The sequence below is a fragment of the Castor canadensis genome, chromosome 16, assembly GCF_047511655.1.
Source record: "Castor canadensis chromosome 16, mCasCan1.hap1v2, whole genome shotgun sequence".
Lineage (NCBI taxonomy): Eukaryota > Metazoa > Chordata > Mammalia > Rodentia > Castoridae > Castor > Castor canadensis.
The window spans coordinates 59,673,184-59,735,492 of NC_133401.1; the positions used below are offsets into that span (position 1 = coordinate 59,673,184).

The window sequence follows — 62,309 nt, forward strand, 5'->3', positions numbered from 1 at the left end:
GATGGATCTTTACTAGGGATTGCTGTAAATCATGGTGGGTGTCTATCAATTGTGATAGATTCTGCAGCTAAGCTTCCTCTCCCTGAATGGAGTAGAGGGTTGGACCCAGTGTCTTGAGCACTGTGGAAAAATATCTGAATAGTGACAAGTAAATACCCAGTCTTGCCTAAACATTGTGAAAATTCCAACTGAAGGGACATAGGAGATTAAGACTTTCCAACCAGAAATTTGGCCTAAATCCCAACTTAGAAACACAAGTAGTATGAAGGAAAAGGGACATGTCTCCTTCAAAGTCAACAATTTCACAATAAAGGATAGTTAAGATAAAATTTCAAACAATGAACTCAAAAGAACAATGATAAACATAATCAACAAAATTAAGGAAGACAAGTATAAGTGTCTGAATGAATTCAAAGTGGACACAAATACACTGCTAATTGAACTCAGAGAGAATTCAAATAAACAGCTGAATGAAATAAGGAAGACAATGCAGAATATGAATGAGAAATTCAATAAAGATACAGAAATCTTAAAAAAAATAATGAAGTCCTGGAAATAAAAAGCTCAATAGCCCAAATCAAAAACTCAGTTGAAAGCATCACTAATAGAATGAGACAAGCTAAAAATAGAGTACTGGGGATTAAAGATAAAGTAGAGGAAGTAGATCAAGCAGACAAAGACTAAGAAAATATGAATGGAACGTGCAAGACCTCTGGGATACTATCAAAGGACCAATCATAGGTATAAAAGAAGGAGAAAAGGTACACGCTAAAAGCACAGAAAGCATATTCAATAAAATAATAACAGAAAACTTCCCTACTCTTGAGAAAAGAGAGGGTCATCCAGGTACAAGATCAGAAAAGAAATACCCATCAACATATTATAAGTAAAACATTAAATATGCAGAGTAAAGGAAGAATATTGAAAACTGCGAGAGAGAAGTGACAAGTCACATATAAAGGCAAACCCATCAGAATAAAAGCATATTTTTCTATAGAAACTCTAAAAGCAAGGAGGGCATGCGATGATATATTACAATCCCTAGATTAATATATACAGCAAAACTAACTTTCGTAATTGAAGGAGAAAGGTAAACCCTCCATAATAAACAAAAACTAAAGACTTCACAACCACTAAATCAGCACTGCAGAAGATACTTAAAGGAATCCTACACACAGATGAGGAAGATAAGCACAATCAGGAAAATACAAGGAAATAAAAAACAGAAAAAGAAATCGCACTAGATGAGTAGATTAGCAAATGAGGATTAGGAAAGAAGTAAACCTCACAAGAAATATTATACACCTTTCAATATTAACACTGAATGTTAATGATCCCAATTCTCCAAGTGAAAGTAGAATGGCAGGCTGAATTGAAAAACAAGACTTCACCATTTGTTGACTACAAGAAATGCATCAACAACAAAAGGAATGACAGAAAATATTAACACACACGGGGACTGAACAATAGATTGTTGAGTGAACAGTAAGTTAAAAAAATAAGGGGGAGGGTGGGGGCAAGGGGAGAAATGACCCAAGCCTTGTATGCACATATGAATAATAAAAGAAAAAAAAATAAGGGGGAAAAATTAAAAAGTTCCTAGAATCTAAGGAAAATGAAGCTATAATTTACTAGAATCTTTGGGATATAGCAAAGGCAGTGCTGAAAGGAAAGTTTATAGCTGTGAGCACCTATATCAAAAAAAAAAAAACCAGATCTCAAATAAATAAACTAATAATGCACTTCAAGATCTGAGAAAAACAAGAACAAGTCAAACCCCAAATTAGTAGGTGGAAAGAAATAATAAAGGTTAGGGCAGAAATTAAAGAAATGGAAACTAAAAAAAATTACAAAGAATCAATTAAAAAGTTGCTTCTTTCAAGAGATACTTTTGATAAACTCTTAGCCAAAGTAACCAAAAGAAAGAGGGAGAAGACCCAAGTTAATAAAATTAGAGATGAGAAAAGGTATATTACAACAAATATCAAAGAAATTCAGAGAATTATTAGGAAATACTTTGGAAACATTCCAATAAATTGAAAAACCTAAAAGAAATGGATATATTTCTAAATGAATTTGACCTATCAAAATGTAACCAAGAGGATATAAACCAATTAAGCAGATTTATAGCAAGCAATGAGATTGAAACACTAATAAAGAGTCTCCCTACAAAGAAGAGCCCGGGACTGGATGGAATCACAACCAAATTCTACCAGACTGTTAAAGAAGAACTGACACCAACGCTCCTCAAATTGTGCCATAAAATAGGAAGGGGAGGAATGCTCCCAAAGTCATTCTATGAAGCCATATTACCCTGAGACCAAAACCTGATAATGGCACAACAAAAACCAGAAAATTATAGATCAGTTTCCTTGGTGAACATACATGTAAAGATTCTCAACAAAATACTTGCAAACTGAATTTAACAACACAATAAAAAGATCATACACCACATGTGTATGGTTCATACACAGATCAATAAACATGACACAGCACATGCACAGAATCACAGACAAGAATGACAGGATCCTCTCAAGAGACGAAGAACCCTTTCCAAAATTCAACATCCTTTCCTGGTAAAAGTGCTGAAGAAACTGGGAATAAAAGGAATAACCACAGCATAATAAAGGCTATACATGACAAACTTATGGCAACATTGTACTTACTAAGAAAAAAATGAAGTCATTTCCTCTAAGATCAGGAATGAGACAAGGTTGTCCACTTTCCCAACTCTTACTCAATATATTACTGGAATTCCTAGCCAGAGCAATAAGGCAAGAGAAAGAAAGAAAAGGGATTCAAATAGGGAAGGAAGAAGTCAAATGATAAGATCCTATGCTTAAAAGACCTTAAAGACCCCACCAAAAAACTCCTAGATCTGATACTTTTTTCTTTCTTTCTTTCTTTTTCTTTTTTCTTTTTTTTTTTTTTTTTGTGGTACTGGGGTTTGAACTCAGAGCCTACATCCTGAGTCACTCCACCAGCCCTTTTTGGTGATGAGATTTTTCGAGATAGGGTTTCGAGAACTATTTAACCATGTTGGCTTTGAACCATGATCCTCCTGATCTCTGCCTCCTGAGTAGCTAGGATTACAGGCTTGAGCCACTGGCGCTCAGCTTGATAAATACTTTTGACGATGTAGCAGAATATAAGATTAACATTTAAAAATATGCCAACAATGAACAGGCCTAGAAAGAAATCAGGAAAACAATTCCATCCACAAAAACCTCAAAAAAAAAAAAAACTAGCAATAAACTGTTTAACTAAAGAGGTGAAAGACCTCTACAACAAAACTAAACAACCTTGAAGGAAGAAATTGCAGACATGAGATGAAAGACCTGCCACATTCCTGGACTGCAGAATTACTAATGTGAAAATGGCTCTACTACCGAAAGCAATTTACAGATTCAATGCAAGTCCACCAAAGTCCGATGTTATTCTTCACAGAAAAATAGAAATCAATCCTAAAATTGAATAGCAAAAGTTATCCTGAACAAAAAGATCAATTCTGGGGCTATCACAATACCAGACTTCAAATTATACTTCAGAGCCATAGTAACAAAAACAGGATGGTACTGGTACAAAAACAGATGTGAAGACCAATGGCACAGAACAGAAGAGCCAGAAATATGCCCATACAGCCACAGCCATCAGATTTTTGACAGAGAAGTAAAAACATGCATTGGAGAAAAGACAGCCCCTTCAACAAATGGTGCTGGGGAAAATGGTTATCCACATGGAGAAGGTGAAAGTAGACCTCTATCTCTCGTCCTGCACAAAATCAATTCAAAATTGATCAAAGAACTTAATGTAAGACCTGAAACCTTGAGTCTACTACAGGAAAACACTGGAAGATACAGGCAGAGGCAATTATTTTCTGAATAGGACTTTAACTGCCCAGGAAATAAGAGCAAGAATTGACAAGTGGGATTGCATCAAATTAAAAAACTTCTGTACAGCAAAGAAAACAGTTACCAGAATTAAGAGACAATCCACAGAATGGGAGGAAATCTTTGCCAGCTATTCATCAGATAAAGGATTAATATCCAGGATATACAAACAGCTCAAAAAATTAAACACCAAAAGTACAAATCCTGCAATTAATAAATGGGCAAATGAATGGCATAGAAAGTTCCCAGAAGAAGAAACACAAATGGTTAACAAATACATGAGGAAATGCTCACATCCTCAGCCACAAAGGAAATGCATATCAAAACTACAGAGATTCCTTCTCACCCCAGTCAGACTGGCCATCATCAAAAAACATACAACAAATGCTGGTGAGGATTCAAAAGGGCAGGAAGAGAGAACGGAATCTTCATAGCTGTTGGTGGAAAAGTAAACTAGTGCAACCACCATGGAAATCAGTATGGAGGTTCATCAAGAAGCTAAAGTTAGACCTACCTTATGACTCTCTAAGACCACTTTTGAGCCTATATCTGAAGTAGTATAAATCAACACAAGAGAGATAGCTGCACACCCATGTTTGTTACAACACTATTCACAATAGCCAAGCCGTGGAATCAGCCTAAGTGCCCAATAACTGATGAATGGATAAAGAAAATGTGGTACATATATTCATAATGGAGAACTCTTCAGCTATAAAGAAGAATGAAATTATGTCATTTGCAGGAAATGGATGGAATTGGAGATCATCATGTTGAGTGAAATAAGCCATGCTGAAAAAGCCAAGTATCACACGTTTTTGCTCATATGCAGAATCTGGGCTTAAAATAATAAATAATAGCAATAATGGGACATGAGGAAACAGCCAAGATGCCCCACCACTGACGAATGGATCAAGAAAATGTGGTATCTATACACAATGGAATTTTATGCAGCCATGAAGAAGAACGAAATGTTATCATTCGCAGGTAAATGGTTGGAATTGGAGAACATCATTCTGAGTGAGGTTAGCTTGGCCCAAAAGACCAAAAATCCTATGTTCTCCCTCATATGCGGGCATTAGATCAAGGGCAAACACAACAATGGGATTGGACTTTGAGCACATGATAAAAGCGAGAGCACACAAGGGAGGGGTGAGGATAGGTAAGACACCTAAAAAATTAGCTAGCATTTGTTGCCCTTAACGCAGAGAAACTAAAGCAGATACCTTAAAAGCAACTGAGGCCAATAGGAGAAGGGGACCAGGAACTAGAGAAATGTTTAGATCAAAAAGAATTAACCTAGAAGGTAACACACATGCACAGGAAATTAATGTGAGTCAACTCCCTGTATAGCTATCCTTAGCTCAACTAGCAAAAACCCTTGTTCCTTCCTATTATTGCTTATACTCTCTCTTCAACAAAATTAGAGATAAGGGCAAAATAGTTTCTGCTGGGTATCAAGGGGGTTGGGAGGAGAGGGAGGGGGCGGAGTGGGTGGTAAGGGAGGGGGTAGGGGCAGGGGGGAGAAATGACCCAAGCATTGTATGCACATATGAATAATAAAACAATTAAAAAATAATAATAATAATGGGACATGAGTACAATAGGAAGACTGAGGGGGAATCAGCGGGAGGGGGAAAGAGGAAGGAGAGAACACTGGGGGTAAAGAAAGTCAAAGTACATTGCATATATGTGTATATTTATATTTATATTTATATTTACATTTATATTTATGAAATAGCATATGAAACCCACCAAATACTATTTGAAAAGGGGAAGGATGGGGGAGCAAAGGGAACATTATAAAGTGGGTGAACTTGTTCCAAGTACACTGTACGCTGCATGGAATTATCACAATGAAACCCCCTTGTACTTACTCTTAATGTATGCTAGTGGCTCAAGTGGAAGGGGGCCTGCCTAGCAAGCATGAGGCCCTGAGTTCAAACCCCAGCACTGCAAAAAAAAAAATATGCACCCAATATTGTAGTACCCAGATATATAAAGCAAGTATTACTAGGTCTAAAGAGAGAGGCAGATTCCAGAATAATAGTGGGGGGCTTTAACACCCCACTTTCAACAATGGACAGATCTTACAATCAGAAAACCAACACAAGAAATGGCAGAGTTAAACTGCACCCTAGACCAAGCAGACCTAATAGACATCTACAGATCATTTCATCCAACAGCTGCAGAAAATAAGTTCTTCCAGGTCTGGCAGAGTGGCTCAAATGGTAGACCATCTGCCTAGCAAGCTTGAGACCCTGAGTTCAAACCCCAGTGCCACCAAAAAAACCCAGTAAGTTCTGAACAGCACAAAGGACATTGTCTGGGTTTGATCTCTAACACTGCATAGTTCACATAGTAGGCCACAAAACAAGTCTCAACTGTTTGAACCCAGGGTCTTGTGCTTGCTAGGCAGGTGCTCTACCACTTGAACCAAACCCCCAGCTCTTTTTTGCTTTATTTTTTGGATAGGGTCTCGTGTTTTTGCCCGGGCCTGGCCTCAGATTGCAACCTTCTACCTATCTCCCTGGGATCAAGGCACACACACCCCCACTTAGTGTTTGATAATGGGATCTTGCTAACTTTTTGCCAGGCTGACTTCAAACGTCAATCCTCCCAATCTCCACCTTCTGTAGCTAGAATTACAGATATGCACCACCATGCACAACCCTTAAATAAAATCATATCAAGCATATCAAGTATCTTTTCTAATCACAATGCAATAAAACTAGAAAAACTTTCGAGAGTATACAAACACACAGAAATTAAACACCATACTCCTGAACAAGCAATGGATCAATAAGGAAATTCAGAAATTTCTTGAAAAAAATGACAATAGGAACACAGTATACCAAAACCTATGGTATACAGCAAAAGCAATACCAAGAGGGAAGTTTCTAGCAACCAGTACCTACATGAAAAGAGCATAATGATTTCAAACAAACAACCCATCATCCCACCTCAAGGACCTAGAAAAATAAGAACAAAGCAAAGTTTATTGGAAAACAAAATCAGGCCATTGTGGCGTGGAATGTTCCAGAGACCGAGGCAGACAAGGTAAGGCTGGAAGGGTGGAAGGGTAGATCACGAAGGTCCTTGTAGGTGATGCTGAGGAATTTTAGTCAGCCTTTAGGGCAATTTGGAGGAGAGGCTTTAGGAAGGCCATAGCCACCTCATCTCTAGCTACTTTGAGGAAGCAGACCTGAAGCAAGGCACAAGGGAGGCAAGGAAACTAGTTGGGATGCTACTGCTGCCTTCCAAGAGAGAAGATGCTGGCTCGTATGAAAATGGAGGTGGTGGGGAGGAAGGAGCTGTGAATATGAAGCTGCATAATGATTACTGAGTCCAAGACATGTAGGAAATGCTCAATAATTGGTAGTGTTCACTCTGGTGGGTTTATGAGAATGATGACTATCATTAGCTTCTGCTAAAAACAAACAGTGAATGAAACTCAGATCGTTTTGACACCTGCATACAAGAGGGCCCCATAGTGTCCTCATTCCTCATACCAGGAAGAGCTGATCACTCAAGTCACTGACCTCTCCCCCTCCCCATCCCATCCTCTGCAACAGGTTCAGAAACCTAGAAATGTGTCAGACTCCACACCCACACACTTGACTATGTAATTAGGCCACCTGGGGGTGCCGAGCAATAGCTTTGAATTTGACAAATGTGTGGTGGGTCAGATGGGCCTTTGAAGGTTACAGCTTCTCTCTCTCTCTCTCTCTCTCTCTCTCTCTCTCTCACCTTCACATACATATGCACACACGTGCACTTAAATGTACATCCACACATACTTCTGTCCGTGCCCACTAGCACCCCAGTGACCAGGCCCCAACATCTCTCCCATCTTCAGCCATTGCTTCCTCATTGTTCTCCCTGCTCCTCTCATTCTTCTGTCACTCATTCTCCTCACAGATCTTTCCAAGCCCCTTCAGTGACTTCCCAGAGCATGTCAAAAGACATCTCAAACCTACCATGACCTGCACAGCCCAGTCAGCCATTGCTGTCATCTGGATCTGTCCCTTTCACTCACAGGACTCAGCTGCCCTGGTTCCTGGGGGCTTCTGGAACTCTCTGCCACTCCCTGTCCCCAACCTCCTCCCCTACACCTGTCCTGCCTGGCACACTCTGCTCTCCTCTTCACTCCCCCTTCCCCCAACTTTCCCACAGCTGCCTCCTTGGCTCAGATACCACCTCCTCAATGTCCTGTCCTGACAAATTGATCTTAGTGGCCTCCCACCTCTATTATCCTCTATTTCCTTCAAGGCATGAACAATTTGTGATTATTCATTTCTTATTATCAGCCACTTCCCCCATAATTGGGTCCCCATGAAACCCCCAATGCCTCCTTCCATTAGAGCCATCTGTGAGCCATCTGGTGGGTTGTTATGGACTCAATGTTTGTGTCCTGCCAAAATTCAAGTTCAAATACACCCCCAGTATAGATGTATTCAGAGATGAGGCCTCAAAGGAAGTAATTAAAGTTATTTGAGATCACAAGGATGAGGTCCTGAACTGGGATCTTACAAGAAGAGTCCCTCCTCTCCACCATATTACACACATTCAGGAAAGGCCACATGAGGACATTACAAGGAGAAGGCTGCTATCTTCAAGCCAGGAAAATAGCCCTTGAGAGAAACCAATCCTGCCAAATGTTAATGTAGGACTTCCAGCCTCCAGAACTGAGAAAACACATCTGTTGGTTAAGCCGTCCAGCCTATGGTCTCTTGTTACACAGCTGGAAGAGGCCCTTCAGTACTTGTTTTATTTGTACCACCTTCTTCCTACTTCTTGCTATAGTACTCAGCTTGTGATGGGGACTCTGAGAATTTATTTAGTGAATGAGTGAATCGTTCCATTCATACTGCATTTCAAGACACCTGCAAAGTTGTGAAAGCAAGGAGACCTGGGCTGGGAGTTCCAATCTCACCATTGAACACTCACTGTGTCCCTTCCTGTCTCTGGCCTCAGTAAGATAATATAACCCAACAAGATGAGTCAAGTTCCCTCTAGTGACAAGATGACATCATTAGAATTGCTGTACTCTATGGGGCACTGACTGTGACCCGGGGATGGAACTTGTTCCTTTTCTCATTTAATTCTTACTCTTGCCTACAGATATATCCATCATTGCTTTATAACTGGAAGGGGTGAGCATGGTGGCAAAGTAGTGACTCCCAAAAAGGGGGGAGTGCCGCTAGCATTAAGAATATTGTCCTTTAGCTGGTGGAGTGGCTCAAGCAGTAAAAGCACCTGTCTAGGAAGCATGAGACCTTGAGTTCAAACCACAGTGCTTCCCAAAGAAAAAGAATACTGTCCTTTATCCCTTCCAGCTTGTGGGGATTGAAACAGCCTCTGTGTCTTTTTTTTTTTTTCAGTACTGGGACTTGAACTCAAGGCCTTCATCTTGAGCCACTCCACCAGCCCTATTTTTGTGAAGGGTTTTTCAAGATAGGGTCTCACCAACTATTTGCCCAGGCTGTCTTTGAACCACAATCCTCCTGATATCCACCTCTTGAGTAGCTAGGATCACAAGGGTGAGCCACCAGTGCCTGGCTCAGTCTCTCTTTCAAGAGATAATGCTGATGACGTAAAGGTCTGTAGAGAGAAATGAGAACTTGGCCATCTATGCCAGTCCTAACATTTGGAATTTGGTAATGCATAAAATCTCGAAGACTTGAACCACATAAACTATATCCATGGAAGGGATTTCTGTTTTTTCAGAGTTTCTACAATGCACTAGGCATAGTGGAGGAAAACCAAGATCACTAAACTGCAGCTTCAGAAGCACATTCCAAGAGGCCTGGATTCAAATCAAAACTCTGCCTCTATCTAGGACTAACTGAGTCACTTTACCAGTGAAGTAACCCCTCTGAGCCTTCGTTTCCTTGTCTGTAAAATGGGGTCCATGCAACACACTGGTCTAGAGACTGAAGCACAGGAAAGACTCGATACATATGATTACTATTGTTATAATTTAGGCGGAGAGAAGGGAGGCCACAATCCCTGAAGGGATGGATACCCAGGGAAGAGGGACGGGGTGATGAATTTCCATTTGGGTGGGAGTCATCAACTTCTATCTCAAAGAAGTACTGTGTTCATTTCTCCAGTACGTATGACCTCGGGCAACTCATTTCTTAGCTCTCTACCTTGGTCCTGAAATCATTAAAAGCTATTTATTGCTGCCTTGTTCACAATAGGCAAGATAGGGAGTCAACCAAGGTGTCTATCAATGAATGAATGGATAAAGGAAATGTGGTATATATAGTGAACTGAATACTAGTCAGCCATAAAAAATGACAAAAATCTTGCCATTTATGACAACATGGAAATCATGTTAAGTGAAATAAGCCTGGCACAGAAAAACAAATGCCACACAATTTCACACATGTGTGGAATCTGAAAACGCTGAGCTCACAGAAGTAGGGAGTAGAATAGTGGTTAGCGGTGGTCAGGGAGAATGGAGAGAAGGAGCAATGAAGAGAGAGTGATACATTCTGATATTCTGTTACACAGAGAGTAATAATGACGCTCAGCTATATTATACAAAATAGCTAGAAGAGAGAATTCTGGCTTCTCATCAGGCAGAAATGACAAGTGTTTGAGATGACGGATAAGCTAAGTATCCCAACTTGATCAATGCACAAGCATACCAAGTCATCATGCTGTGCAATTGCCATCAATTAAAACCAAGGGAAGCAATGACTGTCACCTCACACAACAGTGAACTCAGATTTTGACCAGTATCGGAATTACCTAATGAACTCAGTCAACATGCACAGACCCAGGTTCTACGCCATACGGGTCTTAGTCTCCATGTTTATTAACATCTTTCCACGTGACTTCATACAGGCTAAGCTTCATTTAAAGAATGAAACAAAGCTCTCCGAGAACTCTAAAGGGTCATAAAATTGTTAGCATCATTAAATGCCATTTGCTCCACTCTCTAGGAGCTGTCAAGTAGACAAGCTGTCCTCACACAAGGTGCACCAGCGCCACCCAAGGGAAGCTGGGTGACATCCTAGCATTACAGAGGATCCCACCCATATCCCTGGGGTCCTCAGGCCTTCAGAAGTCATCTACAACCTAGCACCCACTTCACAAAGGGGAAAGTGGGGCTCAGAGAGGGACGATGCCCTTCCCATGGTCCCAGTAGCCTTGAGGTAGGGCTGTAATGGAGCCCAAGTCTGCAGATGCCTCAGCTAGTGTCGCAAGGGCTGATTTCGGACACCTCTGCCTGGAAGAAGCCCTCTTGTCTTCTGCTGACCAGCAGCGCTACAGCTAGTGACCTGCAACCCCATCCCACACACCAAGTTTCTTTTTCTGCTGATGACATCTGAGAAGGTCCCCAGCCAAACACCGATATTCCAGCAGTCCCTTTCTGAAGGGTCTTCTGCACCTTGACACATTGCCTGGAAGGGAACAGAGCTCTCTCTGTCTGTGAGACGAAATCAAAGATTACAACCAAACTGTAGAATCTCAATTGCAGGTCACAGAACACAGTCTGCTATTCCACAGACCAGAAATAGCGCCACGCAATAGTGCCAGACAAAGGCACAGAGGGCGTTTCGCAAACCACAGCAAGTGTTTCAGTTGATTCAAGGCAAAAGCTTGAAGGGTGGGGCCAGCACTTAAACCAAGGAGACAGGGTGGTAGTCAAAGCTGCAGACTACAGACATAGAAGGACCAGGCAGGGGTGGAGTTGAGCCTCTGCCAAGTACCAGCTGTACATCTGGCAAACCTTTGCCTCACTGAGCCTCAGTTTCCACATCTGTAAAGACAAAATAATGGTGCTACCCAGAGAGATAGCCAGACTTTGTGGAGCCTAACACTTACACCATTCAGGATGAGGGAGGAGCAGTAAGGGGTAGGCAGAGCATCTTTAAGGGGAAAAAAATTACAAATTCAAAATTACACATGAGACCTTGAAAGAGCCCCATGCAAGGGAGGGACCCAGAGAAATCTATCTTGGATCTACCAGCTAGCAGTGAGATTTTTTAAGCTCTTGGCCCACAGTAAGCCCTCAATAAATGTTAGTTGTGGGGAGCAGATGAAGGGGAGAGAGTTGTATGGCTTGAGTAAAATGCTATAATTTTGTGGAAGGAAGAAATTTTGGCTTGCTCATCTGCACTGAGCAGAGATAATGACAGGGAATGGTATCCCAAAAAACACCCAAGACCTTCTTTAGCTTCAGAGTTCTAGCCTCAATGTCATGTGTGACTCTGAACAAATCACACCCTCCCCAGGCACCATGTCCTGCCCAGGAAAATGCCACTGGGAATTGTACAATCTCTGTCTCGTCCTCGTTCCCAAAGATCTTGTACTCTCTCTGTGTTACCTCAACTAGGGAAGCCAGCGACTGTTCCTTTTCTTTCCAACTTAAGAAAGGGTGCTCTTAGAAGAGACATCTTACAACAGGCTGTGGAGTTGGTGAGATATTTAGAGGGTGTGTGTGTGTGTGGAATTTTCGTGGAGGCAGAAATGAGGTATTGTAAAAACAAACAAACCCCTAAAAAATGGTCTCTGATTCCAACTCTGTCACTTTCTAATATGTGACCTCACCCAGATTCCTTTACTTCAGTAAGTCTTCGTTATTTAATTTATAGGACTAAATGAGGAAATATGAATAAATACTTAGAAGTGTATCTATTCCCTAGCAAAGTGCTTAATAAATAGCTAAGCACTAGTCATTAAAATCACTAGGACTGTAGCTGTTGTCACCTTTACTGTGGTTGGCTAATACCAATAAGGGTCACAACTCCCTTTCCAGATCCCTCCTTCCTCTCCTCCTCCCGCCCTGGGCTTCCTCAGGCAGGAGGAGGCGGTGCCTCTGGACAGTGGGCGGGGCCTCGTTCCAGCCCCGGCCAAAGCAGCTCTGAAGCACCCAGCCCGACTTGCCCCTTCAATCTAGACGCTTTCCTACCTGTCTCCTCCCAGCGCAGATCCCCTAGTCACCTTGAGCTTGTCCTTTCTGAAGCAGTCATGTCAGTGACAAAGAGTGCTGGGGACCATCAGGGAGCTGTTGCCCTCAAGCTGGACCTTATGTCATCTCCCAAGAGCACCAAGGAGCTCCAGAACAAGGACCCCATTTTCTTGGATGCAAGGTCTTCAGAAACACCTGGATTGGAGAAGAGCAAGGGCATAACGTGAGTGCTGTTTCCTGCCATCCCCATTTCTGTCTTCCAGGCCCATTGCTTGAACACAGGCAGCAACCTGGAGGTAGGTGTACCTGACTCTCCACCCATTCTGCAGGTGGGAAAACCAAGTTTGCAAAAAGTGCACTAAGGGGCTGTGTCAAATGAGAGTTTAAAGGGGCAGGAGAGGAGTCAGAAAAGCCCTTAGAATAGATGTGGGGAAACCAAAGCTCCAGGTTTGTGCCCAGGCCACACACCAAGCCATTGGCAGGAGAAGGGCTAGAGTCCAGAGCTGGCTGTAAAGTTAATTTTTTGTTTCTGCCAGTCCTGTGCTTGTTGAGGAGAAAGGCAGAGTCCCCAGCTTGTTGGAGGAGAAGGTGGGACCTGAGCTTAAAACCACAATGGTCTCACTGACAACCAAGCATTGCTTCTTCCTGCAAAAAAACCCGGCCTCCTCTTCCATCGAGAAGTATAGCGATGATACCAAAAAGCATGGTTTCTTCCATTTCCCCAGAGAGGGTGTTGGGGGGAGGGGAAGGGGAGGTGCTATTCACAAGGCTATCAGAACATGCCAAGCTGCAGGACTCCAGCACCCCTTCCCCACAGCTGACCCACTAGTAAGCGAGTCTAGATTTCGCTCGCATAAGGGCAAAGGTGGTGGCTGCTTTAAGAAGTCCAACGCTACCGGTGTAGTGGAAAGAGCACCAGATGGAGGGCCAGAAGGCCTGGTTCAAGGGGTTCTTTCTCCCACTCTAAGTCTGGTTTCCTTGTATGCAAAACACAGAGGAACAGGTGTCCACGTGAATGAAGGAGGGTGTGGTGGAAACTAAGTATGAGTGAGGAGGCCAGTGTGCAGCAGGAGAGAGAAGTTATAGCGCCCCCTGCAGGACACTTTAAGAATTTACCAGTGACGCATTGTTCAGATGCCTCGGCACTGGTCCTGGGGGTTCTGATGGTGAGGGTGAGCTGTCCAGGCCTCAGGGTCATCCGCTGTGGAGTAGGGGTACTTCTCAACCTTGGGCCTTGGGGGAACAGCTGGATCTACGTCCTAAACAGACTCATGGCTTAGGAGGCAATTTCAGCTACTTAAAAATCAAAGGAATAAAGCAAGTGAGAGCCATAGGGCACCCTGTGGCTTGAGGCGATGTCATATCACAGGCTGTGTAAGTGCAACACTAGGGGTCAGCCCCCTGGTTTCCAATCCCCACTTTGCTGCTTACCAGCTCGAGCAAATGGCACACTCCTCTGTACCCAGTTTCTGCTCTGTGGAAAGGAAACTTTGCTCCTCCCAGAGTGGCCCCACTGGCAGTTTGACCACAAAGCTCCCAGTGCAGTGCCTGTACTCAAGAGCTGCTGTGAATATGATGATGGCCTAAGGTGACCCAGAGTCAGGGTAGACCCCTCTCCTGACTCCTAGTCCAGAACTTTGCAGGATTCCCTGCACTGTTTGCAAGTTGGCCGAATGGTGGAATACTAAAATCTTGATTTCCTAAGTCCTTCAGTTAGAAATTTCCTAAGTGACCTGTTGACCCCTTCCCAGTTGCAAAATAAGCCCATGGCGGGGGGCCTCAGGGTGTAGAGCTCAGTCAGCAATGTTGACACCCACAGGGAGAGGGAAAGGCACGCAGACTCTCCACCCCCTTTCTCCTCCCATTGTTCTCTTTAACCCTTCACAAATCAATGGGCAGATCCTGGGAAAGCTAGAGGATTTAGGGGTTTACCACAGAGATAGATAGGGGCATTGGGGCATTTGCAGAGGCTCAGCAGTACTGAGCAGGTCACCCAATGATACAATGACACAGCTAGTTAAGTAGTGGCCTTGAGTTTTAGTCCTAGGTTTGTCTGATTCCAGAGTCCAGGCTCTTTCAGGGGTCCCTCTTCTGCTTTTCAGACTGTCTGTCTCCTGGCCAGAGACTCTTTTAGGGAATTCCCAGGGTTTCTGAAGTTGTAGATAAAAAACCCAAACTCCTGGAGACAAGAAACTCCATTCACAATCACACTGAGACATTTGAGAAAGGTAACATCTCCAAGAAAAACAGCCTGATAAGAAAAACATCAACACCATTACATTTATGGTCTCTACTATTGCTGGAGTTCTGTGAAGGAAGAAGAATGTTGTCTTTTTTTTTTTTTTTTTTTTTTTTTTTGTGAACTCCATGTGGCAGAACTAAACTCTCCAACAATACAAGAACACAATAAAGTTAAACCACACACAAAACAACAACAGAAAACCTCACCTAGCTGTAACCAGGTCCAGTACAAAAAGGTACAGAAGGAGGGTGGTTTTGTAATTTATCATTTGTAATTCCTGGAACTTTTTCCTCTGATAGTTTAAACTTTTTGGTCCTCTGGACTGATCTTCATGACTGCCTTAAAGAAAGAGTGAGAGGCTTTTTGGTTTTGGTTTTGTTGCAGGGCATGGTATTCCCCAGAGCTGATATCCCCAGCTGAAGGAACAAACGCCTCTGGAGCCCAGTCCCCAAATGACCCAAGTCACCTGACTGTTTATTCAGAAATCACAATGATTTCTTTTTCCTTCCTGCCCTTTTCCCTTTTCTTAGAGTTCAGTCCTGTTTCTGTTACTAGTTTATGGCATTAGGCTAGACACTGCCTCCTCTCAGAGACTCAGTTTCCTCAGTGATGAAATGGGGCTGTTCCTTTACTTACGCTACCAGGGTCTATCTCTGGGAGGCAGTTCAGCAGAAATAAAGAACTCTAAAGCCGCCATGGCTTCAAATCCCGGGTTCACACTATATTCTTGCACAAATCATTTTTTAAAAATTCTGTGTTCAGTTTCCCCATCTGCAAATTAAAGCTATTTGTACTACTTCATAGTCTTGACAAGAGGAGTGAATGAGATACAACATAAAGTACTTAGCAGAGTGTCTCATATCATATAGTGAGCACTGTAATAGCTGCTAAAACTGGGGCAGTTCTGGGCAAATTGGGATGGTCTGTCACCCTACTGGAAGACCAGATATACCAGGCAAGGCTACAGGGACTGAGAGATGGCCAAGAGTCCACCTGCCTAGTTTAACTCAGGTGCTGGTGTAGTGAGAGGAGCATCTGCTGAATCCCTTCATGTCCACACACTCACATCTTCTTCTTTTCCTTCAGAGGGTTCCAGACTTTGGTCCACCTGGTGAAAGGCAACATGGGCACAGGGATCCTGGGACTACCTCTGGCCGTGAAGAACGCGGGCATCCTGGTAAGAGGAATGGTAAAGGTGGGGCTGTTATGACTGGACTGTGGGAGGAGAAGAGATGCTCAAATTATTTAAACAGCTTGCCATGAGCATTCTCTCTGAGAGGCAACTGGTCCAGATTTGGACTCCAAGTTTGCCTCAGTTCTGCCTCAGGCACTAGCGACCTTAGCAAATCATTTGACCAATCTCTGAGCCTTAGTTTTCCCATTGCAGAATGCAAGGGGTGGACTGTGGCCAATTTTCCAATTATGCTGTATAGCACCTAGATGTCCTTGGGGATGCCTCAGAGGCCACCAGGAGGACTCATGGTCAAGTTTCTGGGTCTCCTACCCTCACCATAATACCTCATTAGAATTGCTTTTTGTACTGTGTTGGAATACTGCTTGAGATTGTATTTGAAATAATAGCTGTTTACTGCTAAAAATGGCTTGCAAACCAGTTTGCTAGCTAGGAGGTCCTTCATGGTACCTGCACTACCGAACCACTCCAAACATTGCTTTTCAAAAACCATTGTTTTCTATCTCTCTCTTGCCTCACCCCCACTGCCTCCCCTCCTGCAGATGGGCCCGCTCAGTTTGCTGGTGATGGGTTTCATCGCTTGCCACTGTATGCATATCCTGGTCAGGTGTGCCCGGCACTTCTGCCGCAGGTGAGGAAAACAGCATCCTTGAGCACATCTCAGAAACATCCTACACATAACGAAACATCTTACACATAATGAAAGTTGACTTCGTGTCCTCCATGAAAGCCAAGAAAAAGAGAAGAGCTTTCAGGGGTATAGAACTCTCATGTGGTTCATTAGGGTATCTCAATCAGACCATTGTTCTTACCTGGTTGGCTCACTATAAATTGGATGTAAATAACCCTTGCCTAACTCTGCCTCAGAGAATTGTCCTGAGCATCCCGTGGGGTCTGGGAGTGTGGAAACCACTGCACCCACACAAGGTGGGGATTATCATTCTCGCTCTGCAGTAACTACCTCACTTGGCAGATCTGGAAAAACAAAGCCCCATGGAATTATTGTCAGGTGTCAAAGCATGATCTAGAACTTAGATCTGTGCCTCAGTGTTCTTTACACTCTCTAGCTATGTGACCTTGCTCTAGCTCTCTTGATTTTTGAGTATATGATCTTAGGTTCAATTATTTCTTACAAGTGTGTGTGTGTGTGTGTGTGTGTGTGTGCTTTTTCCTGCAGGCTTAACAAGCCTTTTATGGACTATGGGCATACCGTGATGCATGGACTAGAAGCCAGCCCCAGCGCCTGGCTCCAGAACCACGCCCACTGGGGAAGGTATCTTGTTCTTGCTTTGTCAGAAGTAGGGAAGGACATAGGAGGAGAAAATGCGGCTAGCAAGGGTGCCTTCTTCCCTGGAAAGGTGGCTCATGTGGCTTGGAAGTCAGACTTTCCCAGAGAAGGAGTTCACATCCCTGATCCTGGTATACTTCTTGTATACCTCCAGTGATGATGGGGTGCTCGTTCCTTTATTAAGCAAGCTTTAGTGCTTGCCATTTTTTAATTAAATCTCACTTACCCAGTTGCTTCCAGGCCCTGGAAATGCCCTGGGAACAAGACAGACATCAAGGCTTTGTCCTCACACAATCCATAGTCCAGTGGGAAGGACAGCCATTAGACAGCTTAGAACACTTTTGCAATAATGTCTGGGATGGATATGATAAAGGAAATAAGTACTGGTTACTGCTTAGCAGATAGGGGCATGTCTGGGCTGGAATAGTCAGGAATAGAAGTCCTGAAGGATGGGGAATTAATTAATTAAGGGAAGAGAGGCAGGGACCAATCATGCTGTCTGTTTTAGACCCTCCTAAAGGTTTTGTGCTTTTCCTAAAGGTAACCAGGAATTCACGGGAGGATTTGAATGAGGGAAGTAATCATATTTGCATTGTTTAAAGATCTGTCTGGCTTCTGGGAAGAGAACAGATTGTAAGAGAGAAAGAGTAGTTTTTAGTCTGACCCATGAGGAAACTGTAGATAAAGTGTAGTCAGATAGCAATGGTGGCTGGGAACAAGCTGGTGGCAATGCTGATGAAGTAAAACCAATTCATGATTTAGTCATGAATTGGACCTTGGGGTTGAGAGAAAAGGGAAAAGTCAAGGTTGACTCAGATTTCTAATGACATCTATTTTGGGCAAGTTGGGTCTGAGGTGCTGAGGGATTTTCAGCAAAGCTATCTTGGGTGTATGTAGATTTGAACATATCACCATGCAAGACACACAAAACCAAAGTCATCAACCATGAAACCAGGAGCAGAAAAGGTCTCTCAGGAAGAAGTTGTACAGTGAAAAGAAAGAAAGACCAAGGACCCGTTCTTGAGTTGAACTCTTTCTGAAAATCCACCTTTTTGCTTTCAGAGTGACACAGACAAGTTAACATCTTTTGTATTCTGGTACTTAAATCTAAATCTACTCCGTTGTCTTTGTTTTCAGACCTGCCACCTCCCATCTGCCTTTTTTTTTTTTTGAGCACCATCTAGACTGTCAAAGGTCTCTCTTGAACTGTGATGCTCCAGACTACTACAGTACGTGCCATTCCCCTGCCATGTAATGTTGCCTACAGGAGATCCTGGGACTGGTGCTGCCTTGAGCCCAAAGCCCATACTCATATATGGAATTAGCAGTAAATTCAGCCTATGAACAGCCTAGGAAGGCTATGGGATGATTACTAGAACATTCCCAGTGATGTGACCCAAGAGGAGATTTTTGCCTGCCACGGCCCTGAAAATCCTTCTGCTCATTGTGGGGCATATAAGGAAACTTCTCCCACTCCATTTAGGGACTTTGTTCCCCTAATTATCTCATCTTCTATAACTTGAATTCCTTTACTATGGGCTCATCCTCTCAGCATTTAAATATGTTCATGTATCTCCATCTTAACAATAATAAAATTAATAACCAAAGATTTCTGGGCTTTACAGGATCCTATAAGATCTATCCTATCTTCAATTCATTCCTTCACAAAATAGCTGCTGGATACCTACTCTAGTGTGTCAGGAGGTACTTGAGGCAATGGATCCAAAATGCTGAACCAGATGGGCACCATCAAGATGGGCACCATCAGCCTAGCTTTGTGACAGCATCCCTCCTTTTGGCTTCACTTCCTGACATCCCATTTACATCCTTCCTGACACCTATTTTGCCCTTATCTCTAATTTTGTTGAAGAGAGAGTATAAGCCATAATAGGAAGGAACAAGGGGTTTTGCTGGTTGAGATAAGGATAGCTATACAGGGAGTTGACTCGCATTGATTTCCTGTGCTTGTGTGTTACCTTCTAGGTTAATTCTTTTTAATCTCACCTTTTCTCTGGTTCCTGGTCCCCTTCTCCTATTGGCCTCAGTTGCTTTTAAGGTATCTGCTTTAGTTTCTCTGCGTTAAGGGCAACAAATGCTAACTAATTTTTTAGGTGTCTTACCTATCCTTACCCCTCCCTTGTGTGCTAAAGCTTTTATCATGTGCTCAAAGTCCAATCCCCTTGTTGTGTTTGCCCTTGATCTAATGTCCACATATATGAGGGAGAACATACGATTTTTGGTCTTTTGGGCCAGGCTAACCTCACTCAGAATGATGTTCTCCAATTCCATCCATTTACCAGCGAATGATAACATTTCGTTCTTCTTCATGGCTGCATAAAATTCCATTGTGTATAGATACCACATTTTCTTAATCCATTCGTCAGTGGTGGGGCATCTTGGCTGTTTCCATAACTTGGCTATTGTGAATAGTTACTGCCCTTAATCTTGCTCGCCAGTGGACTCTGCACATGGCAGCTAGAGAAATCTGGCCTGTTTCCTCTGCTGAATGCTCTCTCCTCACTTCTTTTCCTCCTTCTCCCTCTGGTTCTTCTCTTTCTCCTCTTCCTCCTCCTGTTGCTGTTGCTGTCCTGTTAGCAGGACTGGGGATTGAACCCAGGGGGCCAAGCACTTTACCACTTGACTATGCCCCCAGCCTCCTCCTACTCCTCTTCCTCCTACTCCTCTTCCTCCTCCTCTTTCTCTTTCTCCTCCCTACCTCCCCCTCCTCCTTTTCTTTCTCTCTTCACCTTCTTCCTCTCCCTCCCCTTTCTCCTCTTCTCTCTTTTTCCCCCCTTGCCAGGTGTTGGTTTTTCTAAGGCTTTCTGTCTGCCTATAATTTGGATAAAACACCCTTCTTTCCGTCTCTTTTCCTTATGGTTTAAGGATTGTCATAATAAGAAGAGGAGGGAAGCTAATGGATAATTACTGGAAGTTAGACATTTATGGGGACTTTCCTCACCATAACAACTCTTGGTGTGGTAATCGCCTGCCATCTGTAGTACAGCCAATACAAATGGAAAATAAATGTGGTTAAGGGAGAGAAATAGATAAAGACGGTTGCGGGGTTCCTCAAACTAAATAGATGCACAATGAATAAATTTTATTTAATTGGCAAATCTGACAATATGCATGGACCTTCTTTTATATTTGTTTTTTATAACTTAAAAGAGAACTAATGTTGGTAGTTAGTCTGTGTAAATGAGGAAAATGTCGTAGCTAAATGACATGTTTCTTTAAGTATTTAAGAGTTGCCACATGGAATGGTTATTTTTTTGAGCATATATTAATTACACAAAACAATGGGCTTCATTATGACATAAAATGTCCTTTTTACCATGCCCTCTGATGCCAAATTATAATGCTAATTTCTGTCCATCTCACCCACTAGTCTACAAACCACTAGAGGAAAGCTACCATGCGTTATCTCTCTGTGTGACTTCAGTGTATAAAACTATTGTGAATGTTAGTGACAGCTAATAAACACATTGTGCTTACTGTCCCTCACAATCAGTCCCAGGGATAAGGACTGCTGCCCAGCCAGGTGGCGGAAGCCTTCTGGCCATAAGAATTTACCACTTGTGCTGAGAGTGTGTGGGTGTCCGAAAAGCACTTTTAAAGGAACTATTGTTACCTCGCTTCTCTCTGCCCCATTGTTGATTGTGCTGGAAGGACCCAGGACCCAGGATGCTGGTACAGGGCCACCACCCCCTAGAGACAGGGCATAATGTCAAGAAATGGAACTGAAAAGTCACTTCTTTTATAACAAGTTTCTCTCCCTCCCCCTCCTCTTGCTCCCTTCTAGGCACATTGTGAGTTTCTTCCTTATTGTCACCCAGCTGGGCTTCTGCTGTGTGTATATTGTGTTTCTGGCTGATAATTTAAAACAGGTACGATGTCCTAGAGAAGGCGGGAGGGGAAAGACAAGCAAAAGGAGGCACCTCTCCTGGTTTAAAAACTTCATCTCTGAGTCCTACAGCAACAGAAGAGAAACCAGATGTTATCAAAGAACCAAGTCTCCCAGCTCATACAGCTGCAGATTTCTGTGTGGTTGCTTTTGTCACAGTACCCTCTCTGCCCATGTCTTACCCCTGCACTCAGCACCAGTCTCTAAAATTCTGAAATGGGAGCACCCTTGGAATTTGTCAGTCCTCCTGCCCTGGAGCTTAAATCATATCTAATGCTTCAAAAATTGAAGGGATCTCTTTTGGATGAAACCTAATCTTCTCTTCTTTGCGACATCTTTATCCACCTCTGGCTACTTAACCGATGGCTTAATACTTGTTCCCAGGGAGTCTTTTTTATTTTTTGCGGTACTGGAGTTTGAACTCAGGGCCTACACCTTGAGCCACTCCACCAGCCCTTTTTTGTGATGGGTTTCTTCAAGATAGGGTCTCGCAAACTATTTGCCGGGTCTGGTTAAGAACTGAGATCCTCCTGATCTCTGCCTCCTGAGTAGCTGGGATTACAGGAGCCCCCAGCACCTGGCTCCAGGCAATCTTTGATCTAATCTTAGAATTATCTTGCAGCATTTTGAGGGAGGTAATACAGGTAATAACAGATGTTCTCTTTAGTCAATAAGCTCAAGAAAGCAAACCATTCCTTTTTTAGCCTGTTTCTTATTTTGTATAATCGTGTAATAGTTGTACAGGGGATACGTTGTGACGTTTACGTATGTGCTTTCAATATAGCTTAATTAGATTATCCCCTCCATCTAAGAAAGCCATTCTTTAGAGCTCTTTTTCTGCTTATGTGAATAATACCAGAAATATATAAATATGAAAAGAAGGATAAACCAGTAAGCATTCGGAGTTGGTTTTTATCATGTATTAGAAACAGTGTTTTTTCTTATTTAATTCTCTCTATGACCTTTTCAGAGTAGGTTCCATGGGCATTCCTTGCTTTGCAGATGACGGAACTGAGGTCATAAACTCTATAAAGTACATAAGGTCACAGACCCAAGATTAAAAGCCCAGGCCTTCTAACATCAGCACTCATTTTTAAACACTAAACACTTATCTAAACAAAACAAACAAAAATTATTTTTAATCCAACTATTCATGGTTATAATTTAATTTAACATTAATAGTGTTAGAGTTTGGACGTTGAATGTCCCCTCGAGACCCCTGTGTTAAATGCTTGGTCCCCAGGGTGGCACCATTGGGAGGTGGTGGATCCTTCAGGAGGTGATGCCTAGAGGGATGACTGCAGGTCATTGGGGTGTGCCCTTGCAGTCCGCTCCCTTCCTCCCTTTGCTTCCTGGCTGATGGTGTGAGTGATTTTACTCCACCACACACTACCGTCCTGGTGTGGCCCCCCCCCACCACAAATCCCTGCAGAGAGGCCAATGGATCATGGACTGGAGCTTCCAAAACTAAGGCAAAATAAACCTTTTGTTTTAAAAGTTAATTATCTCAGGTATTTCATTACAGTGGTGGAATGCTGATTACCACAACTAGGTACCATTTTGCAATGTCTTTACATTTTTAAATGATCATTTTATTTTTTTATTTTAATTTTTTTTTTTTGGTGGTGGTACTGAGTTGAACTCAGGGCCCTGTGTTGGCTAGAGAGGCACTCTACCATTTTAGCCACCTCCCCGCCCTTTTGACATTGGTTATTTTTGAGCTAGCATCTTGCTTTATGTCCAGGCAGGCCTAGAGTGAAATTCTCCTATTTATACTTCCCATGTAGCTAGGATGATAGGCCTGTACCACCCCATTGCAACCAATAGATTTAGATGGACCCATGAAGTCTCAAGAACTTTTTTTGCCTGGGCTGGCCTTGAACTACGGTCCTCTTGACCTCAGACTCCAAGTAGCAAAGATTACAGGCATGACCCACCATGTCCAGCTTAAGTGCTACTTTTAATAGCTTGATAATATTCTATCGTACATGTTGACCATAGCATAATCAATCTTCTATTGCTCCATATTTCCTTTGTTACCTTTTGTGGTAATTTTGGTGGTGGTGGTAGTGGGTTTTCTTTTTTTTCAATTTGGCTTGGTTTGATCTTGGCAGTCCTGGGGTTTGAACTCAGGGCCTCCCACTTGCTAAGCAAGTGTTCTACCACTTGAGCCATACTCCCAATCTGTTTTTAGAGAGGGTCTCATGCTTTTTCCCAGGATGGCCTCAGACTACAGTCCTCCTACCACTACCTCCTGAGTGGTTGGGTTTATAGAAGTATACCACCACACTCAACCCAGTGGTGAGAGGTTATTTTTTGGTGGTGTTTGTTTGTTTGCTTTGAGACAAGGTCTCAGTCTGTAGCCCAGACTGGCCTCAAATTCTTGATCCTTCTGCCTCTGCCTCCAAAGTGCTGGGATCACACAAAGACCACTCCTGCATGTTGTTTTTCTATTATAATCGGTTCCAGCAACACATAGTTTTTGTGTAAGCTTTGCTTCCTTAGTATAATTCTTAAAGTAAAATTACTGAGTCAGAGAGTTTGATAATTTTGAAAGCTCTTAAAATACATTGCCATATTGCTCTTGAGAAAGCGATCTGATACCTGCAGCACTTTACTCCCTGCATCTATTACTGCCTACATTTATTTATTATCAAGGCAAGCACCAGCTTGAGGGATTTACCAGCTGAGTACAGTGTGTTCTAGAAAACAGAAAGAAAATATCAACATGCGACTGAGGTACCAGCACAGCCTGGCACTAACAGAACCCCACCTTCAAGGAGCTTCCTTGTGCCTCACACAGCAACAGAAAGGCCACCTCCAGGTGGTGCATCTGAGCTGGGCATGGAAGGGCAGCTTGGAGGAAAAATGTCAGCCATGGTGGGAGAGTGGACGAGTGAAGACCTAAGACAAGAATGTATGGGGCTTGCTCAAGAGAAGCAACAGGATGGAGTTACAGGAGAAAATGTTGGTCATGCATGAGGAAGAGCACTGAAACTTGGGCAGGGCCCATTTGTGGAGGTCCTTGAATACCTGGCTAATCTTCCAGGTATTTTTCCTACTATCCTGAGAAATCATTCTTTAAAAAATGTTGCCAGGTGTGATGGTTCACTCCTGTAATCCCAACTGCTTGGGAGGCAGAGGCAGGAGGATCTTAAGTTTGAGGCCAGCCCCAGCAAAGTTAGTGAGACCCTGTCTCAAAAACAAAAGATAAACAAAAGAGCTGAAGGTGTAGCTCAAGTGGTAGAGCACTTGCCTAGAGACAAACATGGGACCCTGGGTTCAATCCCCACTAACCCCCATACACAAGCACACACCACACAAAAAAAGACATAATGAATCATATTTATGTATCTATGGTGTATACTCAAGTGAAAATGGGGATGTCAAAATAAAAGAATGTATACTCTGATTGCCATCTTATAAAATAAGAATGTGTATCATGTAATTTGTGCTATCATATATAGGAAATACAGAAACAAATATCTTGCAAGATGTTCCTATGACTATCCATGAGTACTAAAATTAACAATGCTTTTACCCCCTTTTTTGGTGGTACTAAGGTTTGAACTCAGGGCTCTGCACCTGCTAGGTAGGCACTTTACTGCCTGAGCCACACCTCCAGTCCTATACTTTCTTCTTGCTTAACTCTAGTTAAGTTAGAATTCTATTGCTTGCACAATTGCATTGCTTGCATTGGTTAGGACTATGTTGATTTCAAACTTAGTACCATTCAACTTTGCCAGGGGCATTTATACTGTGTGTGTGGAGAGAGGGGTCTTGTTTACTAAAATGGTTGGAGAATATTAATAGCTTTTGTTGGTTGGAGTTCATGGGCATTAAATGTTCTATAATAAATGGTCCAGTCTCCACAATGAAGGGTTCTCTCACTCAGAATGCTAGCATTTGTCCAATTAAGACAGAACTAACTCTGTGGGTCAGTCACAAAGCAGTTGGTGATGAGTTTTTTAGTGCTAAACCAAAAGAAACAGATTCTGGAGAAATTTAAGCAGAAAATAAGTCCAGTGGAAGAATCTTAGCTAGCATAAAATGTCAGAGACAGCTAAAAGGCAGGTCTCAGAAAAGAACAGGAAGCAAGCAGCTAGATGAGGTAGACAGTAGAACTAATGAGCAGTCCCCTCTGATCCATGGTCAGAGTTCATTGTTACCTACTTCTGGTTCTGTCTCTGTGTCACTTGGCTTGAGGTTCAGACTCAGATTCCTGGAGAGTCTGAGTGCTCTAGCTGAGGTCAAGGCTGGCCCTTTGGCTTTGCCGTAAGCTTGTGATTTTCAGCCCTTGCAAGCTACAATCAACGACAAGAGAGAATCCACCACAAATAAATGGAGGCTGGGTTGCCCAAAGCCCAGCCATAGCCACTATAAAGTCCATCATTTGTCATTAGATTCATTATTTGTGTAACCTTTGAGGAAGCATGATGCAGAGGGTTTAGGATACGAAGTTTTAGGGGCTGGCAGTGTGGCTCAAGTGATAGAGCACCCGCCTAGCAGGCGTGAGGCCCTGAGTTCAATCCTTAGTACCTAAATAAATAAAAAGAAGTTATAAATCCTCCCTATTCACTTGAGATCCGCCCCCAAACCCTTTGTGAGGGATTTTGATTATGGGCAAAGCACGGAGCTCACCATGTCATCAGAAGACTTATTCTCTCCTCTTCCTTTACCCACTCCTTCTTCAGGTGGTGGAAGCTGTTAATAGCACCACCAACCACTGCCATTACAACCAGACGGTGGTTCTGACGCCCACCATGGACTCGCGACTCTACATGCTCTCCTTCCTGCCCATCCTGGCACTGCTGGTCCTCGTCAGGAACCTCCGGGTCCTCACCATCTTCTCCCTGTTGGCCAACATCAGCATGCTGGTCAGCCTGGTCATCATCACCCAGTACATCGCCCAGGTTGGTACACACCACCCAGTGTGCCTCCAGGGGGCAAGGCCTTGTATCAATAGCACACAGACTTCTAGATATGGTGGGCCAACCCAGGAATGGTTCAGAGTGTTTATTACTCCAGCTTAGGGCCAACCTCAGTGTAACATTTCTTCCATCTCATTCTTCTGGATATTTCCTCATTCGTGTTGTTTCTCCAAACACCTGTTTGTATTGTCAAAATCTGGCTTTAAAAAAAAAAACCTAGGTTATTTGCAAGGAAACATTTTGACTGGTAAACCATTCCTATAAGGGTTGGCTAGCAGCAAAGGTAGGTTAAAAAGTCCGTTCTTATACACAGTCTTATATCCTCTAGCTACAGTTTCAGGGACCCAAAATTATCCCTAGGGAACACTGGAGAAAGAAAGAAAAAAAACCGTATATTTAGCCACAGAAGTATAAATAGAGAGTCTCAAAACCCATAAGCAAATCTACTACAATGTTAATGACATCTTTGACATTTGTTGCCTTATGGGTGTTGATTTTCTCTCAATTCCCTTACTGCTGGTTCGTTCTCATTTTTCTTTAATAGTAGACAACTGTATTAGTTTTTCATCACTATGACAAAATGCTTGAGAAAAACAACCTGAGAGAGGAATGACTTATTTTGGCTCACAGTTTCAGAGGTTTCAGTCCATGGTTGGCTGGCTCCAGTGCTATGGGCCTGAGAAGAGTCTGAAACATCAGGGCAGAAGGGCTTGGCGAAGGAAAGCTGCTCACTTCATGGTGGCCGGGAAGCAGACAGAAGGGGGCTGGGCATAAGATATACTCTTCACAGGCATCAGTTACCTGGGTCCTCCAACCAGGCCCCATTCCTAGTTTCTAGCATGTCCCAATAATGCTATTAAACTATGATTCCATCAGTGGATTAATCCATTGATGAGGTCAGAACTCTCAGGATCCAGTCACCCTCGGTGATTGGATCCATCAGCTGAGACCAAGTCTTCATCACATGAACTTTGGGGGAAACTTTATATCCATGCCATAATAAAAATTGAAGGTCCAGAATCCCCTTAGCACATCCAATAGCTTTCAGGTATTTTCTCTCTGAGAATGCACAAGAGAAAATAAGTTAATATGACATGGAAATTAGTAAAAATCATAAATTACCCAAACATTTTAGAATAACTACAGATCAGTTTTGTAATCTTTAGGAGTTATTAAGTATACACAATTGAATTCCCAAGGAGATAGCTATTTCTGATCTGTTTTTTGGACTATCCCAGACAGTGCCCAGGTTGAAAACTAATTCTGTAATTGTCTCACATTCTGGGTCACCTAGTCATAGAATATTTACTCTATATTTGCACATTCTCCTTCCCTTCAATTTATAGCTCATGAAGGAAAAAGGGACTTTCATATTTAGCTCCCTAGAATATTCTTTTTTTTTTTTTCACTGAGAGAATTGTTTTTTTTTTTTTATTTTTTGGGGTGTGCAGGTGCCTTTATTGTAATCTGACTTACATTCCTTCAGATATATCCCTAGGAGAGGAATTTCTGGATCATATGGCAGTTCTATTTTTAGTTAGTTTTTTTTTTCCTTTTTCTTTTATTATTCATATGTGCATACAAGGCTTGATTCATTTCTCCCCCCTGCCCCCACCCTCTCCCTTACCACCCATGCCGCCCCCTCCCTCTCCCCCCCCAATACCCAGCAGAAACTATTTTGCCCTTATTTCTAATTTTGTTGTAGAGAGAGTATAAGCAATAATAGGAAGGAACAAGGGTTTTTGCTGGTTGAGATAAGGATAGCTATACAGGGCATTGACTCACATTGATTTCCTGTGCATGGGTATTACCTTCTAGGTTAATTCTTCTTGAACTAACCTTTTCTCTAGTACCTGTTCCCCTTTTCCTATTGGCCTCAGTTGCTTTTAAGGTATCTGCTTTAGTTTTAGAATAGTCTATAACTATAGTAACAGTAATTTCCAGTACCCATGACCACTGTTCATTTAAATATAGTCTTAGATACTTTAGGCTGGCACTCATTTTTGATGTGTAAAGTTTTCTCTTAGAGGTTCCTGATAAACCAAGCCTGCTCTGTGAGATACTAATCCTCAATACTTTGATAATATCTCCATGTCTTTGTCCTCTGGCTCTTTGTGCTATGCAATGTTAAAATCAATATTGATCCTTGCTACTTCTTTCTGATTTCTGGACTTATTAGCATTCAATTCGTAAGAATCCAGGCCTCCTCTAAGAATACCTCTCTCTTAAAGGATCTCAAGTGTGGTTTGAGAGTGACTACCTCAGGTATTTCTCTCTCCTCTAGGAAATTCCAGATCCCAGCCAGTTGCCACTGGTAGCAAGCTGGAAGACCTACCCTCTCTTCTTTGGAACTGCTATTTTTTCATTTGAAAGCATCGGTGTGGTAAGGTTTGATGGGGGCGGCCTTTCTCTGGTGCTGTGAGCAGCCTTCTGAGAAGGAGCTGTGAGCTCTGGGTTTCTCTGTCCTCTTGGCCATTGCATTGGGCCTGCTGGAAAATACACATGGGAGAAAGTCACCTCTGGCCTCACTTGGGTCAATTGTCACCAACAGAAGAAAAGTAGCTTACAAAAGATAGGAGAAAGTGTATTTTTATCTCATTTTGCCTATCAGCATTTATCTTCCTATCAACATGAGTTTTTAATCTTTTAAAGTCAAGACTAGTGGTAGTACACCATTTAAATGAAATGATTTGATTAAATATAAAGGAATTTTAAACTGATAAGAACTGGATATTTATAATGCTTATATAGTCTCTACTTCCACATTTGAGGAAGGTAAAATAGTTTATATATTTATTTGCTTTTAATCTTCATACAATAAAACTCAGGGTAGAATACATTTCCGTTCAGTTTTGAAAAATGTGTTGAGTTGTAGATGTACCACAATCAGGACACAGAAAATTCTCACACAAAAGACTCCCTCGTGCTGCTTCCTCACCATGAACCCTAGCCCCACCTTCTGTCCTGTTCTGTCTCTACTGCTTTATCTGTTCCAGAATGTCATACAAATGGGATTACACAGACATAACCTCCCGAGACTGGCTTCTGCCAGTCGCCTAAGCGTTTGAGACCGACTCATGCTAACCCAGTGTACCGGGAGCTTGTTCCTACACAGCCAAGCACGCACTGTGTGCACTGCACCACGTTTTACCAAGTCGTGGGTTGAAGAGCGCTAAAGCCATCTCTAGATTCCACAATTGCAAACCTTGTGACTGTAAGCATTTTTGTGGGGCTTTTGTGTGAATGCAAGTTTTTATTGCTCTACTAGGTTTGCTAGGCCCCACAACTTTATAAGAAAGTGCCCAACAGTGTTCAGAGTGACCGTACCATGTTGCATTCCCACGAGAAGTGTTCTGCACCTGCAGAGAACACTAGCACTCGTGCGTACCGTCAGCATTTGGGGTTTTTGTCTGCGGTGCTGGGGATGGAACCCAGGTCTTCACACATGCTAAGCATATACTCTACCACTGAGCTACATCTCCATCCTAGTGTTTTTAGTTCAGCTATTCTGATAGGCACGTAGTGGTATTTGGTTATCATTTAATTTGCATTCTACTAATGAATGATGATTCAGAACATCTTTCTATGTGCTTACTTGGCATCTCTACATCTTCTTTGATAAAGTCTCTTTAATATTTTTTTTTTGGCACTGGGGCTTGAACTCAGGGACTGTACCTTGAGCCACTCCACCAGCCCTTCTTTGTGATGGGTTTTCCTGAGAAAGGGTCTCTCAAACTATTTGCCTGGGCTGGCTTTGAACCATGATCCTCCTGATCTCTGCCTCCTGAGTAGCTAGGATTACAGGCATGAGCCTGGTTTCCAGCCAGTTCAATTTTTTAATAAACATTTTTAACTGAGTTTTTTTTTTAATTAATTAATTAGTTTATTTTTTGGTGGGACTGAGGTTTGAACACAGGGCTTCTCACTTGCTTCAGGCTTGCAGAGCAGGTGCTCTATCATTTGAGCCATGCCTAGACCTCCTGAGTTGTTTTATGATTCAGTTTTCAGAGTGCTTAATGCAAATCCTTGAATATGTAATTTCAAAATATTTTCTCTAGTCTTGCTTGTCTTTTTATTCTTTTTTTTAATTTTTATTTTTTTATTATTCATATGTGCATGCAATGTTTGGGACATTTCTCCCCCCTGCCCCTACCCCCTCCCTTACCACCCACTCCGCCCCCTCCCTCTCCGCCACCCCCTCGATACCCGGCAGAAACTATTTTGCCCTTATTTCTAATTTCGTTGAAGAGAGAGTATAGGCAATAATAGGAAGGAACAGGGTTTTTGCTAGTTAAGATAAGGATAGCTATACAGGGAGTTGACTCACATTAATTTCCTGTGCTTGAGTGTTACCTTCTAGGTTAATTCTTTTAGATCTAACCTTTTCTCTACTTCCTGGTCCCCTTCTCCTATTGGCCTCAGTTGCTTTTAAGATATCTGCTTTAGTTTCTCTGCATTGAGGACAACAAATGCTAGATAATTTTTTAGGTGTCTTACCTATCCTCATATCTCCCTTGTGTGCTCTCGCTTTTATCTTGTGATCAAAATTTAATCCCCTTGTTGTGTTTGCCCTTGATCTAATGTCCGCCTATGAGGGAGAACATAGGATTTTTGGTCTTTTGGGCCAGGCTAACCTCACTCAGAGTGATGTTCTCCAATTCCATCCATTTACCAGCGAATGATAACATTTCATTCTTCTTCATGGCTGCATAAAATTCCATTGTGTATAGATACCACATTTTCTTAATCCATTCGTCAGTGGTGGGGCATCTTGGCTGTTTCCATAACTTGGCTATTGTGAATAGTGCCGCAATAAACATGGGTGTGCAGGTGCCTCTGGAGTAACCTGTGTCACAGTCTTTTGGGTATATCCCCAAGAGTGGTATTGCTGGATCAAATGGTAGATCGATGTTTAGCTTTTTAAGTAGCCTCCAAATTTTTTTCCAGAGTGGTTGTACTAGTTTACATTCCCACCAACAGTGTAAGAGGGTTCCTTTTTCCCCTGCATCCTCGCCAACACCTGTTGGTGGTGGTGGTGTTAATGATGGCTATTCTAACGGGGGTGAGGTGGAATCTTAGTGTGATTTTAATTTGCATTTCCTTTATTACTAGAGATGGTGAGCATTTTTTCATGTGTTTTTTGGCCATTTGAATTTCTTCTTTTGAGAAAGTTCTATTTAGTTCACTTGCCCATTTCTTTATTGGTTCATTAGTTTTGGGAGAATTTAGTTTTTTAAGTTCCCTATATATTCTGGTTATCAGTCCTTTGTCTGATGTGTAGCTGGCAAATATTTTCTCCCACTCTGTGGGTGTTCTCTTCAGTTTAGAAACCATTTCTTTTGATGAGCAGAAGCTTTTTAGTTTTATGAGGTCCCATTTATCTATGCTATCTCTTAGTTGTTGTGCTGCTGGGGTTCCATTGAGAAAATTCTTACCTATACCTACTAACTCCAGAGTATTTCCTACTCTTTCCTGTATCAACTTTAGAGTTTGTGGTCTGATATTAAGATCCTTGATCCATTTTGAGTTAATGTTGGTATAGGGTGATATACATGGATCTAGTTTCAGTTTTTTGCAGACTGCTAACCAGTTTTCCCAGCAGTTTTTGTTGAAGAGGCTGTCTTTTCTCCATCGTATATTTTTAGCGCCTTTGTCAAAGACAAGTTGGTTATAGTTGTGTGGCTTCATATCTGGGTCCTCTGTTCTGTTCCACTGGTCTTCACGTCTGTTTTTGTGCCAGTACCATGCTGTTTTTATTGTTATTGCTTTGTAATATAATTTGAAGTCAGGTATTGTGATACCTCCTGCATTGTTCTTTTGACTGAGTATTGCTTGAGTATTCGTGGCCTCTTGTGTTTCCATATAAATTTAACGGTAGATTTTTCAATCTCTTTAATGAATGTCATTGGAATTTTGATGGGAGTTGCATTAAACATGTAGATTACTTTTGGGAGTATCGACATTTTTACTATGTTGATTCTACCAATCCATGAGCATGGGAGATCTCTCCACTTTCTATAGTCTTCCTCAATCTCTTCCTTCAAAGTTTATAGTTTTCCTTATAGAGGTCATTCACATCTTTTGTTAGGTTTACACCTAGATATTTGATTTTTTTGAGGCTGTTGTAAATGGAATTGTTTTCATATATTCTTTTTCAGTTTGTTCATTATTAGTGTACAGAAATGCTAATGATTTTTCTATGTTGATTTTATATCCTGCTTCCTTGCTGTAGCTATTGATGGTGTCTAGGAGCTTCTAAATAGAGTTTTTTGGGTCTTTAAGTATAGGATCATGTCATCTGCAAACAGGGATATTTTGACAGTTTCTTTACCTATTTGTATTCCTTTTATTCCTTCTTCTTGCCTAATTGCCCTGGTAGGAATTTCAGTACTATGTTGAATAGGAGTGGAGATAGTGGGCATCCTTGTCTGGTTCCTGATTTTAGAGGGAATGGTTTCAGTTTTTCTCCATTAAGTATAATGCTGGCTGTAGGTTTGTCATATATAGCTTTTATAATGTTGAGGAACTTTCCTTCTATTCCTACTTTTCTTAGAACTTTTATCATGAAATGGTGTTGGATCTTATCAAAGGCTTTTTCTGCATCTATTGAGATGATCAAGTGGTTTTTGTCTTTGCTTCTGTTAATGTGGTTTATTATGTTTATTGATTTTCGTATGTTGAACCACCCCTGCATCCCTGGGATGAAGCCTACCTGGTCGTGGTGAATAATCTTTTTGATGTGTTGTTGAATTCGGTTTGCCATTATTTTGTTGAGGATTTTTGCGTCAATGTTCATTAAGGAGATTGGCCTATAGTTCTCCTTTTTGGAGGTGTCTTTGCCTGGTTTGGGGATAAGTGTAATATTGGCTTCATAAAATGTGTTAGGCAGTTTTCTTTCCCTTTCTATTTCATGGAACAGTTTAAGGAGGGTTGGTATCAGTTCTTCTTTAAAGGTCTGATAGAATTCAGCAGAGAATCCATCAGATCCTGGACTTTTCTTTTTGGGGAGACTCTTGATTGCTGCTTCAATTTCATTTTGTGTTATAGGTCTACTCAGGTGATTAATTTCCTCTTGGTTCAGTTTTGGATGATCATATGTATCTAGAAATCTGTCCATTTCTTTAAGATTTTCAAATTTATTTGAATATAGGTTCTCAAAGTAGTCTCTGATGATTTCCTGGACTTCCATGGTGTTTGTTGTTATCTCCCCTTTTGCATTCCTGATTCTACTAATTTGGGTTTTTTCTCTCCTCATTTTAGTCAGGTTTGCCAGGGGTCCTTCGATCTTATTTATTTTTTCAAAAAACCAACTTTTTGTTTCATTAATTCTTTGTATGGTTTTTTTGGTTTCTATCTCGTTGATTTCAGCTCTTATTTTTATTATTTATCTCCTTCTATCTGTTTTGGGATTTGCTTGTTCTTGTTTTTCTAGGAGTTTGAGATGTATCATTAGGTCATTGATTTGGGCTCTTTCAGTCTTTTTAATATATGCACTCATGGCTATAAACTTTCCTCTCAGGACTGCTTTTGCTGTGTCCCATAGGTTCCGGTATGTTGTGTTTTCATTTTCATTGACTTCCAGGAACTTTTTAATTTCCTCTTTATTTTTTATTCTTCTATAGGATCTTTTACAGAGCAAAAGATTTTTTATCTTGATAAAGCCAAATGTATCAAAATTTCTTTCTTTGGACCCTGTTTTTGGTGTTGTAGCTAAAAGCATTTTGCCTCACCTCACTAAGATTTTCTTCTAAATGTTCAGAGTTTTTCTTGTGCATTTAGGGATGTGATTCACTCTCAGTTAAGCTTTTAAGGTGTTTACAGGTTGAAGTTCATTTTAAAAATAGGATACCCAATTATTTCAGCCTCATTTCCTGAAGAGACTGTGCATTCTCTGTTGAACTGATTTGCATCTTTGTATAAACTAGACTGCTATGTGTATCTGGGTCAATTTCTGGACTTCCAATACTCATTCCTTGATCCACGAGCCTATCCTTTCACCAATGCAAAGCTTTCTTGATAACAGATGCTTCATCTTAAAATCATGAAGTAAGGCCTGATCACTTTCCCTTCTTTGCTAGCACCACTTGGAAGGACTAAGGAGACTCAGAGAACTTGAGTTCATGAGATTCTCAATGCCTTGCCCAAGGCTCTCTTGGAAACCAATGACTGTGCCTAGCGAGAGGAGCAAATCTCAGCCTCTCCCCAGGTGCCTGAGAGTTTCCCCCAGATGACCCCAGAACCAGTTCAGTACCACAGTAACTATTCCTGCAGGGAAAAAAGCAAAAAAACCAAACAAACAAAAAAACAAGCCAGAGAGCCAGATTACCTGTCAAGAATTACTCAGAGCCAGTCACGGTGGCTCACACCTATAATCCCAGCTACTTGGAAGGCAGAGATCAGGAGGATCAAAACTCAAGCACCAGCTTGGGCAAAAAGGTAACAAAACACCATCTCAGCAAACAAACTGATCTAGTGGCTCACCTGTGGTCCCAGCTATGCGGGAGACATAGATAGGAGGATCACAGTCCAAGGCTGACCAGGGCAAAAAGCTCAAAACCTATCCACAAAATAACAAAAGCAAAGAGGGCTGGGAATGTGGCTAAAGTGATACAGCACCTCCCTGGCAAGCACAGGGCCCCAAGTTCAAACCCCAGTGCTGCCAAAACAAAAAAAATTTCTCAGAATCCTATTATCAATGGGAACGTGTTCTGAGTGACAACACAGAAACGTGATGGAAGACAATATCAACAGACACAGCAAAAAAGCAAAGATTCTTTCTATTGTGCAATGCTGAATCTGACTGCACACCATGGTCTGGCCATGCCTAAGCAGAGCTGAAGAGAATGAATTACAGAGAGCATGACAATCTTTCAGTCATCATTTTAGCCATTTGTTCTTCCATAAAGAAAAGGACTGGCCTGGAGTGCAGTGACCAATCCTGAGAGAGGGTTTACAGATGATGAAAAAGTTACTTTTGAAAACTTGCACAGGCAGACGCCCCCCCACCCCCACGTTGTTGCATGGGACTCAAAGAAGCATCTTTTTAAAAGATTATCTTGATTTAAAGAATCAGGGAACAGGTGTGGTGGCTCATACCTGTCATCTCAGCTACTTGAGAGGTGGGGATCAGGAGGATCACTGTTGAAGCCAGCCCAGGCAAAAGATTAGCAAGACTCCATCTCAACCAATAAGCCAGGTATGTGATCCCAGCTATGTGGGAAGCATGTGTAGAAGGATCGCAGTCTCAGGCCAGTTCCAGGAAAAAGTGAGACTCTATTTGAAAAACAGCCTAAAGCAAAAAGGGCTGGGGATGCAGCTCCAGGCCCTGATTTCAAACCCCACTATCTCAGAGAAGCACTTGTTATAAAAACAACCTGCTGCATATCTTATTTTTCACAAATCAACTATGAAAGACTGAGGGGGCAATTCATCTAACTGCATCCTTTAAGCCTTACAGAGTGTTCTGAGAATTACAGCATAGTGATGAGCACACAGGAATGAAAAAGCTAACCAAGTCACTTGGGTGGGAAACGTCAGATAGCTTCATTCATGAACCTTGGGGGATGCTGCTTGATAACATGGAGGATGAGATGAAACGCCAGTGTACAGAGGACCACCTGAAATTATTCCAGGGCAAAATGGGGTCCTAGATCCAGGGCAAAGAAGTAGATCATAGGAGTCAAAGTAGAATGTGTCTTCAAAAATTCTTGCATGGGGTCAGTGGAGTCGTTCAAGTGGCTGACCACCTGCCTAGCAAGTGCAAGGCCCTGAGTTTAAGCACAGTATTGCCAAAAAAAAAAGTATAGCAAAAAATCTTGTTTCCTCACTATTCAGTTTTTACAATGTATTCACAAAGCTTTGTGGCTTTATCCATGACTGGTATACATCTTTTATTAAGTAACACAAGAACTTACAGTCCATCTCCATTTTCATGAGGTACATCCTCAAACCACTATCATTTCAAGAAGAAGCTGTCATGCGTTAGTTTTGGAAGTTTTAAAACTCAAATTTAGTTTAGACTGAAAGGAGATTACCTTGGACTTTGTCAGATAACTTGAAATGTTCATGTGGCACTCATTCAGTCAGTCATTTGACAAGACAATCAAGTACAATTTAGGTGACCTTGGAAGAGCCATCTAAAAGATAGTGGAGACAGGCACTATGGCTCATGTCTATAATTCCACCTACTTGGGAGGTAGAGATCAGGAGGATCAAGGTTTGAGTCCAGCCCTAGGTAAAAACATGAGACACTATCCAAAAAAATAGCTAAACCGAAAAGGGTGGCTAGGGCATGGCTCAAGTGGTAGAAGTGTAAAGCCCTGAGTTCAAACTCCAGTACAACCAAAAAAAAATTGCCTGGTAAAGGTCATCTAGATATTTTGAAGACTATCACCAAATTGAAGGAAAGGCATTAGATTCTCCAATCGCTTTTCCTAAAAAGTCAACTTTGCTTTAAAACTGAAAGAGGAAGAAAGAAAAAGGAAGGAGAGAGGGAAGGTAGAGGAGGTGGGATAGAGAGAAAGGGAAGGAGAGGGAAATAGAAAGAAATCTACATGTATTTTCTCCAGGAAAAATAGCTGCTGAAAATGTGTTTTCCTGCCAATATTGCTTCAGAAAGGCTTCTGTGTGTGTGTTTGTGTGTATGGAAGTGTGTGTACTTCCTGCTGCTGTCTCCAATGTGAAAAGCAATGACTTCTCTGCGTGTAGCTTCACTTTCCACATTTAGTTAGCATGTACAGTAATGTGAATAAAGGCTGGTATTCTATTAAAAAAAAGTAGACTATCAGTTTGGTGGAAGAGAAAATTATTATGATATCCAACTAAGTATAAGATGAAAGAAAATACTTTTTAGTCACTGGGAAGCAAGGCTGCAGGAAGCAGAGAGAGGTGTGAGATTCTTAACACTGCCACCTGCTTGTGAGATTTGTTTGATCCTCAGGTGGACCAAAATATCAAGGTCAATGATAGGTTTGAGTTTCTAGAACTTACTCTTTGACAAGTTTTTGCAAAAAGCAGACCTTAAGGACCCTCCAAATTGCATTCTTCATGCAGTCCTGGGTCACAGTGGAGACAATCCTGGTGGACGTTATGCGGTTTATCTAAACCCCAAAGAGGATGGTGAATGGTGACAATTTGACAAGGACATGGGATCCAGCTGTGCTAAAGAAGAGGCAATCAAGCACAATTACGGGGGTCCCAAAGACAACCTGGCTGTCTGACACTGCACTAATACCTATACATTAGTGTACATCAGGGAATCAGAGCTGAGTGAAGTTTTACACACAGTGATATTGCTCAGTAGTTGGTGGGGTAACTACTACAAGAGAAAAGGACTGAGAATCGGAAGGAGCAGCAGGAAGCCCAACACTACATGCAGATGCATAGTCACAAAAAACCAGTTTTGTGGTCACCAAGGAAATGACATATACCATGAAGAAAAAGCAAAGTCCACTAATAACTCCTCCCTGCCTGAGTTCATCCAGAGCCCTCCTAGACCATGGGATTTCCACAGATCAAATTTAGTATGGCCAGTGCAGTCAAGGAGTAATGGAACAAAATGACCAGCAATGCTAGGTCATGAGGCAGACAATGATTGAGCTCAGTAGTATGAAAACCCTTGGACAATATTCCTGGAAACAGTTGACCCTGCTGGTAAAGCAACATTTCTCAGGGTTGATAAAGATCATGGTGTGATGTTATTTTTGAAGATAGGTAATCCTAAAACACGGAGCTTGAGTTACTGTGAGCAGATCTACACACCTGTATCCTGTAAATAATACGTGACTTTCTCACAGTTTTATGTGACAGAGCAGGATTTGCCTAAGACACTAGCCTTATCCCCTATGAGGAAGTAAACCAAATTTAACAGAGAGAATTTAGGACTACAACATATCTCTTAATAAAGCCCTCGATGAACTGGTGGATGGTGGCATTATAGTGTTTCAGAAGGATGACCCTGAAATGCTCGGAAAATCTCAATGGGTTTGTTCCTTGAAAAAAAAAAAAGAAGTGTAAAATAATCAAATTTACTTTAATAGATTGAATACATGGAAACCTTATCTAATAAGAAGAGGTGTTTAACTTCCTCTGAGTTATATTTGCATTGGCAAATGTTGTATTTCAAAAATTACATTAAAAGTTCCTAGAATTTGCCAGGCGCTGGTGGCTCACACCTATAAACGTAGCTACACAGGAGGCAGAGATCAGGAGGATCACAGTTCAAAGCCAGCCCCAGGCAAATAGTTCCAAGAGACCCTATCTCAAAAAAATCCATTAGAAAAAAGGGCTGGTGGAGCGGCTCAAGTGGTAAGAGAGCCTGTCTAGCAAGCATGAGGCCCTAAGTTCAAACTCCAGTGCTGCCAGAAAAAAAAAAAAGTTCCTAGAATGCTTTTTTAAAAATACCAGTGAATTGCCCACAGCAAAAGAATGTTTCAGATTCCTCTACATCACAATGATGTCATCTTCTGAGATAATGGTTACATTATCCAAGAGGATGAATTCTTTTCAGGTCTCTAGAAATTGTAGGCTACAAAATTATTGGTGTGCATACAGAAGATGAATTATTAGACTCTTATCTCCCAAAATGAGCCGAATATTTCAAATAGAGAAAATACCTTAGGACCAGGTCGATCTAGATAAGAAAAGCAAGAGCTGACCACAGTGGCACATTCCCACAAAGTGTTTGGGATGGTTGCAATTCCATTTTTGCTGAGGCCACACCAGGCACACATTTCAGAGAGGTGAATCCAGAAGCTGCTGGACTTCCAGGAAGAGGAGTTTGAACGTTTAACTTTGCAACTGTAACAACGGACCGACTCTAATACATTAATGAAGATTAGTGTGACTTTGAAGACTGTGAGCCGCAGCCTGGTCATATGTCTCACCCTTGGCCTCTTCAACAAAGCCTCAAAACAGAATCCTACACTTCACTGGGCAAGACCAGGACAATCCACAACTGAGTTCATCACCAGTGTGTTGAAGGTGGGACAGCCCCTGGTGTGCTCTTTTCCAACAGCTGTAGAATGTTGGTTCACACATTCTCTTGGTTTTGTTGAGTCTGTTCAGTTTGACCTCTCTGTATCTATTGATGGCCCTTTTTGAGCAGAATGAAGGTGTTTTTAGAAAGCTTGGATGCCAGGGAGTTATTTTATGGTAACCACAATACAAGGCGACTCCCTCTCATGGACAGATTGGGGGTCTCTAACAGATCTCTGGGCTGGATCTGGCTGCCTGTTGGGGTGGCACCGCCAGCCCTGCAGGGACATAGGCTGGTGTTCAGGCTCAGCCGACTTACTCCTTCAATCTTTCAGTGACCTTTGTGCATCTGTAAAGGAAACAGAAACTCACAACCCAACAAATAGCCTTTCCCTCAAAAAAAAAGAAAATGTAATGGGAGTGCTCCAACTTTCTTTTGATTTGCATTTGGAGTGATATTTCTTTTTCCAGACATTTAATTTTTATTGAGCTAAAACTCACATAACATAAAACTCATCAGTTGAAGGCATGCAATAGTCACAGTACTGAGCAATCATCACCATTCTCTGATTCCAGAAATTTCATCTCCCTCCAAAAAAAGTAGTCAATTTTTTGGAGTACAGACCTACTAATGAGACTTCTGGTAATTAATAATTCCTTTTAATATTTCACAAAATTGTTTTCCACAGTGGCTGCACCATTTGCATTTCTACCCACAAAGCCTTAAGTGTTAACTTCTCACTTTTCATGTTTGCTGTTTTGGTTTGGGTTGTTTTTTATATGAATTCTAATAGATATGAAGTATTTCATGTGGTTTTGATTTGCATTCCCCTGACATCTAATGACATTGAACACTTTTTCATGTATTTGTTAACCATTTGTATATCTTCTTTTGAAAACTGTCTATTAAGTTTGTGGCCCATTTTTAATTGGGCCATCCTTTTTATTTATGTCTTAAATGATATATGAAAATGTAAAAATGGATTACCATAATGATGTTTTGGTATTGTCTGTTTTTTGTTTTGTTTTGTTTTGTTTGTGGTACTGGGGTTTTGAACTCAGGGCTTACCACTTGAGTCACTCCGTCAGCCCTTTTTTGTGTTCAGTATTTTCAAGATAGGGTATTGTGATTTTCCTGATCTCTGCTTCCTGAGTAGCTAGGATTACAGGCATGAGTCACAGATGCCTGGTTTGTTGTCTTTTGTCAAATTGTAAGAATTCTTTATGTATTTTTTGGTGGGGGGTGGGATGGGGGTTTGTACTCAGAGCCTCGTGCCTACCACTTGCTGTTGCTGGGGATTGAATCCATGGTTTTAAGCATACTAAGCAGCACTTTACCACTGAGCTACACCCCCAGTCCACAAATGTCTGTACATTAATTAGACACTTTTTTTTTTTGCAATACTGGGGTTTGAATTCAGGGTCTCATGCTTGCGAGGCAGGTGCTTTACCACTTAAGCCACTCCACCATCTCTTTATGTATTCTGAATACTAGATCCTTATCAGATAAATGATTAGCAAATTTTTCTCCTATTCAATGAATTATCATCTCACTTTTCTTAATTGTGTCTTGATGCCCAAAAGTTTTAAATTTTGGTGAAGTATAATTATCATTTTTTGTTTTTCTGATTTTGCTTTTGGTGTAATATCTAAGAATTCACTGTCAAATCCAGTATCATGAAGACTAACCCCCTATAAAACTCTCCTAAGAGTTTAGATCTTTAATCCATTTGAAGTTAATTTTTGTATATGGCTTTATTCTTTGTATGTTATCCAGTTATCGCAACAGAAGTTGTTGGAAAAACTACTCCTTCTTCATTGAATACTTTGAATATTGGTAACTTTGTCAAAAGTCAACTGACCATACCTTGGCATGGCAGTACATTTCTGTAATCCCAGCTGTTTGGGAGACTGAGGCAGGAGAATCTCATGAGTCCACAAGTTCAAGACTATGTTGGGCAATGTAGGAAGACCCTGCTTCAAAAAGAAGCCAACTGACTATAGATGTATGGATTTATTTCTGGACTGTCAATTCTACTCCATTGAACTATACGCAGCCCTTATATCAAAATCATGAAATTTTGATTGCTGTAGTTTTATAGTCATTTTGAAATCATGAAAGTTAAGTCCTCCAACTTTGTTACTTTTTCAAAAAAATTTTTTTAGATATTTGGAGTCCTTTGCAATTCCATATTTTCTTTAGGATCAGCTTGCCCATTGCTACCCCAAAAGGTGGCTGCAGCTGGGCACTAGTGACTCATACCTATAATCCCAGCTTCTTAGAGGCTGATTCAAGGCCAGCTCAGGCAAACAGTCTGCACGACCCCATTTCCAAAATAACCAGAGCAAAATGGACTGGAGGTATGGCTCAAGAGGTAGAGCACCTGCTTTGCAAACACAAAGACCTGAGTTTAAATCCCAGTCCTACCAACCTTAAAAAAAAAAGGCAGCTGGAATTTGGACAGGGATTTCACTGACCAATTTGGGGACTGAGTCTTCTAAGTGCATGAACATGGACTTAGATGTCTTTCCATTGATTTAGGTCTTTCTTTGAATAATATTTTGTTGTTTTAGTGTATACCTCCTTGGTTAAATTTATGCCTAAGTATTTTATTCTTTTTGATGCTATTATAAATGAAATTGTCATTTTCTTTTTTAGATTGTTGACTACAATTGTATAGAAAATACAACTGATTTTTGAATATTGATTCTACATCAGGCAACTTCATTAAATTTGTTTAGTAGCCTGTGTGTGTGTGTGTGTGTGTGTGTGTGTGTGTGTGTCAGGATGTTTATTTTTAACTTGCCTAATTGACCTGGCTGAAATTTGAGGTGCAATGGTAAACAGAAGCAATGAGAGCGAACATCCTTGTCTTGGAAAGCATTAATGTTTCACCATTAAGTATGATGTTCACTGAGGGATTGCTGTTGGTTGAGTATATTCCTTCTACTCCTTGTTGGTCACATGTTTTTATCATGAGCTGTTGTTGAAATTTGTCCATGCTTTCTCTGCATCAATTAAGGTTGCTCTCCCCTTTTTCCTGTAATACAATGCATTACTTTCAATGATTTCATATATTGAAATATCCTTGCATTCCTGGTATAAGTTTCACTTGGTCAGAGAGAATAATTGTTTAAATGGACTGCTAAGTTTGGTTTACTGGTATTTTACTGAAGGATTTTGCATCTAAATTCATAAGAACTTTGGGTCTAAAGTTTTCTTGCAATGCATAATACTTTTTTTTTGGTGGGACTGGGATTTGAACTTGGGCTTTGCTCTTGCAAAGCAGGTGCTCTACCACTTGAGCCATGCCTCCACTCCATTTTGCTCTGGTTTTTTAGAGATGGGGGCCTTATAAAGTATTTGCTCAAATTGGCCTCAAACCATGATCCTCTTGATCTCAATCTCCCAAGTAGCTAGGTTTACAGGCGTGAGCCACCAGCACCCAGCAATACTTTTTAATTTTATTCCATTTTAAAATGGGTTTCTTAGAGGCAGAATATAGTTGGGTCTTGTTTTTAATTCAATTTGATAATCTTCATCTTTTCATTGGTGTGGTTAAACCATTTGCAGTTAATGTAATTATCATGATTGGACTTAGGCTCATATTTTATTATTTGTTTTCTGTTTTATCCTTCCGCGTGCTTTCCCTTCTGTTTCCCCCTTTCTTGCCTTCTATTGAGTTGTTTAAATCTTCTTAAATACTTCTTTAATTTACCTATTGACTTTTTGTCTATATTTCTTTCTAAAATATTTTTAGTGCTTTTTCTAGCAATTACAATATCTATAACTTTTCATGACTTAGCTGGAGTTAATATTTTGTCATTGCTAGTAAGCCATAGAAATGGTAAAAATCATGAGTTTCTTTGCTTTTCTTCCTTTGTGTTATATGGCCTTTTCTTCCTTTGTGTTATATGGCCATGTGTATTACATCTAAACACATTAAAACACCATCAGACAATGTTATCATTTTTGCTTTCAATATTCATACACTGTCCTTGTAATTTACTAAAAGAAAAATGGCCTATTTTATCTGTGCATATACTTACCATTACTGTCCCTCTCTCTATTGCTGGAATCTCTAGCTTCCCTCTGGCATGAAGACTCTCCATTGCCAGTTCTATTACAGCAGGCCTGACAGCAACAGTTTTTCTTCTTCTTGTTTTTTTAATCTGAGGTTGTTTTGATATTGCCTTTATTCCTGAAGAATATTTTTGCACAATATGTAGTTCTGGAGTTTTTTGGTTTTTTTCTTTTTTTTCACTTTGAAAGTATAGTTTTCCTGCCTCTTGCCTTCAATGCAATCATACCATATCTGTCATTTTGAGATTGGTTTATTTTGCTTAGCATAAGTTCCTCATGATTCACCCATGTTGTGGCAGGTATCAGAATTTCCTTCATTTTTTGTTCCATTGCAAGGATACATTTTGTTTGTCCATCTTCTGTCGATGGAGTCTTGGGTGGCTTCTACCTTTTGGCTACTATGAACAAGAGTGTACAAACACCTCTTCAATCCCTGTTTTCAGTTCCTTTGGGTATATGCCCAGAAGTGGCATGCCTTTCTCTTCTTTATATTCAGTTGTTTTTTTCCTCTCCCTCTTCCTCTACACGCTGATGTTTCTGTAGGTTCTGCCTCTGGAAAACAAGATGAAGGATGCCCGCAGCTTCCCCGCCATCCTGTCTTTGGGAATGTCTATCATCACCGTCCTGTACATTGGCATCGGGGCTCTGGGCTATCTGCGCTTTGGAGGTGACATCCAGGCCAGCATAACCCTTAACCTGCCCAACTGCTGGTACCTTTGTGGGCTCTCAGGTGGTAGGGAGTGAGGGATGGTTGGACATAAAAGTCTGTTGCTCTTCCCTTCTGCAACTGGGAAACCAAAGTCTAGAGAGCCTCCTACACAGAGAAGTTATCATTGGAACCTTGAGCTCCAGAGATCCTCAACAACAGCCTCTCGAGTTGAGTTAGTATTGATATCTTAGTGTAAGGAGGACACGATTTAAGAAAAGAAGACAGAGGTGACAGTCCTTGGTTACCTAAGGAGCACTGGAAGAGGACAAGAGGCATCTTGTGGGTGGCAACACTTAGAATTCCATTTACCAAGGCTGTGATGTCAAGCCTTCCCTGCCACATCCAAAGGAGCACAACCGCTAAACTAGGATAAATGAGTGTAGCAGATACCAATCTGAGGGCCTGTTAGAATCTTTAAACATTTTATGTCCAAATATACCCAGTTCATGAACCAGTTAGGTGCCACGGACTTCAACAGTACCACATATTTTTTAATGTTGTGCTGGGTGGGGGTACACTGTGGCATTTACAAAAGTTCTTACTATATATCAAATGTATTGTACTTGAATTCACCCCCTCCACCGTTCTCCTTCATCCTCCTCCCCCCAACAGTGCCATATTTAAATAGACACCTGAACCCACCCTGCGTCATGCAGTGCTTTCTCCTACTGGGGGCATGACAGTAGTTAAACAATGCCTCTGTCTTTTTAAGCAGTCACTTGGAAGCCCACTTTGCCTGAATGGAGCTTTTCCCCAAGATGATAAATGCCATACAACAACCAATCACTGCAAATGCCACTGTAGACGCATGGGTGGGGAGTATGGTCTTTTTGCTCCACCACCTCCACCAGCTCGTGATCCAGTGGCAATGAGGGAGAGGTAGACCATGTCTGCACACAAATTATAACATCTACCAGAAAAGCAGCCCTTCAGAGTGGAAAAGAAGCTGGGGATTTCCAAGGAAAGAAGGGATGGCAGAAGGGGACAGCAGAGAAACTAGTTGTCAAATGAGACAACTCTGGTGTGCCCAGGCTTGTGTCCACTTGTACTTCATATTAGCTTGCACCCACGGGTGACTTACCTCACCTCTCTGAGCCTCAGTTTCACTTTCTACAAAGCAGAGCTGTCGCGAGGTTAAGTTGCCATCTGTCTCAAAGCATCTGGCTGTGGTAACTGCTCAAAAGATGTTTATTTCAAAGTTTCATCAGTTTGGGGTGGTGTGAGCAAATGCCACAAAAACGTGGCAGTTTGCCTTTTTAAGGGATGGCCTAAACACACACTCATTTCTTAAGCATGAAAGGTGGCTCAACCTAAATGAAAATAGTCACATCTCCACAGGTTAGACAAAACTTTTTAAAATTGTATTTTTTTATTATTGTTGTACTGGGGGTATACTGTGACATTTACAAAAGTTCTTACAATATGTCATAGTTGAATTTACCCCCTCCATCTTTCTTCTTTATTCCTCCCCATCCCCCCATTCCTGGAATCGTTTCAACAGGTCTCATTTTTTCATTTCCATACATGACTACATAATATTTCTACCACATTCACCTCCTACACCCTTTCCTTATACACGGCTCCCTCCCACTGGTACCAGCCCCCGATAGGACCGTTGATAGAACTCAACGTTCCCCTAACACCTGCACGTAACCTGTTTCTCCTTTAATTCCCACCCATGCCCCCGCCTCCATACAACCCCACTTATAATCTCTCTTCCCTCAAGGATTTGGGATTCTGCAGTTTTTCAACCAACCACAAGCATTTGTTGAAGGCCAAGACCATTAGGTAATCCAGAAAATTTCAGGGCTCACAAAGCACTAGAGTCTTTTAGATCCAGGGTTTGTGGCCTTGGCCTCTTATCAACTGTGTCTCCCTGAGCAAGGGACCTGACTTGAGCCTCTCTTTCCTAGAAATCTGAAATTGAGCATCAATTTAGAGGATTTGCAAAGGTGCCATGTCTACCCAAGATTCCTCGTTTCATGTAGAGATGTCCCTCTAGCTGTTTCCATTGGCTCTCTTCCCTGTTGCCCTGGGGACATTTAATCTTGACTCTTTTCAGAGAGGGCAGGGGAGCACAGACCCAAGGGATTGTCCCAAGGTCAGAGGCTAATGCTCCCAGGAGATCGGGTGTCCAAGCGCAGTGACCTTGGAGAGGGAGCATGGCTCTGGTTTGTCTTGCAGGCTGTACCAGTCAGTCAAGCTCCTCTACATCATTGGCATCCTATGTACCTACACGCTACAGTTCTATGTCCCTGCAGAAATCATCATCCCCTTCACCATCTCCCAGGTGCCAAAGGGCTGGGCACTGCCTGTGGACCTGTCCATCCGCCTTGCCATGGTCTGCCTGACATGTGAGTAGAAAGCTCAAGGTTCCTGATGAGCTTTTCCTGAGAGCTGGCAGGTGTCAGCCACATGGTAGAGGAGAGTCATGACAGCCAGCATTTATTAAGCACTTGCTGTATTTCAGGAAACATTCTAAAGCTTTACTCATTAATCCTAGAGACAACTCCATTCTTACCTATGCCTTAATTAGAATAAGTTATTGATGTTCAGACAGAGGAAGTAGCATAGCTTATCAATTAATAATCGTAAGAATTGACATTAGTTGGACACTTGGTGTGTGCCAGGCACTGTGCTAAGCTCTTTGTAATCCATATTTCATAGTACTTTATTCAGTCCTCATGAGCACTCTTATGAAGTAGAATTATGCTAAATCCTACTTTATAAAAGATGAAACTGAGGCAGAGAGTGATAAACAATTGGCTAATATTAGAAGAAGTAGGATTTGAACCTAGTGCCCTTCACCTCCAAGACAGACGTGAAAATGGGGAGTCAGGGTCTAACGTGACAACAGGTGTTGTTTGACCTCACAGGGCTATATAAATTTGGGCTGACGTTAAATGTATGATCACTTAGAGATCACTTTTCAGACTTTTGTCTAAGATCAAGTGCACTTAGAGCTGGTGCTGGTTGCTCAGGTCTGTAATCCTAGGAGGATTGGGAAGCTGAGATAGGGAGGATACCATTCCAGAAAGGCCCAGACAAAAAAAGTTTGTGAGACCCCAATCTCAGTGGAAAAAAGCTGGGCACAGTGCTGTGTGCCTATCATCCCAGCAATAGCAAGAAAGATAAAATGGAAGGAGAGCCATTCTGGCCAGCCTGGGTAAAAACCGAGACCACATTTCCAAAATAACCAGAACAAAAAAAGTTGGAGGCATGGCTCAAGTGGTAGAGTGTGATACCCCAAGTTCAAACCCCAGTACCGCCAGTATGTGTACATTATATATATGTATGTACACTTAGATGACATACAATTACTTTAAGTATAAACTTTTGAATAAGCAGCAGCTGTAGGAAAAAGCTTTATCTAAACTTCTTTTGCTGACTTAAGCAGTGTGTTCTAAAAAATATAGCTTCCATAAATCCGTTCTCTGGGAGGATTACAGCCAGGCAGACTAGCCATTATCACTGGAAGACCAGTTGCTTAAACAAACCCTTCAAAGCTGGCATACCTACCTTTCCCCTTATTAAGCAGATCTGTAAGCCCAGGTCTTTGGCTGGTCTGGAATCCAACTCATCTGAAGTCTCTGAAGTTCACTTAGAAAAAAATTTCTCTATTGCCTGTTAAACCTGTTGCCCTCCAATCACTGAACCCAATTTGGCAGAAAAAAAGATTTTCCTCCCAACAATATGAATGAGTGTGATTGACCAATTGGGAGGATATACATCTAATTTTTAATGTGTACATTAGAAGACTTTCAATTTGTACTTTCTACAACCGAGTTTCTGAAAAACATCTGGTTTGCTTTTTAAGAAGATTCTAACACCAAACTTAAGCCTGGGATTCTCCATCTGACCCTGTCATCTCCATAGGCATCCTGGCCATCCTCATCCCCCGCCTGGACCTGGTCCTCTCCCTGGTGGGCTCCGTGAGCAGCAGCGCCCTGGCCCTCATCATCCCGCCCCTGCTGGAGATCAGCACCTACTGCTCAGAGGGCATGAGCCCCCTCACCATCGCCAAGGACGCCCTCATCAGCATCCTGGGCTTCGTGGGCTTCGTGGTGGGGACCTACCAGGCCCTGGATGAACTGATTGAGTCAGAAGACTTTCTCACCATTTCCAACTCCACCATTTTTAGTCAGTGAGAATGGCACCACTCTTCACCCACCAGTGCCTGACTCACAACGGCATGGACTTTTTTATACACACTACCTTTATGTTGCTGCTTAGCCTTTTCTGTGGGCAAAGTCATGGTAAAACAAGCCACAAGGTCTAACTGGTAATTTTCTTTTAACAAGGTAATTTTTTTTAACAATGTTGTTGTCATTTTTTATTCTCTCTCTCTCTCTCTCTCTCTCTCTCTCTCTCTCTCTCTCTCTCTCTCCCTCTCTCTCTCTCTTCCTCTCTCTCTCTCTCTCCTCTCTCTCTCTCTTTCTCTCTCTCTCCTCATCTGTCTTTATTTCTATCTTTCCACTGCATTAAGAGCTCTTCCATGGAAGGTTCTGCACTCTACCCAACTTCCTATAATTCACAGCGTTGTTTCACACCCTTGACTGGTGCTATGCAAGATTGAGCCACTAGGAGGAGCCAAATGGCATCAACTGACCACAGGAGGTACCTGCTAGTTAAGGCGGACCATGCTTTGGTAGACAAAAGGCTTCCCCTTTTCCTGACCAGTGCAAAGAACACAAAGGTGGGAGATGGGGGTGGGGAGAGACACATAACTCAGCAAGGTGTGTAGAACTCACACACCTTGAGATGGATGGGACCAAGATGACCAATGTGAGCTTGACTCTCAGATAGAAAAGAACTGTCCACGTTCAAGTTAAGGGCAATGAACTTTTCACACCACCAGATAAAGTTTTAGTCCAGCTCAGAGATGCCAACAAAGAGCAGGCAGTATAGTAGTAGATGTGCCAGGGACATGGGGTGGTTGACTTAGACGTTATTTGAATAGACTTCACTTCTGAATTCTGGCAACAGACATTCATTCTCCAGTACTTCCTTTGTGCCAAACCTAATGCAAGTTTCTTATAATAGATAGGAAAAATGCCATAAATTCCTCTGCACAATGTGAACTTTCAGCTCCCCCTATCAAGAAGTGAAGTCTGTATTTCCACCTCTTGAATCTGGTCTTAACCTTGCAACTTGCCTTGGCCAATGGGACATCAGCAAACATGAGGCAAGCAGAGGTTTGGTGATGACTTGAATCTCTTTCTGCTCTATGGAGCTGAGACCACCAAGTGCAAAAGCCTGGGCCAGCTCCCTGGAGGACAGGGGACCACATGGAGCAGAAATGAATCATCCCTGTTGAGCCCTGCTCCCCTGATCAACCAGCCTGTCAACCTCTAGACCCATGAGTGAAGCTGTTCTGTATTATGCCCAGCTCATCAAGCTGGTCCAGACTACATGAATTGTGCACATGATGGGGGATCAGTAATAGAGTTTGTGTTTAGCATACATAAGACTCTGGGTTCCATCCCCAGCACCAAATACACACACACACACACACACACACACACACATATATATGTATATGTATATATATATATATACATATACATATATATATATTGCGACTGACCCACAGAATTGCGAGAAAAAATAAATGTGTTTTTAGTTCACATGGTATGGGAGGTTTCTGCAACAAAGGTTAACTGAAATGTGGCTTTTCCTAAAGAGGATACATTAATGAGTGGAAAACCATCTGTCCCTCCCAGGCAGCCAGTTCACTGTTCATCAAGGAAGAGTACCAGGTATTCAGTGGTCAATATCATCCCATCCCGGGTCCTTGTAAGGACAAGGGACACTAACTGCTCTGGGATGCCACAGGTAGTACCGTTTCAGCTGAGTTTTGAGTAGAACTTGGATCTCCTAACACTGAGTGTGGTCCTCCTGCCACTCTGTCTTGCCATCTTTACATTCCAGTGTCTGTTCTCATGCCTGACCTTGGCTGGCAGCCAGGGCCAGATCAGTCATGAGTTAATACCTCAGTACCCCTCCCACCCCCCCACTCACCCCATCCCCCACCCCCTACTACTGATCTATTGCTTGGGAGGTGGGGTGGGGTGATTTATGGAGGTGATCCAAGCTTGTTTCAGCCTTGGTGTTAAGAAACATTCAAAACAACACCCTTGGTCAGGCACAGTGGCTCGTGCTACTTGGAAGGTAGAGATCAGAAGAATGGAGGTTCAAGGCCAGCCCAGGCAAAAACTTCTTGAGAGACCCATCTCATTCAGTAGTTGGGCATGGTGCTACATGCCTGTCATCTCAGGGAAGCACAAATAGGGGTATTGTGATCCAGGCCAGTCTGGGTATAAACAAGACCCTATCTCAAAAATAACCAACACAAAAAGTGCTGGTGGCCAGGCTCAAGTAGTAGAGAGCCCGCCTAAGCAAATTCGAGGCCCCAAGTTCACCCAAAATACCGTCCCTCCAGAAAAAAATAGAAAAGAAAAAAGCCCTTTCCCACTTATTTCTGTCATTGTCATCTTTGAGCAGCATAGGGAAACATGGAGAAGAGGGGACAGGACTGTCCCAACACCCAGGTCTGGCCTGCTCTTTTTGCATGTTCCTTTCTCCCTGCTGGACTTCCAGAAGGTACTTCATAAACACAAGTCCCTCTTGGACTGGGGAGGGGCTGGCCATTCACACCCAAGTCCCTAACCTACATGACTCTGCTGAGAGATGGGGCCCTCATAGCCTGTTCAGTGGGCTGCAGGGTACCTTGCCAGAGACCAGCCACCATTTCCACCCTGAGCTCTGTTTCATCAGCAGACCCAAAGGACTCCCAAGGATTGGTTTGAAGCCTCAGCAACACGGTCCTCCTCTCTTGACTTTTTCTTCCTGCCCCACTCCAATGTCACCCCACTCATCCTTGCGAAGTTGGAGGCTGTCTCCTCTGTTATTAAAAACAGTCCCCACCAGTGGTTCATACCTATAATCCTAGACACTCAGGAGGCAGAGATCAGGAAAATTGCAGTTGGAAGCCAATCCCGGCAAATAGTTCACGAGACCCTATCTAGAAAAAAACCCATCACACACACACACAAAAAAAAGGCTGGCAGTGTGGCTCAAGCAATAAGAGCACCTACCTACCAAGCACTGAGTTCAAATTCCAGTGCCACCAAAAAACAAAAACTCAGTCATCTTACTGTTGAGACTACTTCTGGCCATACTTAAATCTTGGAAGACAAAAATAAATTTAGCGACATTGATGAAACGTATAAAAGCAAGTGTCAGCAATATCCAAACTCTGAAGGTGAAAATGGTATTTGGGAGGTAGCATGGTTGTAAAGTTGTCTGTCATAGACACACATACACGCGCACGACTTTCTCCCCGCCCCCACCGCCACCCCGATTAAACCACTCTTCCTCTAACTTTTGGAGCTTGCTGTTGAGTGAAGGATCACAGAAAATCTTTCCTCCATTTCCTCACTGAGTATTTCTTAGGTTATTTTGTTTGCAGGGGATTTTCTCATTTAATCCTTAAAACAACCTTGTGAGGTACATATATACAGTCACTGCCTCCATTTTTAGATAAGGAAACAAGCACAGAAATACTAAACAAGTTGACAATCAAACATGTGACAGATGGGTGCAGGACTCAAGCATTTGTATGTGAAGGCTTCTCACTGCAAAGTGGGCCCGAGACAAGCATTTGAACAGTGGTGATCAGAGGACAAAAATAGAAAAGTCATTTCTAGGGCATTAAGGAAACCCAAGCCTGGGGGTGACGGGGCAGGCCCCTAATCCTGGCACTTAGAAGGCAGAGACAGGAAGATTGCTCGTTGGAGGCTAACCTGGACTAGATCCTGTCGAAAAAGAAAAAAATAGAACCCACACAGCCTCTCTTTACAAACAGAAAATCAGCTATGCAGTGGAGGGCAGGGGTTTGGGCAACTGTAGGATAGCAGGCTGCTCCCCCCCACACACTACTGCCTGAGTGGGGAGAAGAAAGTCTACTTTAGGTACAAAGGATTCCAAAACCTGACGAAGCACATATTAAAAACTATGCTCAAGCACAAATATCATATATATATATATATATATACTCCTTAGTAGCATATAGAATCTGGTAACATATTAAAAGAACAGTACACCAGGAGCTTTCCCTATGAAAGCAAAGCTGACCTAACACTAACTAAAACCTATTACCATAGATAACACCTAAGATCAGGGCTGAAAAACTGGCCATTGACAGAATCTGAGAAAAAAGCTTAGTAGAATTTCATGAGAAAATCTAAATTCTCAAAGACTCTTCACATTATAAAAATGCAAGAAACTTGCCTTCGTGTGACCTGAGGAGGGGGAGGAAGGTGATCACAGGTAACAGTGAAGTGTGGAATCAGTAAAGGGTGTTGTTTGATGACACTATGTTATTAACTATACACACACACACACACACACACACATACACACACATGTGATGTATATGGTCACCTGGAAAGCTGTAGAAACTCAGCAGCATGCTGTGCTGTTAGGTACAAAAGAAACCAGGGAAGTAGACAGCAGAAAAACAAAAACTGCAAATCATTCTCTTTTCTACACACTACCCACTGTGCTAGAACCCGTGCCTCTTGCTTTAAACCCACCACTCAGAGCTCCCCTTCTATCTCTCATTGTCACTCCCCACGCACGGTTGCATCACCCATGTCCCATGCGTGTCCAGACATCTCCCCCTTCTCACTGGCTGTCCCCTTCTCTCCAGGATCTATAAGTAACAAAAACTGCCTCTGTTATTTCATGTGTTTTTCTTTCACGTGTTTCTCTGTTATTTCACACTGCCTCCTCTGCATCCCACCTCACAGGCACACTCAAACCCAATCTCCTCCCAGCCAGGGCTCTCCTAGAGAATGCAGATCTTGGACTATGGCCACCCTCAAGAGGCACGTGGAAGGTGGCTCAGTGGTAGAGTGCTTGCCTGGCATGCAGGAGGCCCTGGGTTTGATCCCAAGGACAGCCAGAAAAAAAAAAAAAAATAGAGACATCTCAAGGCCAAGTTAGAAAGAAATCACAAGAACCTTCCAAACAAAATGACAAAGGGTGGATTATTCAATAAATAGTGCTGGAAAGTGGCTTAGCAACAACAATAACAGTGATCCCTGGGTTTTAAGTTTATAACAAACTTCTCCAGGCGGCACTGGTGTCTTGCATTCCCATTGCTGCTCTTAAATAGTTTCTTGTGCCTAACTTTGTTTAGTAAAACGCTATTGGGCATTTCCAGTTCTCCGTTTTATAGACAATACTTTGATGATCAAATATTTGATAATTATGAAATATTATTCAGCTGTTAAGAGGAAAGAATTTCTGACACAAGCTATCACATGCATGAGCAATGAGGCTACTACACTAAGTGAAAGAAGCCAGGCACAACGGGAGAAACACCACCGTGATCTCCCTTATCTGACCTACTGCATTCTTAGCTATGGAACTGCACAGTCGGTTGAGATGGTAAGATTAGTTATGCGTGTGGTAGACCACAGTTTTTCAACATTATCTCATGATGTTGGTGGAAGTAGGCATGGAATGTGTGCCAGTGCCCATGTGTGCAGAGAAAGACTGCTCTCGTGGTGACTTTCAGCCTTCCTTTTGCATCTTGAGTTTTGCTCTGCTTTATTTTAACACAAATCTAGCATTTCTCACATCTGTTGTTCACTTGTCGCTGCCTGCCTTCTGCTTCCCATCAAGTGCAGACTGCTCAAAATGCAACCATGGTGTGTCTTGCTTATTGCTATACAGTACGCACTATAGAGTGGGCACCCATTGGACAAGTCCTGGAGTAATGGGTCAGTGTGGCAAGGGCAGGGAACTGCCTTCAATTTGAGGAAAGTCCTTAGGCTGTCAGAGGAGAGAGAGAATCTGCCTAGCAAGCAAGAGGAACTGAGTTCTTCCACAAAAAACAAACAAGCAGACAAAAAACCCAAAGGCGTTTCAATGGCCTATAAGATTCTGTTAACCCTAACTCTATCCCTCTTCCATTACTTCTCTGGTGTGACCATGTAATTTAATATCTAAACCAGGATAGTTAATGGTAATGAAAGGAAGCACTAGTAATATTGTGCCAGGGCAACAAGCACTAACAAGAAAATCCTGGGAAAGCCATCTTATCAACCCTGCCTTTGACCTGTCCTCCAAGCCAGCCCTATGTTTCATTGCCATTCCTGAAATATTCCCGGGCACTCCTCTGCCTCAGGACCTTTCCACCGACTGTCTCTCTGCTTGAAGTTTCTCACCCAGGACACACGTGGGGCACGTGCACTCACGGCACTCAAACCTTGACCCAAATGAAACTTTCTCAGGGAGGCCCTGTGTTAGACTTTTTGTTGCTGTGTCAAAATAACTGCACACTTCAGGGGGAAAAGATGCCTTTTACCTCACAGTTTCAGAGGTTTCGATTCATAGTTCTTGGCTCTGTTGATTCTGGGTCCGTGGTGAGGCCTGTGAGAATCAACTAAAGTCAGGTCTTTTCTGTCAAAGAAGTTAATGTGAAACTATCATTGTGTAGATGCCAGCCAACCTCCCCAAATTGCAGCCTACATGCTTCGTGAAATATTCCTTGACCTTGTAAGGTCCTTGTGGTCAAAGAGCTGTTTATCACCAGATGTCCTAATCTTAAACTGCTTGCTTAAAGATGAATGTTGTCCAAAAGAATTTTCTTGTTCTCCCTGCTTCAAGGTCCCCTTCCCCCACGTGCCCCCTTTTCTAAGTAATCAGTTGCAAAGATTGTGAACCCAAACCAGTCCATCAGGGTGAGGGACACAGAGCTAAAAACTGAGCTGGCTCCCCACTCACTGTGTTCTGCCTATCAGACTGTGGTCTGTGGCTGCACCCCTCTGCAGAAGTAAAACTTTTCTTTTTGCCTTGCTGAGTGACTCTAGGGTGTTTCTTTGATCACTGTTTGGGAACAGCATTTCTAACAGGCAGAGTGTCACGGTGGCCACTCACCTCATGGCAGACAGGGAACAGAGAGAGGAAGAGACCAGAGACCTGCGTACCTCCATAGGCCCTACCCCAGTGACTTCCTCCAGGTAGACCCACCTCCTAAAGTTTCTGCCACCTCCCAAAATGGCATCACCAGCTGGGGACCACATGCCTAACAAATGAACCTGTGGGGGACATTTCATATTCAGATGAGAACAGGCCATCTCTGACCACCTGTGTTAGACAGCTTGCTGTTGCTGTGACTAAATACCTGGGTTATTGAGCTTAAAAGAAAGAAAGAAGGGCTGGGGACATGGCTTAAGTGGTAGAGCACCTGCCTCGCAAGCACAAGGCCCTGAGTTCAAACCCCAGTACAACCAAAAAAAAAAAAGAGGAAAACAATTCAATAAATAAATGGAGAAAGGATTTCTTTTGGCTCCTGGTTTCAGAGGGTTCGGTCCATGGCTGCTCGGCCCATGGCTGCTTGGCCCTGTCACTTTGAGCCTGGTGAAAGTTGGGGTGGTGGGGAGCAAGCAGAAAAGCAAAACATCTCACCTCATGGCTGCCATGAAGCAGAGAAAGAGGGGGAAGGCTGAGGCCTAAGGTCCCCTTCAAGGGCACACCCCCCAGTGACCTCATTTCCTTCCATCAAGCCCCACCTCTTAAAGGTTCCACCAGTTCCCAATAGTGCCATCAGCAGTGGACCAAGACTTTAACACATGAGCACTGGGGGACCACCCAGTCTAAAATTGCAGCCCTCCCCCTAGCCAACACTTACCCATTCCCTTTTCTGCATTATTTTTCAATTTTTATTTTTGGTACCTCTGAGGATCAAACCCAGGACCTCAAACATGGTAGGCACGTGCTCTACCACTGAGCTATGTCCCCAGCCCCCACTATTTTTCTCTCTGGTGCTTATTACCAACTAGAATCTTCTTGACATTTTTTTTTTTTGGTTCTTTCTCCTTGTTCCCCACCAGACTTGAAGTTCCACGTGAAGACATTGCTATACATGGTCCACGCAGGTGTACTCCCAGAACAAACAACAGTTCCTACTGTATATTAGGTGATAAATAAATACTTGGGAAACAAATGATTTTTTTAAAGTTACTTGCACTCCCTTCCAGATAAGTGGCAGTCCACACCCTCTTGTGCAGAAATTCTGAGCAAGTGGCATTTGAACTGGATCTTACAAACCACTCTTCACCTCTACCCAGAGAAAGTGGCACTGGATAACCCTCTGCTGGGCCACCCCTGCATCCTGGGACTCTGCAGCAGTTCATTGTCCAGGCAGCTTCCATTGTGAGGTAGCTCTGGTTTCTTCCTAGCCAGAGACAGCAAGCACTGAGCCTGGGCCCACAGCCAGGGAGCAAAGCCTCCAGTCAAATGGTATTTTTGTCCTCCCAGTTACACCGTTCACTTTGCCCTACAGCAGTAAGGGCTAAACTGAGAGAGGCTGAAAGTGCAGGTGAGTCCTGGTAGGCAATTGCAAGGGGGACCGAGGAGCACCCTGAGATGAAATTCTCTTAAGCACCCCAAGTGCTGCCACTGCTCCCCTGATTCTCACACTTTGGGCTCCAGTTAGGACCAGGCACCCTCAGGGGTCAGGAGCCTGCATCCCAGGTCTGTGACCATGGCTTCTCCAGAGACAAGCCCATCAGATACTTATTCCAGACTGTCAGAGGCCTGTCCCCCGTGCCTCTGCTCCCTGGCCACCATGCTGAAGAGGTCACTGCTGGGGAATGACAACAGTGAGCTGAACTTGGATGATGGGGCTAAGGACCCTTTGGAGAGCAGAAGCAGCAGCAGCACCCAAGACAATGTCCCTCTTGCTGGGGAAGCAGACACGCTGTCGTAAGTAACCGTCACCCTCCCAGACCTTAGAGCGCTGCTGCTGTGGCAGAATGGCCCATGTCCTTCCATTTCCCTCAATGCCTTCATGTGTTCTGGGGTGAAAGGGGATCCTGGGAGGCCTGACCCCAGTGACTCTGTGGTCACCCTTACTTCCTGGCTTTTGTGAGGAGCCCAGAAAGAACAGCCACCCCCAGAGTGAGGACACTGTCCCGTCACAGCTGGTGTTCCTGCTTTTTCAGTCTCAGGCTTCTTTCCTCTCCTCACACAACTGGTCCCTTTCTGTCTCCCTCTCTTACCTCCTCCCTCCCCTCCCCTCTCTTCTACAGAGCTTCCCGTAAACAAAAGGTCATCAGCTAACCCCAAACCTAGACACGTGGGACTTTGTCTATACTACGTTATGGCCAAGCAGACTGGATATTAGCCGTGAGCTATAATGACATTGTAAGTGACAATATCCAGTGTTGATAAGGCCACAGGAAAGTGTCCTCTCTCCTGTCCTTTGGATAAGAATTAGATAGTAATGTGTTTGGTTGGTTGTTTTGTTTTATTTTGGTTTTTTTTTACATAGGGTCTTGCTATGTAACCCAGACGAGCCTTAAAATCTCGATCCTCCTGCCTCAGCCTCTGAGTGCTGGGATTACAGATATGTGCCAGCATACTGGACAACAAAGTTTTATATCAAGTCCTAAAATGCCATTTGTATAAAACATACAACTACTTATTTGCGTATCTTATCTTTGAACGTACACACACACGTGTACACACACACACACGTAAAATGGGCAGCAGTGGTTGCCTCTAGGGAAGAAGTGGAAGACTGAGAGATACGGGAGAGACACTTATGCTTATAAGGATTTTTTGGTTGTTTGTGCTTTGTTTTGTTTAAAATGTGAGTTTCTTACTGTAAGTGTTACTACCTAGTTTCTTTCACAAGTATAATTAAATATAAATAATTACATTTTTAAGAATTCCTCTTATAGTGGTTTTCCTATTGAGATCATAGCATAGGTAGTCATAATTTTATTGAAACAATGATTATAATATTGAAAGTTTGGTGAAAGTATGGATAAGCATGCTGTAGAATACAATACAGCCATTAGGAATGACGGAGGAAATCTATGTGTACGGAAAACGTGTAGCACAGGGCTGGCAGAGTGGCTCAAGTGGTAGAGTGCCTGCTTAGCAATTGTGAGGCCCTGAGTTCAAACCCCAGTACTGCCAAGAGAAGAAGAAGAAGAAGAAGAAGGGCAAAGAAAACAAATTCTATGTACTTAGAAGCAAATGGGGTTGCCCAAAGGAATGCTAGCCATGATGAGTGACTGCTTTCAGTTGGTGGGATTTTGACATTTGCTTTTATAATGATAATGTGTTATGGTTCAAGGAAAACATATAAACTTATTTTTAATGTCTCATGGGAACTTCCAGTCTCATTTAGTCTCCAAGGCCCTGATGTGAAATGCCGTTAGCAAGGGTACAATGGGTGCTCCAAAATGTCTCACCTTTCCTGTGAGCTCTGGATCAAGTGAGGTAGATACTCTCCATCATAGGAAAAAAGTGAGATGGAGGGAGGAGGGCAGATGTGAGGAGAGATCACAACTTTTGGAGAAATTACTACTAAAGAATTGAGTTTTTGAGGGGGTGTTGACATGTTTGCCAATAATCACGATTAAAAAAAAAGTTGGGCCAGGTATAATAGTGCACATCTATAATCCCAGCTACTTAGGAAGTGGAGGATTGCTGTCCATGGCCAGCCTGGCAGAAGTGTGAGACCCTATCTGAAAACAAACTAAAGTGAAAAAGGACTGGGAATGTGGCTCAAGTTCAAACTCCAGATCCACAAGAAAAGAAATAAATGTTACCTCTTGGAAGTGAAGAAACAACAGGTGCCCCATTTTTAGGTGACTGGATTGAATTAACTGAGATGCAGGGTGTCACACAGGTGAAAGGGCCCACCTGCTCTGGTGACCCCGCCCTGCCCTAGGTCCACAGAAAAATACAGAAGCCTCTCATAGCCTTTGCTCCCTCCCTATTGGATGGGGCTCCCCAAGGCCTTCTTGCTTTTTCTTTGAACCTAGTGTAAATTAAGTCTCTGTGAGTACTGAAATCACGAGTACTATCTCTGCCAGACTCACTGTGTGACCTTGCTGCTCCCCTGGTGACCTTCAGGCAGTGGCAGAAGGGGGCCCCTGCCTCAGCCTGAGCCTTGGACTCTGTCTCCTATGGCCTCCTCAAGATTCCCTTTCATTTTGGGTAAAGGGGCTATTTTGCCCGCTTATCTATCACCCCAGCTCTGCTTCCTCCTAAAGGAGGGTTGCTAACACAGGTGATGATGAAGGTGAAGGTGATGGCGATGCTTACGTCTGTGAAGCACTTCGTGATTCCAAGATCCCTGATGTCATTGTCTCTTCAGGCTCTCTCAGCATCCCTGAGGCCTGGGCGGGGCAAGGATTACCCTCCTCTCCCTTCCTTTGGTGGATGAGGAAACAGGATGTAAGCAGCTCAGGGGTGTTCCAAAATAGTAAGTAAACACAGCAGGTTGATGGCAGAGCCAGAGCCAGAGCCAGAAGCAGCATCCGGGCTCCTGCCTCAGCTAAGTGCTCTTGCACTTCAAGCACTCAGTGCTGCTCGTCATTCAAGTTCCTTCTGGATTCGTTCCCACCCCTCCCCTCCGATCTATGTTAGGATGGGATCTGCTTGGACAGGAGCTGCCAGCACAGGTGTGAAAAAGCACCTAGAACTGTGGTACCTGGTGCCCTGCAGGGGCATAGTAAGTATTCTATATGCACAATAGCAAAGGCTAGTAAATTTTAAAGGCTATTCATAGCCAGAGTATAGCATGGCTGTGTTATGTAGCCAAGTGTGAAGAGCTTCATATATTTCAGTTATTTGAATGAGTTGGTGGAGTCATTGAGTGAAGGAGTGACCAAAAATCAGTAAATACTGCATATATGGTAAAAAGATTTTTAACTTTGTCTCCAGTTAAAAATGACCTGGTGCCAAAAAAACAAATCTATAAATCTGAGGCAATTATAAATTTCTCATCGTCCATCTAAATGTTTGACATGTCGTGGGTCTCAATAAATATTATTTGAGTGACTCAATCATGAAAGAAATAATTGGATGAATGAATAAACAGACTGGTACTAGGGCGTTCTCCAAATGATGGCAATTTTATTTGCTTTTTCTTTGGAGCCTACTTGTGTTGACTATCTCCCGGGCCACTGAACCAGCACTGCCCCTGGAGCAGATGTTTCAATTCAGTCCCTGGAACTGGGAGCTGCCCCAGACCCCACTCAGCTGGTTTTGTCCTCTTCCTAAAAGCAGTCACCAGAAGTTCTGGGCAGAAGCTGAGTCAGCTGCCCTTCCCTTTCCCTAACAGTGCCTTCTCGTCTCTCACCACAGGTTCACACAAACCTTGATCCATTTATTGAAAAGCAACATTGGCACGGGACTCCTGGGGCTTCCTCTGGCCATGAAAAATGCTGGCTTATTGGTAAGAGGTATCTGTTTGCCCACTGGGGAGCGGGTGATGGCTGCTGAGGCCTTTGCACGCTGTCAATGTGCTGTTGGGGTGGGGGAGGTTCTGCGGTGTGCCTGTCAATCCCCTGGAGCCAAGCTGAGCATCCCTGGAGGGGGCAGGCCTTGAGTCAGACCTCAGGATTTCATTTCACACACTAGCAGCCTGGGCACTGAAGCATTTGAGTACGTGACTGTGTTTCACACCACTTAGTGGTGTATGAGAAAGTGGCTTGGAAGCCAGAAGTTGAGTACACCTATAATCCCAACTACTCAGGAGGAAGGAGGACCGTAAGTTTGAGGCCAATCCAGGCAGAGTTAGCTAGACCCTATCCCAAAAACAAAATATAAAACCAAAAGGGGGTGTGGCTCAAGTGGTAGTGTGCTAGCCTAGCAAGTCCGAGGTCCTGAGTTCCATCTCCATTAGGGCCTCAGCCGATCCGCACACTCCCTTGTGCTAGGTTGCCTCTGTCCCTTGGCCAAGGCTGTCCCCTTGTTCTATTGACCACCTCTTTAAAACTGTACTGTTCCCTTCAAACATAAAAGCTGCCCTCGCCTTGTGTCTTTTGACAACTTATATCTGCCTTACCTGGAATTCTTAGCATGCTCATCAAGGTGAGACCTATTTGCTGTGTAACAGATCTGATGCTCTGAGGGCAAGTGCAGCCGACTTCCCTCTTCACCTCCCCACGGCCCCTGCTCCAGAGGCTGCACACAGGAAGCCCCACTCACATCTTAGTGGGGAACTGAGTTGACAGCAAATGTGTAAATCTCCTTTAGTAACAGGGAGCCACAGGGCCTTCTCTCTAGACCTAGTAAGTAGCCGCCGGGTCTAAAGGAAGCACAGCCAGACCTTTGCTGCCTCTGCTGTGAGTTCCGATCTGCAGTGGCTCCAGCCAGAGTGGGCTCCTCCTCTTGAAAAGGAGGATCTTGGTTCTGGATTGATGTCTGCAGAGAGTAAATGACCCTGTGGCTTCAGCCAGACTGTCCTTGCCAGCATGCAAGGTGCTTCTTAAGATCATGCTTTGTACTTTAATTTTTGCTCCCTGAGACTTGTTAGGTGATTTCTCTAACCTCCATCGCCCCCGACAATGCAGTTGAGAAGTGTTTACTGAGTACCTACTATGTGCATGTGTAAGCTCCAGGAATAAAGAAGTCCACAAGATGAGAAAGGCTCTACTGTAGGAAGACTGCACTCCAGTGGAGCCTCGTGATGCTCCCAGTCCCTTATTTGTTTCTTTGTGACAGATAATGTCATCTCAGGGCATATCTATAAAGGCAAGTGTCCAGAACAAAGGGAGGTGAGATCGTCCCTCTTCAAGCCCTTCTGATCCCACCTGGAAGAATATGATTAGTAATCAGCCTTGTTTTATTAAAAAGAACATTAACAAATTAGAACTTCAGAGCAGTGATCCTCAACTGGGGGTCATTTTTATACCAGCCTTACCCCCCAAAACGTTTACAATGTCTAGAAATAGTTTGGGTTGTTACGGCTTGGGGGAAGTCACTGACTCCTAATGGGGAGAGGCCTGGGTATCCTGCCCAGGGATCTGTTCAACCTCCCACAATGCACAGGACAGCTCCTTCCAACAAAGCATCTACCCCAAATTCTGTAGGGCCCCGGGGATAAACTGTACTAGAGAAAGGGCACCCGTTCTTAAAAAGAACACAGGTCTTCAAGGATCTTAGAGAACTGAGGACCAGTGTGTGTAAAAGGAATTAAATCCACCACAAAGGACTCTAGAAGGGTAGAATTGGAGTCAGACGAGGAAGGATGAGGGTTGTGGGAGAGGCAGTGAGCCCTCTGTCTCCAGCAGAATCCTAGCCATGGCTGGGCAGCCACTTTGCAGTGGTTCTAAGAAGGCCATTCAC

At 42.8% G+C, this 62,309-nt stretch overlaps 1 protein-coding gene and 1 pseudogene across 2 annotated transcripts; both read left to right on the forward strand.

The window, feature by feature from the left end:
- The first annotated feature begins 12,750 nt into the window (after positions 1-12,750).
- Slc36a2 (solute carrier family 36 member 2) lies at positions 12,751-48,436 on the forward strand. Of its 2 annotated transcripts, none has more exons than XM_020151287.2 (10): positions 12,751-13,039; positions 16,145-16,235; positions 16,793-16,881; positions 17,428-17,523; positions 21,341-21,425; positions 26,137-26,355; positions 28,658-28,756; positions 43,976-44,142; positions 46,326-46,495; positions 48,018-48,436. In XM_020151287.2, exons 1-10 carry the CDS (start codon positions 12,876-12,878, stop codon positions 48,287-48,289), a joined length of 1,452 nt encoding a protein of 483 aa, XP_020006876.2. In that variant the 5' UTR covers positions 12,751-12,875; the 3' UTR covers positions 48,290-48,436. The 2 variants fall into 2 exon arrangements, with proteins under 2 accessions (XP_020006876.2, XP_073913265.1); XM_074057164.1 differs by having other exon boundaries at positions 12,980-13,112.
- Positions 37,105-39,166, forward strand: LOC141418178 (ubiquitin carboxyl-terminal hydrolase 7 pseudogene; annotated as a pseudogene).
- Positions 48,437-62,309: the final 13,873 nt, after the last annotated feature.

Coding starts and splice junctions, on each gene's coding strand:
- Slc36a2 (XM_020151287.2), top strand. CDS start 12,876: ATGTCAGTGACAAAGAGTGCTGGGGACCATCAGGGAGCTGTTGCCCTC. Junction 13,040..16,144: donor GAGAAGAGCAAGGGCATAAC/GTGAGTGCTGTT, acceptor CTTTTCCTTCAG/AGGGTTCCAGACTTTGGTCC. Junction 26,356..28,657: donor TCACCCAGTACATCGCCCAG/GTTGGTACACAC, acceptor TCTCTCCTCTAG/GAAATTCCAGATCCCAGCCA.